At 54.9% G+C, this 59,821-nt stretch overlaps 2 protein-coding genes across 6 annotated transcripts; one reads left to right on the plus strand and one right to left on the minus strand.

The window, feature by feature from the left end:
• Positions 1–775: 775 nt before the first annotated feature.
• On the plus strand, positions 776–36,740 carry PDE4A (phosphodiesterase 4A). 4 transcript variants are annotated; one of them, XM_047096463.1, is made up of 15 exons: positions 776–1,095; positions 20,443–20,634; positions 21,523–21,559; positions 21,683–21,753; positions 22,507–22,556; positions 22,732–22,844; positions 26,376–26,469; positions 27,931–28,154; positions 29,543–29,641; positions 29,736–29,900; positions 30,124–30,223; positions 30,347–30,501; positions 30,705–30,827; positions 31,250–31,432; positions 34,124–36,740. In XM_047096463.1, exons 1-15 carry the CDS (start codon positions 776–778, stop codon positions 34,811–34,813), a joined length of 2,616 nt encoding a protein of 871 aa, XP_046952419.1. In that variant the 3' UTR covers positions 34,814–36,740. The 4 variants fall into 4 exon arrangements, with proteins under 4 accessions (XP_046952419.1, XP_046952416.1, XP_046952418.1 ...); XM_047096460.1 differs by lacking the exon at positions 776–1,095 and adding an exon at positions 12,559–12,821; XM_047096462.1 differs by lacking the exon at positions 776–1,095 and adding an exon at positions 14,155–14,306.
• Positions 36,741–50,576: 13,836 nt separating this feature from the next.
• Positions 50,577–59,381, minus strand: KEAP1 (kelch like ECH associated protein 1). Of its 2 annotated transcripts, none has more exons than XM_047095869.1 (6): positions 59,308–59,381; positions 56,172–56,857; positions 53,313–53,998; positions 51,986–52,191; positions 51,533–51,709; positions 50,577–51,372 (listed from the first exon to the last, which is right to left on the minus strand). In XM_047095869.1, exons 2-6 carry the CDS (start codon positions 56,808–56,810, stop codon positions 51,206–51,208), a joined length of 1,875 nt encoding a protein of 624 aa, XP_046951825.1. In that variant the 5' UTR covers positions 56,811–56,857; positions 59,308–59,381; the 3' UTR covers positions 50,577–51,205. The 2 variants fall into 2 exon arrangements, with proteins under 2 accessions (XP_046951825.1, XP_046951824.1); XM_047095868.1 differs by lacking the exon at positions 59,308–59,381 and adding an exon at positions 58,925–59,012.
• Between the last annotated feature and the right edge of the window lie 440 nt (positions 59,382–59,821).

Genomic DNA, 59,821 nt, shown 5'->3' on the forward strand with positions numbered 1-59,821 from the left:
CGACACGGAAAACACAGACAACCCTCGGAAGGGGCCACGTGCACGCACATCCCGCACCGGGCACACACCATTGCCATCTTCCGACCCACCAACAGGAGAATCCCGGAACATCGCCGTTGCCAGCCGCAGGGACCGCGTCGGTGGCACCGGGACCACTCCCCACACGCTCCCCCCGGACCAGGGGTAGCGGCGAGGACACGCCAGCATAGGGCTCCGCCCCCGCCATGATGGACGGACTGACTGACACACCGGCAACCAGTCGGGTGTCTCCTTCCTGATCGGATTAACCGTTTAACTCCTTCTTTCCCGTGCACGCCGCGGTTAGGCAGGGCGCTTAGGAGAGAGCCGAGTTCCGGCGCCCCCTCCCCTCCGGGAGCGGGGCTCTGCGTGGGCGGGGAGGGCCCCCCTCCTCGGGTGGCTGCCCCCCACAGGCCCGGACGGTGGAGGAGGAGGGGGGCGGCGCTGACAGAGCGGCGGGCGGGGGGCGGGGAGGGGCGGGACGGGGCGGGGGAGCCGGGGCTGGCGCGGAGCGGGGTACCGAGCGCGGAGAGCGCTGCCGGGCGCGGAGCAGAGCGCCGGCCGCCGACCGAAAGCCGCGGCGCCCGGCCCGGGGGCGATCGGCCCGTAGCGCCCCCGGGTCTGTCCCCGGGGCGCCATGGCCCCAGCGAGGCCGGGCGCACCCGCGGGGCCCCGGGCGCGTCGGCTAGCGCGCCGCTGAGCAGGGTAAAGCTCGGAGAGGCCGGGGCCCCCCGGGGCACAGGAAGGGGCCGGCGCCATGGAGCCCCCGGCCGCCCCTTCGGAGAGGAGCCTGTCTCTGTCTCTGCCCGGGCCCCGGGAGGGCCAGGCCACCCTGAAGCCGCCCCCACAGCACCTGTGGCGGCAGCCGCGGACCCCTATCCGTATCCAGCAGCGCGGCTACTCTGACAGCGCGGAGCGCGCAGAGCCCGAGCGGCCGCCACACCGGCCCATAGAGCGCGCCGACGCCGTGGACACCGGCGACCGGCCCGGCCTGCGCACTTCTCGCATGTCCTGGCCCTCGTCCTTCCACGGTACCGGCACCGGCAGCGGCGGCGCGAGCGGAGGCAGCTGCAAGCGGTAAGACTCCGGGCGGCGGACGCGCGTGGAGCGGATAGGCGCGCAGAGAAGACGCCACTCGCCCCGCCGACCGAAGGGGGCGCTGTGCTGCGGGTGGAGTCTGAGTGACTAGCGGGGGTGTGTGTGTGTGGGGGGGGAGTTCCACTGTGGGGGCGTCCGGGACCCGACCCTGGTGGTGCCCTGTACCCGAATACCCTTCCTACTGAAGCTGATCCTGGGGTCGACTTGGGGGGCGCCATGCTGCATGTGGTAGTAACGACGCCTCGGTTCAGGGCTGCAGCTTTGGAGTCTGCACCCTTAGTTGGTGACGGTGCAGAACATGGCTAAGCTGGGTACTTGAAGGGACTTTCCTGGGGGCACTGAACTGGCAGCTAGATTCACTACGCTGTGGATGATCTCGAGGGCACTGTAAGGGGCCGCTTCCTAGGATCCCAGTGTTTCCTCCAGGCTGAGGGGCGCTGGCCATCCTGGGGAGTGGAGGACTGTGCGGGGGACATTCGGGGGACTCGCCCTGAAGCAGCTGGGGTCAGAAATCCAGAGGGGGTTTTGGGGGGAGCACTGTGTTGGGGGCCTGTGTGCCGGGTTGGAGCTTCCTCTCAGGACAGGAGTGTTAGGTTCAGTAGCTGCCCGGAGGGAGGAAAGAGTGCCCAGGGGGTGCACGATCCCGGCCCAGGGTAAGGGAGTCTCTGCCTCCCAGAGGGGACAGTGTTAGTGAGGGAGGTGTTGGGCTGACTCCAATGGTATCCTCACTGACCTGGGGTGGCTCCAGCTGGTGGGGTATGACTAGCTGGGTCTGCCTTCGCTCCGTGCTCTGCCTGGGCTTCTGGGGCCCTGTGACTGTGACATAGGATTATGTGGGCTCTGGGGACAGTGATTATGGCAGTGGAACTGTGTGTGCTTCTGAGACAGTGATGGTGACACAGTGACGGTGTGCTTCCAGGACAGTGATTGTGACAGTGTGACTTGTGTACTTAAGAGTCACGGTAACTGTGACAGTATGACTGCGTGAGCTCCCAGGACCAGGATCGTGTGACTGTGTGCTTCTGGGACAGCGATTGTGACAATGACCGTGTGTGCTCTTGAGGCAGTGATTGTGTATGCGCTCCGGGGATGCAGCGATGGTGGCACTGTGATGTGTACATTCCGGGACAATGTGACTGTGTCAACAGGACTGTCTGTGCTCCCAGAGACATTGACTGAGACAGTGACATGCTCTCAGCTGCCTCTGTCCCCTGTGTCCAGGAGTCCTCTGACTTCCCAAGTGTGCTCCCTCTACCACCTGGTGTTCTCAGTTACTGTGCCTGCTCTAGTGGTGCTCGGGGTCTGACTGTGTGCTTTGGTGACATGTATGACCGATGGCTTCGACTGTGTGCTTTGTCTGACCCCCATGGGTGCCCCTCTGCTTGGGACGTCATTAAGACGGTCAAATCCCGGCCTCTTATGGCCGGAGTTCCCGAGGGAGGCCCCTCTGGGCTGTGACCCTGCAATTCTCGCTCTCTCTGGGGACTTCCAGCAGGCCCTACAGCCCCCCCAAGCCACCCCCCATCCCCATTGGAGACATACCCAGACCCAGCACCCCTGCCCCCAGCAGGAAGCGAGTGTCATGGGCCCAGCACACACAGCCTGCTATTTCCCAAAGGGAACCAGAGAGAAGCTGAAAGAAAACAAAACTGGAATCAACAGGAAATGCCAAGACCAAGGGCTGTGTGCCAAACTGGCTCAGGTCACTGTCCTGAGAGACGAATGAAGGAGCAGAGTGCAGGGGGCCCTATTCCTTTTTAAGGCCCCAGAGACTCCCCCTACCCTAGTCTCTGGGCTGCTGACTCTCTGGGGACAGTAGCTGAGTGGTAATAATCACCATTATCTTAGTGGCATCTATCTTGTAATGGCTCACTCTTGGGCTCCATGCTGGGGACTTTCCTACACGTCTCTTCCTCTCCAGTGCCTCATCAGGTATTCCTGCTGGACACACGGAGGCCCGGAGGGGCAAAGTCCCTTCTCCTTCTTGCCCAGGCTCACACAACCAGGAAATGGCAAAGCCGAGATCCCAACACCCATCTGTCTGATGCCTGGGGTCCTGGCACAACAAGTGTCTTGCTCTCTCTGAGCCTCAGTTTCCCTGTCTGTTAAGTAGGGCTTTGGCACTGCTCTGTGGGAGGGGGGTGTTTGAGAGTTCTGTGCGAATGGGGATGTGTGTAAAGGGCTGCACACCGTGAGTGCTCCGTAGATAGTCGCTCAGGGACCTGCACTCAGGGGAGGAGGTGGGGCTTGGGTAGACCTTGCCCCTTCAGGGTGGGAAGGAAAAACAGGAACCTCAAGTACAGGTTTCTGTTTCTCTGTGGGCCTGTGTAGCCTGCAGTGGTTGTGGCCTTGGTGCCAGTGTCCTCCCCCCACCCCTGGGCGGAAGGAGGAAGGGGAAACTAAGAGGCCGCCAGTGGGAACCTGGCTCCTTAGAATTGGCTTTCTGCCAGCCTGTGCCTCCAGAAAGGGGGTTCCCTGAGTGCGCACAGGGCGTTCCAGTGCTACCCACGTTGCAGTTCATGCAGCCACCAAAAACGGGATCCAGACAGCCCTCCGGACTTGAGTCACAGGACCCCTCAGGGAGAGGGCACTGCCCCCCATCGGAGATGGCATCCACAACCCCCCTCCAGACCTGGGGATGCATGAGCCTGTGCTCCTGGCGCCCTGCGGGGCTGAGTCACGGCACCACCACGATCTGTCAAGAGGCAGATGGAGCTGGAGGAAGAGAAAGACTCTGTTGATGGTGGGGGCGGAGGGGGGGGGGAACTTGCCCGAATTGGGGGCGGGGCCAACATACCGACCCCCTAGCCCCACCCCCGTGCCCTTCTGTACCCCCAAACTCTCCCCGCCGAGGGAGGGCGCTGCAGCGCCCCTGGGAGAGGTTGAAGCAGCTGGACTGGGGTCACCCTCTAGCCCGTGGCCTCTGTCTCCACTTGGGTCCTCGCCTGCCCTCACCTCTGGCTCTCCCTTATCCCTGGCGGTGGCCTGGGAGCGGGTCCCTCCTCGCGCCCCTCCCTCCGCGCGCCCTCTGCTGGATGATGAGAAAGGCACAGGCTGAGTGTGCGTTCCGAGTCCGGACCTGCCTGTGGGACTCCAGTCCCCGCGCAGAACAAAGTCGCCGCCGCCGCCACTACCGGGTGCCCCAGGTTATTATATCATGCTTATCGAGCGCCCCAGAGAGTGGGCGCCAGGCCGGCCGACCGACCGCAGGCTTCGGCTGAGGTCCTCGCCCTCCCCGGGCGGGACCAGGCGGCAATCCCCATCCAGCCGAGCGCGGTGGAGACGGCCGCCTGGCGGATGCAGAGGAATTTGGCGGAGAAGTTGAGGATGCGGAGTCTCCTCCGGGCTCACCTACGGGCTGGCCCAGGCCGGGGCCTCCAACCTGCGTGGTAACTCCCGGTGTCTTTGGCGCTCTGTTCCTGCCGAGGAAACTGAGAGAAGTGACTTGGCCAAGGTCACACAGTGAGGAAGGGCAGACTTGGGGTTAAAAGACCCAGGACTCCTGGACTCCAGCTTGGTGGCTAAGAATCGGATTGTAGCCCTGCCCACTGACTCGCTGTGGGACGGGGGCCCATGATCATGCCTCCCTGCGCCTCAGTTTCTTCCTTACTAAGCCTTTGTGGATAAGATCTGCCGGTCCCCAGGGCCGTGGTAAGGCCGAGATGGCCGCCGTTGGGGCTGGGCAGCCAGGAGCTGGGGCTTTTGAGAACTGGCTCCCAACATCTGCAGGGAAAAAGGGGGGCATCCTCTGAGTACAATCCTGGGCCCTGGCTGCAAGGGCACCCCCTCTTTCACCAGCCACAGAATGACTGCGGGCTCTGAGTAGCAGGTAGGGCTTTGGGCCTGGGGGAACTGCAAACTGACCAGGTGAGGACAGAGTTTTGGGGGGCACTGAGCCCACTGTCTTCACTCCTGAGTAAGAGCTCGCCCTTGACTTGCTGTGTGACCCGAGGACAGGATTTCACCTGTCCGAGCCTCATTTTCCTCATGTGGCCATCCATTCCACAGACACTGACTGCACATCTTCAGGCAGCAGCAAAGAATGAAATAGACCCTGTCCCTGCTGTCCTGGAGTTCTCAGGCTAGTGGGTGAGGAAGAAATAACAAATAAAGGCCTATAATAGTTCCAGATGATGCCACGTGGGGCGTGAAGAGAAGAGGGATCCTGGGGTCAGGGAAGGCCTGGCTGAAGAGGTCACATTTGAGCAGAGACCTAAATGGGGTGGCAGAGGAGGCTCGGTGAGCCTGAGGGAAGAAGGTGACAAGCAGAGGGAACAGGCAGTTCAAAGGTCCTGGGGTAGGAGCATGTCTGTTATGTTCTAGGAAAAGTAGAGAGGCAGGTGTGGCTGGGCAGAGTGAGCAAAGGGTGAGTGGAAGGAAATGAGGCAAGGAGGTGCCAGGGCAGCTCATGTAGGGCTTCACAGGCTATGGTCAAGGTTGGCTTTAGGGTTCAGTTTATCTCTGACTTGCTAGGAAGGGACAAAGCTCACTGAGCTGGAAACAGACTGAACCGTGAAGGGCCTGTGTAGCCTAGTGACTAAAATCCCAGTCTCTGGACTCAGACAACAGGGTCCGGGTGACCCTGGCCGAGTCACTTCCCCTTCCCGTGCTTCGGGCTCCCCATCTCTGAAATGGGCCTGTTCAGAACGCCGTTTCCAAAGTCTGGCCTGACGAATCAGCAAAACAGTGCAGGGAAACCTGAGGGCAGGTGCCTAAGAATGCTCTTCCTTTCTGTTTGTGCCTGGACCAAGAGGTCCCAGTGGCCAGAACAAGGGTCTTAGTGGGTTTAGAGCAGGAGTTTTCACCTGAGGGCAATTCTGGCCTCCAGGGGACATGTGGAAAATGGCTGGAGACATTTTAGTTTAATGACTGGAGAGAGGTGCTACAGGGCATTATCTGGTGCCCAATGCCAATAGTGCCAAGACTGGGACACCCTGCATTCCCAACGAGGTGATATTACCTCCAAGGGGGTGAAAGTTGGTTCTTGGGTGGGTATACATAAATCTTACATTTATGTACAAAGCCCAAATATACACATAGGACATAAACAGATACACAGTACAGGCCTACCTTGCTTTGTTACCGCACTTTTTGTTATTTTTTAAATGTTTTTTATTTATTTTGAGACAGAGAGAGACAGAGCATGAGCAGGGAAGGGGCAGAGAGAGGGGAGACACAGAATCCGAAGCAGGCTCCAGGGTCTGAGCTGTCAGCACAGAGCCCGATGCGGGGCTCGAACCCACGGACTGTGAGATCATGACCTGAGCCGAAGTCGGACGCTTAACCGACTGAGCCACCCAGGCGCCCCTATAACTGCACTTTTTAAAGTTTATTTATTGAAGTTTATTTATTTTGAGAGAGAGAGAGAGAGAGAACATGCATGCAAGTGGGAGAGGGGTGGAGAGAGAGAGGGAGTGAGAGTGACAATCCCATGCAGGGCTCGAACTCATGAACTGACGTGAACTCATGAACTTGAACTCGAACTCATGAACTGACCTGAGCCAAAGTCAGATGCTTACCTGACTGATCCACCCAGGTACCCCAGGTTATTCATTTTGAGAGAGAGAGAGAGAGAGGTTGGAGGAGGGGGCAGAGAGAGAGGGAGAGAGAATCCCAAGCAGGCTCTGCACTGACAGTGCAAAGCCTGATGTGGGACTCGAACTCAGGAACTGCGAGATCATGACCTGAGCTGAAATCAGGAGTCTAACACGTAACCGACTGAGCCACCCAAGCTCCCCAGAGATACTGCATTTTTTACATGCGGTATCTCGTTTCTGTGTGTCCCATTTCGGTAGTTCTTGCAATGTTTCCAAACTTTTTCATCATTATTATTAGATTTATTCTGGTCCTCTGTGATCCATCTGCTGTTACTAGAGTAACCACTTGGGGGCGCCACGAACCGCACCCATAAGAGACCGCAGACTTCCTCGATGAAAGTCAGTGTGGGATCTGACTGCTCCCCCCCCCCCCCCGACCAACTGTTGCCCAGTGTCTCCCTTTCCCTGGGCCTCCCTATTCCCTAAGACATAGCAATTTTGAAATTAGGCCAAAATTAGTCACCCTGATGGCCTTTCAGTGTTCAAGGGAAACAGTCACACCTATCTCTCACTTCAAATCAAAAGCCAGAACTGATGAAGCTTCGTGAGGAAGGAGTGTTGCAAGCTGACGTAGGCTGAAAGCTAGGCCCCTTGTACCAGACAGCGAGCCTCACTGTGAATGCAAACGACAAGTTCTTGGAGGAAGTTAAAGGTGCCACTCCAGAGAGCACAGGAATGATAAGAAAGAAAAACAACATTATTGCTGACTTGGGAGCAAGTTTTAGGGGTCAAGACAGAAGATCAAACTAGCCACAACATTCCCCTTAAGCCAAAGCCTCATCCAGAGCAAGGCCCTCACTCTCTTCCGTTCTGTGGAGGCTGAAAGAGGTGAGAAAGCGGCAGGAGGCGAGTTTGAAGCTAGCAGAGGTTGGTTCATGAAGTTTAAGGACATAAGCTGTCTCTATAACATCAAAGACGGAGGTGAGGCCGCAAGTGCCGATGTAGAAGCTGCAGAAAGCCATCCAGAAAGATCTAGCTAAGCTGATCAATGGTGGCTACGCTAAAGAACACATTTTCTCTTTTTTTTTTTCAATATATTTTTTAAAATATTTATTGGTGTTTGAGAGAGAGACAGACAGCGCATGCCAGGGAGGGGCAGAGAGAGAGAGAGAGAGAGAGAGAGAGAGAGAGAGAGAAAGACAGGCTCCAGGCTCTGAGCTGTCAGCACAGAGCCTGACGCGGGGCTCGAACTCTGATTGGGCAGATCATGACCTGAGCTGAAGTCAAATGCTTAACCGACTGAGCCACCCGGGCACCCCCACAACACATTTTCAGTGTAGACAAAGCAGCCTTCTATCGGAAGATGCCATGTAGGACTTTCATAGCTAGAGAGGAGAAGTCAATGCCTGGCTTCAAAGTTTCAAAGGGCTCTCTTGTTAAAGGCAAATGGAGCTGGTGACTTTAAGTGAAAACCGGTGCTCATTTACCATTCTGAAAATCCTAGGGCCCTTAAGAATGATTCCAATGATTCTCTGTCTGTGCTCTGTAAATGGAACAACAAAGCCCAGATGACAGCACATCTATTTACAACACGGTTTTACTGAATAATTTAAACCCACTGTTGAGACCTACTGCTCAAAAAAAAAAAAGTTTCCTTTCAAAATATTACTGCTCATTGACCATGCACCTGGCCAGCCATGAGCTCTGATGGAGACGTACAATGAGATCAATGTGGTTTTCATGCCGGCTGAGGCAACATCCATTCTGCAGCCCACAGATTGAGGAGTAATTTTGACTTTCAAGTCTTCCTATTTAAGAAATCCATTTTGTAGAGCTATGGATGCCACAGAAAGTGACTCCTCTGATAGATCTGGGCACAATAAATTGAAAGCCTTCTGGAAAGGCTTCGCCATTCTAGATGCCACTATGAACATTCTGGTTCATGGGAAGAGGTCAGAATATCTTGTGGATGACTGTGAGGGGTTCAAGACTTCAGTGGGGGGAGCGCCTGGGTGGCTCAGTCGGTTAAGCGTCCGACTTCGGCTCAGGTCATGATCTCGCGGTCCGTGGGTTCGAGCCCCGCGTCAGGCTCTGTGCTGATGGCTCGGAGCCTGGAGCCTGCTTCAGATTCTGTGTCTTTCTCTGCCCTTCCCCTGCTCGTGCTTTGTCTCTGTCTCTCAAGAATAAATAAACATTAAAAAAATTGTTTTTTAAGAAGAAAAGACTTCAGTGGAGGAAGTCACTGCAGGTGTGGTGGGAATCAGAAATGGAGCCTGAGGATAGGATTGCCTCACTGCAATCTCATGATCAAACTTGAACGGAAGAGGAGTCGCTTCTTGTTGGATGAGCAAAGAATGTGGTTTCTTGAGATGGCGTCTACTCCTAGGGAAGATGCTGTGAAGGTTGTTGCAATGACCAGGTTTTAGAATATTACGTAAAGTTTGTTGATAAAGCAGCAGCAGGGTTTGAGAGGATTGACTTCCATTTTGAAAAAAGTTCTAGGGGCTCCTGGGTGGCTCAGTCAGTTAAGTGACCAGGTCTTGATTTTGGCTCAGGTCATGATCTTACGTTTCGTGAGTTCGAGCCCTGCATCGGGCTCCAGGCTGACACTGCAGAGCCTGTTTGGGATTCTCTCTCTCCCTCTCTGCCCCTTTTAGCCCCCCTCTCTCTCAAAATAAATAAATAAACTTAAAAAAAAAAAAAGAAAGTCATTCTACGGTGGGTAAAGCGCAGCATCACATGATCCAGAGAACTGACTCCTAAAAAGAAGACTCGATCAATGTGGCAAACTTCGTTGTTTCCTTATTTTAAGAAATTACCACATCCATCCTGATCTGTCAGCAGCCATCAACATCAAGGCAAGACCCTGCACCAGCAAAAGGATGTACTCGCTGAAAGCTTGGATGATGGTTAGCGTTTTTTAGCAACAAAGTATTTTTCAATTAGGGTACGTACATTTTTTTTTTCAACATTTACTTATTTTTGAGAGAGAGAGACAGAGCATGAACGGGGGAGGGGCAGAGAGAGAGGGAGACACAGAATCGGAAACAGGCTCCAGGTTCCGAGCCATCAGCCCAGAGCCCGACGCGGGGCTCGAACTCCCGGACCGCGAGATCGTGACCTGGCCGAAGTCGGACGCTTAACCGACTGCGCCACCCAGGCGCCCCTACGTACATTTTTTTTTAGACGTAACGCACACTTAGTAGACTACAGTGTAGTATAAACATAACTTTTACACGCACTGGGAAACCACAAAATTCATTTGGCTTGCTTTATTGTGATGGTCACTTTATTGCAATGGTCTGGAACCGAACCCACAATATCTCTGAGTTATGCCTGTGTATCAGTGGCTTTAATATTTCATAGAGAAGGCAGTTTAGGAGTTGGGACTAAGCAGGCTATTTCTTGGGGGGAGGGGGCAATAATGAAATAAAGGGTGGCAAACACTGGTTTAGAGCCTGGCTCAGACGCTCATTGGTTGTGTGACCTCGAGCAGGTTGTTTCTCGCCAAGACTCAGTTTTCCCATCTGTAAAATAGGGACAACAACATATCACTTTGCAGGTATTTAATGAGGATTAAATAAGATCATAGCTAGAGGTACTAAATGCCCAGGAGGCATTCTGAAGATTAGCTGCTGTCTTCATCATCATCATCATCATCATCATCATCTGTATCCTCTTTTTTTTTTTTTAATTTTTTAATGTTTATTTTGGAGAGAGACAGAATGTGAGCGGGGGAGGGGCAGAGAGAGAAGGAGACACAGACTCCGAAGCTGTATCCAGGCTCCGAGCTGTCAGCACAACCCGAGGCGGGGCTCGAACTCACGAACTGCGAGATCATGACCAGAGGCAAAGCCGGATGCTCAACCGACTGAGCCACCCAGGAGCCCCCGTATCCTCTTTTTTTTAATAAGAATTTATTTTTTTTAAACACTTATTATTTTGCGAATGTGAGAGACAGAGCGTGAACAGGGGAGGGGCGGAGAGAGAGGGAGACACAGAATCCGAAGCAGGCTCCAGGCTCTGAGCTGTCAGCACAGAGCCCGACACGGGGCTCGAACCCACAAATCAAGAGATCATGACCTGAGCCAAAGTCGGACGCTCAACCAACTGAGCCACCCAGGCACCCCTGTATAATCTTGCTAGTACGGTGGCTTGTGCATTATAAGCTCTCTGTAAATGTTTTGTCAGATAATCATAGCTGACATTCAGTGAGTGTTTACTATGTCCAAACACTTTTCTGAGGCTTTTTTTTTTTTTTTAATTGTCCATCCATGAGATGCATAGTATTATTATGCCAGTTTACAGTTGGGAAAACTGAGGCTCAGTGAAATGAAGTGGCTGGCCCAAAGTCAAATGACTAAGTGCCAGAGGCCAGACTCAAGCCTAGGTCAGCCAGTTCTGGGGCCCATGACAACAGAGCCAAAAGGTAGAGAGAGAAAGGTATTCATAGAGGCATGGCCCTAAAATAGAGATTCGTTCTGTTTTTCTTTCCCACTTCCCTAACCCCAAAGGGCCGCAGACAGGTTGGGGGAGTCTCTGGAATTATAACCAGCTGGCTAACTTTGTTCAAGAATCTTCACTTCAGTCTCCATTTCCTCATTTGTGAAAGGGGCGAACATGTGCCCAACAGAGTCACAGTGGTTGGGCAGGCAGAGCCACCGAAGGGACTCCAGAAAGTTCCTATCTGTTTGTACTGCTCTGCCGAGGGGAGGTTCGGCTTCTTGGGGCACCTCGTGAGCTGTGGAGGGCCCCAGTTCTAAGGGGCCTCAGAGATCCGAAGGGGTGGGAGGACGGGGGGGGGCGGGTGGCAGATCTTAGGAGCCTCTAGGGGCTTGTAAACTCACTCAGCTTCTGTGTCTCAGAAGCTGTGGGGGGCATTCTGGAGGTGTCCCCAAGGATTGTGGGTTTATCTTGGTTTGGGGAGATAGCCTAGGGATATAGGACTGTCTTAGGGACTCTGGAGGGATCTGGTTGTGGCCCTGGGGTCTGTGGATGTTGATGGCAGCTACATGGTTACGTGGGAGCACTCTTTGAGTCTGAAGACACCCCTGAGGTTATTTTGGTGTCTCTGAACTTGTGGGGGCATCTCAGGGATTGAGGGGGACATCCGAGAGACTGTGGAAGCCATCTGAGGGCCTGTGAGGGACCCCAGAATTTGGGGGGCCCTCCTGCAGGCTGTGGGAATGCTCGGTGGCTGTGGGAAATTCTAGGGGTACTCTGGGGGCCTCTGCATGACTCAGGGATGGTCGGGGTGCTCTAAGAGATTTTGGAGACTTCTGAGGAAACCTGGTCATGGTCCCGGGATCTGAAGGAGTTTCATTTGTGGGTGTGTTCTGAGATTCTTAGGGTGCCCCTGGAGTTTGTGGGGATATATCGGTAACAATGAGGACATCAGTAAGGGACATTTGGGAAGCTATGGGATTGTCCCAGGGTGTATGGGGCCTCTCAGCGCATCTCTGGCTTTTGGGGGGGAACTCAGGGATTTGGGGGTACCTCTGGATTGTGTGAGGACAACTCAGGGATGGTTGGGACATTCTCTGAAATTTTGGGGACATCTGAAAGACCTTGGGGATGCCCCTGAGGTTAGTGAGGGCCACAGCGGTTTGTGAGAACACTCCAGGGATTTGCGGGGGGGGGCACCCCCCGATGTTTGTAGAGGCGCTTCCGGCGACTGTAAGCGCCTTAAGGGGACTGCGGGGAGGGCCCTGCGGTCTGAGGGGTGTCCGTCGGCAGCCGTGTGGGCGCCCCAGGCCCGCCCCGCCCCAGGGGCGGCCCCAGAGCGAAGCCGGAAGGGCCGAGGCGGCCCGGCGGGGTGGGGCCCGTGGGCCCCAGGGCTGGGCGGCCGGCCTGCGTGGGCTGCCCGGGGCAGGCGGGCGGCGCTGCTCCCCAGCGCCCGCTGAGGCGGGGCTGCCCCGCGCCCCCTGTGGTTATGGCGCGGCCGCAAGGCCTGGGCCGCATCCCCGAGCTGCAGCTGGCGGCCTTCCCGGCGGTGGCGGCGGCCGAGGACGAGGCGTTCCTGCCTGAGCCCCCGGCCCCGCGCGCACCCCGCCGCCCGCGTTCGCCGCCCTCGTCGCCCGTCTTCTTTGCCAACCCGTCCCCAACTTTCCGCCGGCGTCTTCGGCTTCTCCGCAGCCATCAGGATTTTGGCCGCCAGGCGTGGGCTGGGTAAGTGCGCGCCAGCGGCGGTGGGTTCGAATCTCCCTTGGCCACCCGGCAGGCCAGGTCTGGGGTTCCTAGCGGGCTCTCCGCAGTCTAACTTCCCCTCGTCCGTTCCAGGACAGCGATAAAAATCATCCCTGCCCTCCAGGGTTGCCGTGGAGACATCTGATAGGGCATGCAGTAGGCACTCAATAAACGTGAAGTTCCTCCCACTACCTTGGCAGACCTCAGTCTGCAGTCAGGCTTTGGACGAGTGAGGCCAACCTGCCATCCAACCGCGATCTGGGGACACGTGTTGGATTCTGCTAAGCCTCAGCGTAAAGGCCTGTGAAATGGGGCCAGCGCTGCCATCTGGGGGTTGCCTTGCCGGGAGGCTCGGTGATGTTACCGGGTGCACCGGGCACAGGAGGGCAAATGCCCTTTCTCTTCCTGGCCAGACTCGGGGTGGGATGCGGGGGGCTAGAAGCTTGCGGGCGAGGAGCCTGGAGACACATCCGGTCTGGCTTCCCAGTGTCCGTTTAACTTGGAAACCGAGGTTGACAGCCCAGAGGTGGGCACGGGCTGGCTCTGGGGGCTTTTCCAGAGCCAGGAGAGGGTCCTCTGGTTACCCCCTTGCCTCCCTACTCTCCGCATGCACTTGTTTGGGACCTGAGGTCCGAGACATAGTGGGAGAGGACACCGCCCGGACAGGCTCAGCGTCTGGACCCAGGGAAGAGATTGGCGAGGGCAGAGGAGAGGAGGAGGGGTCGGGAGCCCAGCGTGGAGCTGGGGAGGGTGTGTGTGTTGGGGGGAGAAATCAGTGCCTCTCCCCGGGTTTCTCTCTGTGTCGCTGTCTCCACTTCTGTCTTTCCTGTTTCTGTTCCTCCCCCTTCCCCGCATCCGTCGTCCCTCCCCTGGGTTTTTGTTACCGGACCCCGCGCTCCGCCGCCGGCGCGGGCGAGTCTCTTTCCCCCTGGGGCACGCTGCGTTCAGAGGGCTCCAGCGGGCCCAGCTCGACGTCATTCGGGAGGGAGGCGGGGCCAGGGACAAGGCGTGGCGGGGGTTGGGGGTGGGGGGGCCGGGGCCCGAGCCCAGGAATCGGGAGCCTGTCCCCCCTCCACCGCAGGCCCGGGGGGAGGGGGGCAAGTGGGAAGTGTGCACAGAGTTCCACAGGAGAAGGCAGGAGCGGAGCCCTCCCAGGCGCTGGGGACCCGGAGACACCCGATCGCCCGGGGCCCGTCCCTGGGGGGGTCACCGGGAGGGCGGGTGTGGAGGCGGTGCCGCTGGTGGCCACAGACACCTCGGGCCTGTGAACAGTGAACGCCACACCACCGTGCCGCTGTCCTCATGCTCGCCCCGACAGCGTTTGGCACCCATGCGCTCGGGTACAGCGCCTCGGGCAAGGCCCCGGCCCCCTGACCTGACACTGCCCCCCGCGGGCCCTGAGTCCCTGGCCCACTTCTCCTTCAGCGACGAGGACACCTGTTGGCACCCTCCAGGCAGACCTGTCAGGTGGGTGGCCTGGGGCCAATTCCCTCCTTTGCCACTGAGGGCTCTGGCTGGGGTGGGGGCGGGGGGGGGGTAGAGGGTGCCCAGTGGGCCTTGGGGAGTCCCCAAAGTGGCTTCCAGGGTCTGCCTGCAGCCCCACCCCCTTCTCCAGCCCCCCAATTCTTAGTGCTGCTCTGGGCTTCCTGCAGGTGATAGCCCTCTAAAGGAGTGCTAGGTCCTGCCCCCTTCCTATTTGAGGTGGGATCCCTTCACCCTCTTTGTGCCCCTAAACCTGGGTCTCTGGCACTCATGCTGGTACCAACTATGGGTGTCCAGCGTCACCTGGGCTCCTCTCCCAGGCCACCGGCCTGGAGCCAGGTCCCTCTGGCCCTGCTCTGCTCAGTGCCTCCAGTCTTACCCACCCCCTCCTTGCTGGGGCTGCCAGGCTGAAAACCAAGCTGGGGTGGGGGAGGGGGACAGCTCCTGCTGGAACTCCTGGGGGTTATTTAGAATCAACTGGACAGTGCTGGAGCAGAGAAAATTCTCAGGGTACGCCCGCCTCGTTCTCGCTCCCCTCTACCAAATCTTCAGAAGACACAAACACAGACGCACCCACCCACCCACACACAGGGTAATCGGGGGTCTGTGTTTACTGTGCAAGGCGTGGGTCTCTGAGGCGGTGGGGACACGAAGAGAATCTCACAGTTGACCCATGGGGGCCACAGAAACCCTGGCTTCGCACAGTCAGTCTCGCGTTACAGGAACGCACTCTCCCCGCAGCACACACGCAGGCCTGGTTCCCACCTGCACACAGCCACACGCGGGAGCACACACTCAGGAGGCAGGGACAGTCGTGGCACATGTGTGGCACACAGGTACACTCTTACAAGGTCACACAAACTCCTAGACACACACACAGATCTGTGCAGGCACCGTGGACACTTGGACCCCACGGACACACCCGGACGTACAAATCCACGCAGAGATCTATACACACACAGGTGCCCTGAGCACACATACACCCTGACCCACACATGCACAGACCCTCTGTGCACACCCGGCCCTACAAACGGCCATGTCACCTGGCACCATGCGTCCGCCCTCAACCTCCGTATGACCTTCACAAAGCAAATGCCAGGCCTTTCCATAAAGGCTGCCTGGCGCCTCCTACGAGGGAGTCAGGTGCAGTGGGGCAGGGAGCCCGGGGAGGCGCCAGGCCTGCCCGGGGAGATCGACGGACACAGGCTGATTGAGCGTCCAGGTTTGTAGCCTGGCGGCTCAGGTTTAAGTCCTTCTAGTACTAGTCAAGTGGTTCTTTCCCGTCTGCACCTCAGTTTACTTCTCTTGGAAATGGAGCATTGGTACACATCCAGGCAGAGCACAGCACCTAGCACATGGCACTTAATGGCAGTTGGCTGCTTTCGTTGTTGTTATGATTTTTACCAACTGGGACCGGTCTCCGTTCCCTGCCGTCCCCCTCCCAGCTTGTTGTTGCCCATTGGTCCCTGCAGCGGAAACTCTCTGAAGCCTTGGTCTGCCCCTGGGCTGCACAGGCCTCCGGAGGCCCAATGTGATGCAGGCCTACGGGCCCCGGAGGGGTGGAGGCAAGTGGCAAGTTCAACCGGCCACCAAGTGGTCACCTGTCTGAAAGGCAGGTTATCTCCCTTATGATGGAGTGTCTGGGCATGTGGCTGTGATGTCAAGGCCTGTTGGCTACCCTCGACTCCACTTAATGGCCTAGGGTCCTGCCGGGACATGATTGGAGCAGCCTCCAGCCTGACTTTGGGCCACCCTGAGCAGTGGCAGACAAGGGAAGGGTGACTCCACATAGCACCGGCGTGCCATCCTGGAGGGTAGGTGAGACCCCACGCCCACGTACACCCACACTCAGCCTGCAGTTCACCAGGCCCGATGCCCTCCCCTCTGCCCTTCCGAAGCCCAGGGGACATCAGCTCCTGGAAGCACAAACAGCAGGGCCCCAGGGAGCCTCTTCCCATCGTGGCCTCTGGGCTCCTGCTTACGTGAGCGGAGCCCCTGGGGCTACAGTATCTGATGCCGGTCGGGCCCACTCTGGGACTTGGGTCTCACCTTCCCTAAACTGTCTTCAGTGTCTGGGGCCAGGGTAGGGTCCTCAGTACGTAAGTATGTTCCTGTCTCCTCCCCCGTGGGACTCAGTAGAGCCAAAAAATCCAGGCTGTGCCCGGGGAGACAGGACGTGGTTCTCAGGCAGCGAGGCCACCAACCCCTTACCATCCCTCTGTGCCCCACTCTCCCCTGTTGCGCCGGGATGTGAACACAACTCACAGAGCTGGTGGGGGACACAACTGGGTTCGGGTGTATAAAGCACTCTGACAATGCCAGGCACACGGCCAATATTCAGGAAGCGTCTTGTTAATATTGCTATATACCTAAAAGGATCTAACCTAGTACCTGGTACACAGCAGGTGCTCAGTAAGTGAGCATTATCATCAAAGGCCCAAGTTCATGGTCTAAGAATTTTCCATCTTAAGGGGTTTTTTTTAGTTTACTTTTTAAAAATGAACATATAGTAAAATTCACCTTTTAAAAAAAATTATTTTTGAGAGACGGAGAGAGCACAAGTGGGGGAGGGGCAGAGAGAGAGAGAGAGAGAGAGAGAGAGAGAGAGAGAGAGAATCTGAAGCAGGTTCCAGGCTCTAAGCTGTCAGTGCAGAGCCCGATGCCGGGCCCGGACCCACCATGAACCGTGAGATCGTGACCTGGGCCAAAGTCGGTTGCTCAACCGACTGAGCCACCCAGGCGCCCCAAATTCACTCCTTTTGTCTACATTGTATGAGTGTCTTTTATTGTAGTAAAATCTACATAACATGAACTTATCCACTTGACCATTTCTTGAGTGTGCATTTCAGTGTCATTAAGTATACTGACATTGTCGTGCAACTGTCACCACCATCCATCTCCAGAACGTCACCACCTTCCCAAACTGCCGCTCTATACCTAGTTAAGGTAAGGAAAGGACGCTTGAGTTGTTTCCAGCTCTTGGCTCTTTTGAATGACGCTGCTCTGAACATTGGCGTACAAATATCCGCTTGAGTCCTGCTTTCGATTCTTAGTGTTTAGTATTTCAATTCTGCGTGTGTATCCAGAAGTAGAATTGCTAGATCACACGGTAATTCTATACTTAAGTTTTTAAGGACCGTCTTCTATAGTAACTGCACCATTTCACGTTCCCACCTGCAATGCACAAGTATTGCCGTTTCTCCACATCCTCACCAACACTGGTTACTTTACCTTTGTTTTTTCACGATTTTACTTTTTAAGTTTTATTTATTTTGACAGAGAGAGAGAGAGAGAGAGAGAGCGCATACGAATAGGGGAGGAGGGGGAGAGAGAGAAGGAGGGAGAGAGAGCTAGAATCCCGACGTGGGACTCTAACCCACGAACCATGAGACCATGACCTGAGCTAAGGCTGGATGCCCAACCGACTGGGCCACGCAGGTGCCCCGAAGTTTTTATTTATTTATTTATTTATTTATTATTTAAAAAAAAATTTTTTAACGTTTATTTATTTTTGAGACAGAGAGAGACAGAGCATGAACAGGGGAGGGTCAGAGAGAGAGGGAGACACAGAATCCGAAACAGGCTCCAGGCTCTGAGCTGTCAGCACAGAGCCCGATGCGGGGCTCGAACTCACGGACTGTGAGCTCATGACCTGAGCCGAAGTCGGACGCTTAACCGACTGAGCCACCCAGGCGCCCCCCGAAGTTTGTTTTTAAAAGAAGTTTGAATTTGTGACTGTTAAAAATGTCTGATTTCTCTCCTAAAATCGGAATACCTGGTTGTTGGGGGTCCCCCAGCACCACTGTGCTCTGGGTGTCAGCTGCCTGGCCCCTGCGAACATTTGCTGTGATGGTAGGAATGTGCTCGAATGGGGGCTGAGTAGGCAGGGGGCGGCAGCTCACGTTTCCGTCTGAGGAGTCACGAGACTTGGCACTGAATTCTGGCCCCACCACGCTCTTGCTGTGTGACCCAGAGCTAATCATTCTCCTCTCTGACCTTAGTTTCTTCATCTGTAAAATGGAGTCAACGAAGCCCCTCCCCGTACTCCTACCCCAGGACTGGCCCAGAGAAAAAGGTTAATAGATCCATAGATGCTGGTTTCACTATGCTACTCTAGGGGATTTCAGACTTTCTTTTTCTTTCTTTCTTTCTTTTTCTTTCTTTCTTTCTTTCTTTCTTAATTGATTTTTGAGCGAATGCAGCGGGGGAGGGGCAGAGAGAGAGGGGGACAGAAGATGTGAAGCGGGCTCTGCGCTGACACCACAGAGCCCGACATGGGGCTCGAACTCATGAACTGCGAGATCATGACCTGAGCCGAAGTCGGATGCTCAACCGACTGAGTCACCCAGGCGCCCCTCAGACTTATTTCTTAGCAGAGGGACCATTCAAATAAAATCTTACGCTGACTCTCATTAGGTAGGACTGGAAAGGGGAGGGCTCCATTTCCTTCCCCTACTCCCTTGCACCCACCAGAGCATAGCCTGAAGTCTGCTGACCCTTCTAACCCCCTCAGTTTGACGACGGGGTAACAGACCAGAGAGGGCAGTGGCCTTCCCGAGGCCACACAGTAAGTTGCAGGCATGCGGTTCCCCACCAATTCTGCATATCGACTGCTGAGTTCCCTGCCCATGTGGCGCGTGTGGGGCCGATGCTTCCTGAGCGTTTTACCTGTGTCAACACTGGTCGCCTGGATGACCTGAGGAAGGTGGCAGTTGTCCCCATTTTGTGGATTAGGGAACTGGAATTCAGTCATTTCACCCCAGTCACACCTCTGGGAATTAGGAGAGCCAGCATCTCCCTGAGTCATCCCGAGCGTCTTGCCGGTGACCCCAGGCTGGGGCCTCGCTCTCTTGCCCTCGGTGTCGCCGGGTCTCTGTCACAGTCTGTCTCTCTCCGCTCCAGACACACCAGCTTCCTTGCTGGTCCTCAAACAAAACCTGAATCCTGCCACAGGGCCTTCGCACTTGCTCTTCCCACCCCCTGGAGTGTCTTCTCCTCCCTCCTGACCAATGGCCTGCTCTTTGTCATCTTTCAGGCCCTGCCGGCAGGTCACCTCCTGAGAGAGGCCTGCCTCCCCTTTTCAGTCTCCGCGTGGCACAACCCCGTTCACATATTCACTCATTCACACGTTTTATGATTCATCCAGTAAACATTTTATTGGGTGTGCACTGTGTGCCAGGCCGTGTTCTTGGCCCACGGGCTAGAACAAAGAAGACCAAAATCCTTGCTCTGCAAAGCTTAGTTCTAGAAAGGAAGGCAAACAGCAAAGAAGTAAGATATAGAATATGTCAGGTAAGTAGCGGTTATTTTTTGAAAGGACAGGTAAATACGAAATAGTAAGGCAGAGATTCAGATCTTAGATGTGTTGGTCAGGTGAGGCCTCCCGGGAAGACAGCATTTGAGCGGAGGCCTGAAGGCGGCCGGAGGAGCCATTGGAGGTCTGGGCAGGGGAAACAGCCTGTGCAGAGGCCCTGAGGCAGGAAGGCACCTGGAATGTTTAGGAAGCAGCCAGGAGGCCGTGGAGGCCGGAGTAGAGTGAGTGAGGGGGAGACCCGGAGGTCTTGGGGCGGGGCCACCTGGGCCTCAGTGAGGACTTTGGCTTTTGCTCTGGGTGAGCTGGGAGCCACAGAAGGGGCTGAGCAGAAGAGGGATGTGGCTCTCTGGTGGCTGTGGAGGGGAACAGACTGAGGGGCAAGGACAGGAACCAGGGAGCAGGGCAGAGACAAAGGCGCTGGTCCAGGCCACCAATGAGCGGGGCCAGCCGAGGAGGGGGTGAGAAGTGGACGGATTCTGAATAGACGTGGGCAGTGAGGAAAGAGTAGAGCCAAAAAGATCCCCACACTTTTGGGGGTGTGCACGGCCACTAGGCTAACCTGTTTACAGTCTGGCCCTCCCATGCCATTTCCGTAAGGGACGGATGCTGGTCCGTCTCAGTCACTGCTGTGTCCCGGCACCTCAACAGAGCCTGGCTCACAAAGGCACTCGATCGCTCTGTGATCTCTGCAACCTCCTGTCCCCCGTCTCTACCAGGAATGTCCTCGGTACCCTTATTCCTCCGCCAGCCCCCCCCCCAGTGCCATCTCAGCCCCCCTGACCGCTCTTCTCGCCCACCCCCTTGCAGCTTCGAGGCGGAGAATGGGCCCACGCCATCTCCTGGCCGCAGCCCCCTGGACTCGCAGGCGAGCCCGGGCCTCGTGCTGCACGCCGGGGGGGCTATCAGCCAGCGCCGGGAGTCCTTCCTGTACCGCTCGGACAGTGACTACGACATGTCACCCAAAACCATGTCCCGGAACTCGTCGGTCACCAGCGAGGCGTGAGCACCCCACTCTCACCCTCCAGGCCTGCTCCCAACACAAGCTGCCCTTGCCAGCAGGGAATGGGGACACCGCCTAAGCCCCCTGCCACCTCTCCTTCCCAGTGAAAAGTAAACAGCCCCCTTGCCCACATCGAGGGCTCGGTCCCTTTTCAGCATGCCCACCCAGCGAGGTCTGAGGGTGCGCCCCATCTCTGCCCCCCACTCAGCTACGGTGAGCCCCTCCCTCCAGCCCAGCCCGCACCCACATCCTTGCGGTCCCTGCCCACGAACCTGCCCAAGCCCACTCCTACCCATCGGCAGCTGGGGCCTGGCCCCCCTCAGCCCGTCCCCGCTGCCACTTCTTCCCACAGAGCATCCACCTCGGCCGAGCCCCCTCTGCCTTCCCCCCCCCCCCCAGGCTTCCCTAAGCCAGCCCCCCTTATCACGACCACCTGTTAAGGTGTGGGCACCCCCAGACCTGCTCAGCCCCCTCCCCTCTCACTGGATCCTCCGGCCCTGGCCCTACCCATCCAGGTACCCACCTCAGCTCCCCTAACTCCTCTTGCTCCCCATCCCCTCCTACCCACTGCTCTCACCAGCCGCCCCCCCCTGCAGTGGATTTATGGCAGCCCCCTTTGTCTCTGCACACCCCCTCCCTGCCCACCCACCTGAGCTCCTCTGTCCGGCCACCGTTCCCTCCAAGACCAGCCCCTGTAGGGTGTCTACCCTTGGGAGGTGTAAGCGCCCTCTCCCCTCACCTGTTGGAGGCCCCCAACCCACCTCCCAGCCTACCCTCAGCCCAACCCCCATAGAGAGTTGCTTCTCTGCCACCCCAGCCCCTTTTCACCCAGGCCCGGGGGTGTCCCACAGTGAGGACGCCTGACCTGCCCCTGTCCTTGGTTGCAGGCACGCTGAGGACCTCATTGTGACACCTTTCGCCCAGGTAAGACCCCTCCCCTAAGAAAGGAAGGGGCTCCAACCTTCCCCCACACTGGGGGACAGGGACCTAGCCCCAGCCCCTCCGGGTGGCTCCCTCTCCTCACCGCTGGCTCTCCCTCCGTCCCAGGTGCTGGCCAGTCTCCGGAGTGTTCGCAGCAACTTCTCACTCCTGACCAATGTGCCCATTCCCAGCAACAAGTAAGTCAAGGCTGGGCCCCAACATTCATGATCATGAGGCCAGGCACACCTGGGTTCAACTCTTAGCTCTGCTGTGTGCCCTCAGGCAAGAACTTGACCTCTCTGAGCCTCTGTTCAGGCAGCAGCTCCCTCTGAGCCAGCAAACCATTGCAATTTGAATGGCTAAGACACAAACTTTTAAAAATAAAGACCAAGGGGTACAGACACGTGGTGGTGAGGCCAAGGGTAGCCAGGCGCCGCAGCCTTGGGGCCACTCGCGGCCCCAAAGCCAACTTTCCAGGCAAATAGCGTCTTGTGGTGCCTTTGTTCCCCCTCCATAAAATGGGAATTTAATAGCGCCTCCAATAGATGCTGCTGTGAGGAGTCTGGAAGATAATACATAGAAAGTGTGAGAACATTTGCCCAGCACATAGTAAGTGCTCACTAAATAGAAGTGATTATTTGGGGGCAGGCGCTTGGCTGAGAGCTGCTAGTCCCTCTGGGAGTTGCAGGAACTTTGGAGACATAGGACGTGACCCTGCCGCTGATCAGCCGTGTGGTCTTGAGCAAGCTTGTTCGCTTCCTTGAGCCCGTTTTCTCATCTGTAGAATGGGTTCTCATGGGGGCTCTGAGAGAGGCTGCAGGCTGAGCACATGGTGGCATGCCTGGGACACAGGGAGCGCTCAGAAAAAGGGAAGGTGGCATTATTCGTAGAGAGGGGAGGCAGGAATCTGGGGGCGCACAGGCTGATGTTGGAGCCCCATTTCTTTGCAGACGGTCCCCGCTGGGCGGCCCAACCCCCGTCTGTAAGGCCACGCTGTCAGGTAACAAAGCCCAAGGGGTGGGAAAGGGCCCCTCTTGCTGTTCCAGTGGGGGACCCCTCACCTGGGGGTGGGGGTGGCTGTCTTACTCTTACCTCCTTTCCCCACTCGTTTGGTGGACCCCCATCATCTCGGGGTTGGGACCTCTGGGTCACCACCCATGCTGCCCCTTCTCCAGAAGAGACATGTCAACAACTGGCCCGGGAGACGCTGGAGGAGCTGGACTGGTGCCTGGAGCAGCTGGAGACCATGCAGACCTACCGCTCCGTGAGCGAGATGGCATCTCACAAGGTGAGGAGGCCCCCAGCCGGCAGGGCGGAACTAGCCCCTGGGCGGGGCCTGAGGATGGGGGCCAGCCGCTGGGTGGGATCTGCGGGCGGGTCCACCCATGGGGCGGGGCCAGTATCGGGATGGGGCCAATGAGAGGGGACCCTTTCCTGGGCCTGTGGGGTGGGGCTCACTGCTGGCGGGACCTGAGGGGGAGGACACATTTGGGGCGGGGCCGATGTGTGAACGGGGCCTTTGGGGTGGGGGCCCATTCCTAAGCAGGGCCAACCCTAGGGCTGCGTGTTCTAGCAGATTCTGACTTCCCTCAGGGGTGGGGGAAGCCTAGTGCGTGGGGGTATATGTGCCTGGTTGTACATCTGATGCAGGCTGCCATCTCTCTTGAGGGGGTTGTCCAATGCTTGTGTAGTCTACAGGTGTGTGTGTGTGTGTGTGTGTGTGTGTGTGTGTGTGTGTGACTGTGGGTCTGTGTGGCTGTCAATTTGCTGGCTACACATTTGCAGCACAAGACGGGGTGTGAGGGGATGTTCCAAGAGGGTACGTCACGAGTAGTGTGCAGATGTGTCTGTATGGAGGATGTATGGGTACACACAAGAGGTTATACCAGATTGTAAGTGTGTGGGGCTGTGCCAGAGGTGTATGTATGTTTACAAGTGTGAGTTGGTCTAGGTATGAATCTGAGTGTGTATCTCCATGTGTCTGTGACTCCACGTGTGTGCACAGACACATGCATGCACTTGCAGGGCTGCAGGAGAGGGTGCAAGGCTTCCATGTACAGTTGTGCGGTCTGTGTACTGCACAACTCCAGAGGACACCATCCAGGAAAACAGGCGGCATGAATGATGTTTCCTGGAGTTGTGCGGCACGGTGGTAGCCCGCGTGGGAAGATGCCTATCAGGAAATGAGTATACAGGTGGAGGTGTCTGCGTTGGGGGTGGTGCACATACCTGTGGGTGGAGGTTTGTCTGGGAACATTCCCGTCTGAGGGTGATTGTGTCTCTGAGAGTGTGCCGAGCCTCTGAGAATGTGACTGTCTCTAAATGTAGGTTTGCCGTTGTGTTCCTGCAAATGATGTGTGTGTGTGGTTGTGGGTATGATGCGAGCATTTGCTTATGGGTTTCTCAGGGTATGTTTGTGTCCAAGGCCACATGGTATTTGTGTTTGTCTGAAAGTGTGCCCGTGGGTGTGTGGAGTGTGTGCAGCATATCTGGGTGTGTGTCCCCAGGTGTGTGTCTCCGTGTCTGGGTGTGAGTCTGTGTTCTTGGGAGGGCTGTGCCTGAAGGCGTTCCTATCTCCGTGTACTCAGCTGTATACCTGCGAAAGGGCTGGACTTCGGAGTTGTGACTGTGTGGTGTGTGTTAGTGCGTGTGTTGGTATAGAAGGTGCATCTCGGTGTGTGTGAGTGTGTGGACTGTCTGGGCGTGTGTCTTTGTCTCTGGGTGTGTCCCTGGAAGGGACGCGTCCTGTCGGGGATGTGCGTGCCTCCCTGCCTTTCCCCGGCAGCCCCACCTGGGTCCTGGCTCAGGCCCGTGGGTTCCGATGCCCCTTTAACGCCCCCCCCCACCCCCGGCACCACCTGACGTCGCATGCAGCCTGCCAGTGCTGCAGTGAGCACGCACACGCACACACACAGGCGCGCACACGGAGCCCAGAGCCTCCGAAGCCACCTCCCGGGACCCTCGCCCTGCCCCCCCCATGGGCAGGGGTCCCAGGCCACCTCCAGCTACTGCCGCGGGGGGGCCCATCAGGGCCAGGGGCTGGCAGACCATGTAACCAGGGCTGCTATCGGGAGCGCGGAGGGGAGGGGAGCCCCCAGCCCCGCTGGGCCGGCCCAGGCCCCTCCGCGGCTCCCACTTGCACTGCCCACCTGCCCTGAACCCCCCCCCCCACCAAACCCACAGTGGCTGTTAACCCCGGGACTCCCCAAGCCCAGCCTCTGTGTGCGGCAGCCCCGAGCGGGGCTAAGATTTCAAGATGCCCTTGGTGGATTTCTTCTGTGAGACCTGCTCCAAGCCGTGGCTGGTGGGCTGGTGGGACCAGGTAGGGGAAGTCGGGGTGGAGGATGGGCGGGAGACTCGGCCCTAGCCCTCCCACCTTGGATCCTCAAGCCCCTGGTCTGGGCGGGTGTGTGCGGCTGTGCACGTGTGTGGCCTGGACATGAAGCCTTGTGACTGTGTCTGTGTGTGGCCCAGGGCTGGGTGGGGATAGCGGGTGGCTGGGGATGTGGGTCTCTTGCTGGGTGTGTCGGTACTCACGTGTGTATGTGTCTACAGTGGTGCGGGGCTGTCTGACCATATGCTTATTCGCCTGGGTCACGGTGTGGCCCTTTCTGAGATCACATGGCTCTGGTTGTGGTGGTGTATGTTGGGACGTGTTTGTGAACCCAGAGCTGTGTGTTTTCTCCGGGGCATGTGACCCCAAGTGTCTGTGACTGCCTTATCGTGTGTGTCCCTTGATTTGTGTGTCTGTGGCTGTGCAGAGCCGTGTAAGATGGTAGTCTGTGACTCTGTGTGTGGTTGTGTGACTTTGTGGGTCCTTCTTGTGTACGTGTCTCTCGCAGCACTAGGAGGAGTAAGTGCCCCATCCTGGTGTGGGCTGCGTGGGCTCACCCTTCCCATCAAGTGTCCCTCCTGCCTCTCTGGACGGAGTCTGCTCCTGCTTTGGGGGTGCTTCAGTGGAGCTTGGGGGCGGGGAACCAATGCCCTTTCTCCTCCCTGCACAATGTCACAGCAGACACTTGTGTGAGGTGGCTTGGGGGGACCAGGAGGGACCTCCAAGCCTGGTTCGGGGTATCCTCTGCTCATCTGTGCATCTGTCCACCCTCCTGGGACTGGGGGAGAGGGGGCTACGATGGGAACCCCCCTCCCCTGGATGACCGAACAAGGTTTCCTCAGCTCACTGTTCTCCGCTGCCCCTGCCAAACCTTCTCTTCTCCCAGAACTTGCATTCTCTCCTGCAAAGGAGAGACTGTATTGTCTCCTTCCAAACTGGGCTGGGAGCTGGGGGCCTGGACGCCCTGGGAGTGGGGTCCATATCTGGGAAGACGTGGGCCAGGGTAGCTCTGGGAAGGCAAGGGTTAAGGGGCCTGCGGCCTGCCCCCCCCCCCCACTTTCCCCCAGCTCAGCAGCTGGTTGGAGGGGGAGTTGCTAAGGAGACTCCCATCGCCATGGCGACGGGATTCTCCTGACACCCTATTGGCTCACTGTTAAGCGGGAGCCCCTCCCTTCCACAGGTGCCCCTCTGGCTCCTCCTTTGGGCTGGAGGAAGAGGAAGTCTGGGGAGGGGTGCCCCCCTTCCTCAGGAAGGGAGGGGTATGCTGAGTCCTGACTTCCAAGCCTGGGGCCCCCCTCCAGACCTGGGAGGAGAGGAAGGGCTGACCCCTCCCCTCTAGCAGCTTGCTGAGGGCTCTGTTGGCTGAGCAGAGAAGTTGGAAGGACTCATGGGGTCTTCAGAAGTTTCTCGGGAGGGGCTGACATCCTCCACCCTCTGCTGCCCTGTCTCCCCATCATTCCTTCCTTCTTGCCTCCTTCACCTTAGTTCAAGAGGATGTTAAACCGTGAACTCACACATCTGTCAGAGATGAGCAGGTCAGGAAACCAGGTCTCTGAGTACATCTCCACCACATTCCTGGGTGAGTGAAAGGCACCGCTTGTATGTGAGGGGAGAGGCTGCACGCCTGAATTGGAGGGGGCTGCCCCAGACCGCAGGTCCCAATGCCCACATTTGCCCGAGGGACCCTGACTCTTAATTCCCTAAAGATCAAGGTTACCACGCTCAAGCGTTCCCATGCTCATGATGCCCCTAAGCCCAGAGGGATGTCAACTTTTATAGAACTTCCACATTAAAAAAATCTCTCCAAGCAGAAAAGCCCCCCCAAACTCAGTGGGACCACAACGGAACTCTCAAACTCAAGACCCCAAAAACCCCACAAACTTAAATAGAATTCCTAAACTTTAAATGCCTCCAGGCTGAAAGGCCTCCCCAAATTCAGTAGACTCTCCAAACTTGGATTTCCCCCCACAAATTCAGGAGATCCCTCAAACTCAAGAGGTATGCTCAAACTCGGTAGGGTTCTCAAACTTAAGGGAACGGCTGTCCTTAAGAGCTCATAAAAGACCCCCTCAAAGTTTCAAAACCCTCCAAGCTGAAAGGTCTCCCAAATTCGGGAGAATCACCCAACTTGATATGACCCTCAGATTCAGTAGGACCCCCCCCCCACAGACTTTTGATACCTAATACAGTTATACAGAGTACCTCAAATTCATTAGAACCCTCAAGCTCATGGGGACCTCCAACTCATCCTAATATCTTTATCCAAGAGCCCAAGCTGAAGATATGCCCCCCCCCCAAATTCAGGATAATTTTACCCTCTCAATTTATCACCAAAGGTTTCCAAATTCTGGAGAACCGCCCTGCGCCAAGCCCAAGAGAAGGGTTCAGTTTCAAATACTCCCGCCAATGGGGGTGTGGCCGTGCAGAGTTCTGAGATCCAGCCAATGGGAGCATGGCATGCAAATAACCCCTATTAGGCCCCAGGTCACAATGGGTGGCCCAGGTTCAGCTCTGGAAGCCCTTGAAAGCTCAGGAAAAGGGATCCTGGGGCTGGCCCCCCAGGCAGGCTGGTGTTAAAGGGGTGGGGTGGGGGTGGGGCTCATGGAGCCAGACACTACCCTTCCCTCCCTCTTCCCCATGCTGTCCACCCCGATCAGCACTCTTAGTCACCATGGAGGTGTCTCCCCTGCCCTAGAAGTTCCCCTGCCTATACAGGACAGGCAGCTACTCTCTCCAGCATCCTCAACCTGCTTCCTGACTTCCCGTGCCACCCCCTTGTCAAACCTGGCTATCAGACTGGGGCCACCCCAATGCTCCGGACCAGTCCCGGGGTCCCTGCTCCAGCCCACCACCTCCCAGAAGAATTCCTCCCTTCCCTCTGGTTTCCAGCCTATAAGGAACCAACAGCATGACATCCTGAAGGGGTGTGCCCTCCTGCGTGAGCCTTCCCAGGGCACAGTGGGGAGCCCAGGGGAAGTGAGGGCCAGATGAGGGGGTCTCTGTGGGAGTCTCATGCTTGTCTCTCCTCCATCTGCTCCAGACAAGCAGAATGAAGTGGAGATTCCATCACCCACGATGAAGGATCGAGAAAAACAGCCAGCTCCCCGCCAGAGACCTTCCCAGCAGCCCCCGCCCCCTGGGCCGCAATTCCAGCCCATGTCTCAGATCACGGGGGTGAAGAAGCTGATGCATAGCAGCAGCCTGAGTGACTCTAGCATCCCCCGCTTTGGGGTGAAGACCAACCAAGAAGAGCTCCTGGCCCAAGTGAGTAGGGTCTCAGCAGACACTGGACTAAGGAGGGGCGGGAGTCTCCTGGGGCCCAGAGAAGGACCGGGCGTCGGGTCAGTCTGAAATGATAATCCAGGCATACTTGGCTTATGAGACTCTCAGGAGAGCAAGAGTGAAGGAAGCAGGAGAGGAAGAAGCTAAGCAAGGAGGTGGCCTCAGAATCTGGCCTCCGCCTGACTCCACAGGGAGCTCTGGAGTGTCAACGGTGCCACAGAGTTGAGCCCACCTTGAGGCAAGAGTGCGGGACTTTTGTACCCCACTGTGGGCGGTCCCCAGAGGGGACAGCATTACCGCCTCCATGTAGCTCCCGTAGGGGCAAGAGCAGTTTTCTGGAGAACAGAGCAGCTGTGAGTCTTTGTAAGCAACAGTCCCAGCACCCACCCGGGAGGACAGGTGCACTGGTCAGTGAAGGGGATCTGGGTCGAACCCCAACAGCATCCACTACAGGCCAGACCTGGGTTCAGCTCCGTGACACCTAACGCCAAGGGGCTCCCACATGGGTTTGTACAGCGGACTCAGTGCACTCTTGTTGGCTCAGTCAGCTGACATTTGTTGTAACCTGAACTCCAGTACTAGCCAGTGCCCAGTCAGTCACCCGGTGTTTACTGAGCACCTACTGTGTGCTGGCACCGTTCCGGATTCTGGAGAGCCATGGAAAATTAGCCCGAATTCCTTTCCCCCTGGTGCTGGTGAGCTGTTTGGCTCCAAAGCCAAACTGTGCTTTTGGGGTCAGCCAAACGGAACCACAGCGTTGCGAGATGCAAGGGCTTGGGTAGGTCACATCACTTCTGAGCTTTGGTTCTCCAACCAACCAAATGAGATCAAGCATTTAGCATAATGCCTGGGAGACAATAGTCACTCAGGGGGCGCCTGGGTGGCTCCTCGGTTAAGGTTAAGCGTCAGACTTCGGCTCAGGCCATGATCTTACAGTCCATGGTTTGAGCCCCGCATCGGGCTCTGTGCTGACAGCTCGGAGCCTGGAGCTGGCTTCAGATTCTGTGTCTCCCTCTCTCTCTGCCCCTCCCCCATGCACACTCTGTCTCTCGCTCTCAAAAATAAATAAAACATTAAAACAAAAATTTTTTTTTTAAAGTCACTCAGTACACAGGCGCTGTGGTTGCTTTGTTATTTTCTGGCCTGGTCGGACGTGCACAGTCAACTCTGTGTGTTGAGCACAGCGCCCACCCCCCCACCCCCACCCCCGGTGGGCAATGACAGTGCTACTTTCAGACCAGAGCTCTGAATTGCTAGGAAAGAGTCGAGAGGGGGTGACGATCAACCAAGAGGAACTTCTGACCCACGTGGGTAGGGGCAGGGCCCTGGGTCTTGTGGGCTGCTGACCTCTGGCCTCGTACTCCACCCAGGAACTGGAGAACCTGAACAAGTGGGGTCTGAACATCTTCTGCGTATCCGAATACGCCGGAGGCCGTTCCCTCAGCTGCATCATGTACACGATATTTCAGGTAGGGCGGGCTGAGTGGGGCAGGGTGAGCGGAAGGGGGCCGGGCGGAGAGCAGAGAGCTCTCGGGAGTCACCGTTCCCCATACCTACCCTCAGGAGCGTGACCTGCTGAAGAAATTCCGCATCCCAGTGGACACCATGGTGACATATATGCTGACCCTGGAGGACCACTACCACCCCGACGTGGCCTACCACAACAGCCTGCACGCGGCCGATGTGCTGCAGTCCACCCACGTGCTGCTGGCCACACCCGCGCTAGATGTGAGCACTGCCTGGCCCCTGTGTCTCCCCAGCCCCGTCTCCCTCCCTGACTGCCCGTCGCCCATCTCCTGACCTCCGTGTCTCTCTGACGCTGGCCTTCCCGATCCTCCTCGTCGATCCCTCCTGACCGTCTTCTTTGGCACCCGCATCTCTCTCTCACCCTGTCTCTCAGATCCCCCATCTTTCTAACCCGCCTCTCTCCCACCCCCCTCTCTGCCCCTAGGCTGTGTTCACAGACCTGGAGATTCTTGCCGCCCTCTTCGCGGCCGCTATTCATGACGTAGACCACCCTGGGGTCTCCAACCAGTTCCTCATCAACACTAGTGAGTGGCCCCCACGGGGGCGGGGCCTGCCGGGTTGGAGGCGGGGCCTGCGCTGCCCCACCCCTCGAGGCGGCCCTGCCGGCCCCACCCTCCCCTGACCGCCTGCCTGGGCCTGGGCCGCAGATTCGGAGCTGGCGCTCATGTACAACGATGAGTCGGTGCTGGAGAACCACCACCTGGCCGTGGGCTTCAAGCTGCTGCAGGAAGACAACTGCGATATCTTCCAGAACCTCAGCAAGCGCCAGCGGCAGAGCCTGCGCAAGATGGTCATCGACATGGTGGGCGGGGCGGGGGCGGGGCCAGAACGGAAAAGGGCGCCTTTGACACTGGGGTTGAGGCAGGGTCTGAGTCCAGGCCAGGAAGCCCCGCGAGAGGCGTCCTTTGTGGGGACTGGGAACAGGTTGTGCTGAGGGAAAGCTTTAGAGGCGTAGTTCGGGTCAGTACGGCCCGTGGCAGGGCTTCAGTGGCCCCTCACCCACAGGTGCTGGCCACGGACATGTCCAAACACATGACCCTCCTGGCAGACCTGAAGACCATGGTGGAGACCAAGAAGGTGACCAGCTCGGGGGTCCTCCTGCTGGACAACTACTCCGACCGCATCCAGGTGCCCCCCCTCCCCCACCATACAAGGAGACCGGACCCTCTCTCCTTTTCTCTCTCCCCTTTGGGTCCCGTTTGCCCCCCTCCCTCAGCCTGCAGCTCCCATGTTGCCCCTCTTCCTGTCTCTTTCTTTTCTGTCTCCCCTCCCATCTCTCTATCCCAATTCCCATCTACCATCCCTCCTTACTTCTTCCCTTCCTCCATCACCCCGTTCTGTCTCCTCTGCCTTTGCCAACACCTCCTTCTCTCCTCTCCCCACGATCTCTTTCTTTGCTCTCCCCCTGCCATCCTCTCCCCTCTCCCCATTTCCCCTATCTCTCTCCACATCCCCCTACTTCACTCTCCCAATAAAGGGGGAGGTAAGGAAGCGTGAGGTCCCAGACTGGGACGGGGGCATGGCCTCTGAAGGTCCCCCACCTCACGCAGGTCCTTCGGAACATGGTGCACTGTGCAGACCTCAGCAACCCCACCAAGCCACTCGAGTTGTACCGCCAGTGGACCGACCGCATTATGGCCGAGTTCTTCCAGCAGGGGGACCGTGAACGTGAGCGGGGCATGGAGATCAGCCCCATGTGCGACAAGCACACAGCCTCGGTGGAGAAGTCTCAGGTACGGTGTTAAGCGGGCCTCCCCACCCCATGCTGGCCTGGAGCTCCGAGACCCAGAAGTTCCTGACCTGCCCCTCCACAAAGTCAAGTTTTTCTGTGTGTGTGTGTGTGTGTGTGTGTGTGTGTGTGTGTGTGTGTGTTTCTTTCCTTTTCTGCCTTGATGGGAAATTTGCAACATTTTCCCTTCTACAGAGTAACCAAAACCAGGCCTCTGGATTCAAAACTTGTAGACCTGAGTCGAACAGTTCTCTCTCATTTAGCATCCATAATAATACTTGCCCAGCTCTTGGTTACAGACCTTATGTCACTCCAGCCTCTCGGTATCCCTGTAACCTGGCTGCTGATTTTGTCCTTGATTTTTGGTGGGATTTTGCAATGAGATGCGATGACGCATCATCATGTGCTTGTTTAACTTGACAAGAGGTACAGAAACCCAGTCTTGTTTGTAAAGTGTGGATGTGAAAGTTTCTCACCCTCCCCACTCCCAGTCTCCTCCCTGGCAAGACCTGTTCTTCCCGGCTCACTGTGCACGCTTTTCCAGACCCGAGTTACCCAGCCTTGGCGCTGTTGACATTTGGGCCCGGGTCATTCTCTGTCGCGGGGGCCGTGCCTTGTAGGATTTTGAGCAGCATCCTTGGCCTGCAGATCACCCCATCCTCCAACGCCCGGGAAAACCAGTTCCATAGGCTTTATTACGTAGTTACATTTACGGGCAACTTCATAGCAATAGTTCAGGGGTTTTGCTTTGTTAAAGAAATATGAATTTTATCAATATGTACCCATTTTTATACAGCTTGCCTTTTCTTCCAAACAATGACTTGGAGATGTGTCTGTGTTACTACGTATAGAGTTAGCTCATCCCTTTTGACGACTCTGTAGTATTCTCACAGATCTAGACAGCAGATGGGGTCTATAGTTTTTCTCCTGTGGATGGCCATTTAGGTGTTGGGGAGTTACAAATTCACAGTGACTCAAACGAGATAAGGCTTCATTTTTGTTCTCTCTCTCTTTTTTTTTTAGAGAGAGAGAGGGTACAAGTGAGTGAGGGGCAGAGAAGAGAGAGAGTATCCCATGAGGGGCAGAGAGAGAGAGAAGGAGGGAGAGAGAGAGAGAGAGAGAAGCAGGGCTCACCCGGGGCTCCTGTTTTTGCCCAAAGCGGGCCTCCTGCTTGCCCAGTGTGGGACTCAAACTCAACTAACTGTGAAGTCATGACCTGAGCTGAATTCAAATGCTTAATGACTGAGCCACCCAGACACCCCATTTTTATTCTCTCGCATGTAAGAAATGTCCAGAGGCACCTGGGTGGTTCAGTCGGTTAAGCGTCCATCTTTGGCTCAGGTCATGACCTCATAGTTCACGGGTTCGAGCCCCACGTCGGGCTCTCTGCTGCCAGCCAAGAGCCTGCTTCAGATCCTCTGTCCCCCTCGCTCTCTGCCCCTCCCCCACCCCTTTCAAAAATAAACATTTAAAAATTTTTTTTAATTGAAAAAAAAAAAAGTCGAGAGAAAGAATTTAGCTCCCTTTGGCTCCATGAAATAGTCAGGCACCTAAGGAGATTTCAGTGTTTCTCTTCCATCATCCGAAGCATGGGACCTTTGTCCCTAGAGATGCCTCTCATGGTCACGGATGCTGTTGAAACTCTAGCCATTCTGGCCACATCCTAAGGAGGAAAGGTCTCTGCCAGCTGAAGCAGCACTCCTACCCCCTATGCCCATCCCAACCCAGATCTTCCATCTACATGTGGTCACATTGCCACCCTCTCTTTGCAAAGGAGGCTGGGAAATGTAGTTTTCACCTATATTGGGGAAGTATTGCCTCCACCAAGAAAAATCAAGATTTTATTCTTCTTCTTTTTTTTTTTTAAAATGTTTTTATTTATTTTTGAGACAGAGACAGAGCATGAGCAGGGGAGGGGCAGAGAGAGAGGGAGACACAGAATCTGAAGCAGGCTCCAGGCTCCGAGCTGTCAGCACAGAGCCTGATGCTGGGCTCAAATTCACGGAGTGTGAGATCATGACCTGAGCTGAAGTTGGACGCTCAACCGACTGAACCACCCAGGCGCCCTCAAGATTTTGTTCATAAGAAAGAGGGAAGATAGTATCAGAGTTAGCCAATACTCTGCCGTGGAATTATTTCTAGTTTTTCTTTGTTGCAAAAAATATCACTATTAGTATCTGTGGTGTACCGCAATGTTTTAAAACATTTTATTTCAATGTTTTAAGTTTATTTATTTATTTTGAGAGAGAGGGAGAGAGAGAAAGAAAGAGAGAGAGAGCATGAGCAGGGGACAGGCAGAGAGAGAGGAAGAGAGAAAGAGAATCCCAAGCAGGCTCTGCACTGTCAGCACAGAGCCTGACGCAGGGCTTGAACTCAACAATCCTTACGGTCGTGGCCTGAGCCAAAACCAAGAGTTGGTCGCTTAAGCAACTGAGCCACCAGGCACCCCGAACGGCTTTTTACAACTAATTCCTAACTGACAGATGCGTGGAAGTTTCCAGTATTTGTTTCCATGTCATATGTGATTTTTTTTTTTCTTCCCTGTGCAAGAGGTTTTTCCGGGTCGGATTTGGAGGAGCACGATTACTAGGTTAAATGCTATCAGCACCTTTTAGAATTTACTAGATCCCACAGCATGGCCCTACCATCTGCAACAGCCGGCCACCTGTTGACGCCGGTGTCCCTTCTCTCCCAGGTGGGTTTCATCGACTATATCGTGCACCCGCTGTGGGAGACGTGGGCTGACCTGGTCCACCCGGACGCCCAGGAGATCCTGGACACGTTAGAGGACAACAGAGACTGGTACTACAGCGCCATTCGCCAGAGCCCATCACCGCCGCCTGAGGAGGAGCCCAGGGGGCCAGGCCACCCACCCCCACCTGATAAGTTCCAGTTTGAGCTGACGCTGGAAGAGGAAGATGAGGAGGAGGTGTCTACCGCCCCGGGTGCATTTACGGTGCAGGGATTGTCTGTGGCTCAGGATGCGTCCCCAGCTGAGGAACTCTTGGAGGTCGATGGCCAGGATATGCCCACGGAGGTGAAGGTACAGGAACCTTGCTGCACGCAGCAAGCAGACTCGGCCGGTAGTGTGGCTGCGGGCAAGGACAAGGCCACGTCCCCAGACGCATCCGTGGATGCCGTAGGCCGCAGCAGCCCCCTGGCCCTGTCTGCCGGGAGCCCCCTTCCGCCCGCCTTGAGGACCCCGCCCCCTCCAGAGGACACCCCGGGCCTCCCGGGCCTCCCCTCCACGGCGGCCGAGGCGGGGGCCCAAAAAGAGCATCAGGCTGCCAAGAGGGCGTGCAGTGCCTGCACAGGAACGTCCGGCGAGGACCCCCCCCCACTCCCAGCTCCTGGGGGGTGGGGGTCAGCTGGAGGCCCTACCTGAACCCCGGCCCCGACACCCTCCTGCTCTCCCCGGCTCCCTTCACCACCATTACCCCACGACCGCCTCCTCCACTGCCTCAAAGACTCTTGGGCCTCCAGAGAAAAAAGAAAACAGAAAAGTGGGGTTTTTTCTCTTTTCTTTTTTTCCTCTTTCCCCCCACCCCCACCCACGGGGCCTCTTTTTGGAGGTGGGGGCTGGGGAACAAGGGGCGGAGGTCCCGGAAGGGATTTTATTTTTGGAATTTTAATTGTTACATTTTTAGAAAAAGAAAAAAAAAAAAAAAACAGGATGAAACACAGCAACTGTAGATCTCCTGTTCCCGACTACCCCTTGTGTCCCATCTCCTGCCACCTCCCCCTGCCCCAGGCCCCAGGCTCAGTCTTCCGGCCTCCTAGGGCTCTTGGCCTGGGCCCAAGCAGGCATAACGCCTCCCTTTGGGGCTTTTCTTCTGAATTTTGGAGGGTCTCCGGAACCCAACCAGGAATAGCCATTCCGGGCGGGGGACTCAGGGGGGGCTGCCACCGTGGGAGGCCCCAGCTCCAGCCCCTCTCTGGCGCACTGCCCCCCCCCCCAGAAGTCTCCCGCCTCATTTTGCACAAACCTGGCAATACTAACCCGAGGGATAGGGACCTGGAGAGGGGAGCTGCGTGCTTTAAGATGTAGCAGAGGCGGGTATTGGAGGGACATTCACACCACCAACCTGGGGTCTGAGGTTTGAGGAGGGCCTGATCCCCCCCCCCCGCCCCTCCACCTGCCACCCTCTTCCCCTTCCACTTTGGGTTCCGTTTGAATTTTCTCCATTGGGGTGGGGGGGGATGGCTCCAAACCACACCCCTCCTTCCAGCTGCTTCTCCTCTTGTTTCTGCCTTAATGATTCCCATGGCCATAGGAGAGGGGTTCGCAGTGGCCCCCATCCTGGGCATCCCCCCAGCATCCTCCTGACCCCCTTCACGACCCTTTGCCCTAGGAGGAAGCAATAACAATGTACACCCACATCCCCTTTCTGGGCAACCCTCTCCCACCCTGGCACCAAAGTCCTTTCTACTCTGTCCCTATCTGGCCACGCTCCCCCGCCCCCCCGGCCCCCCCCCCGCCACACCCCTGAGCTATTCCTGCAGCAATATGACAGACAGATGCAAGGCCATTTTTCTCCAAGCCATGGGGGACTGTTTGGAAGGAAAGACCCCCTCTTCCCCCCTCCTTTCTGCCCTTTGGCCCAGTTCTGCAGCTGGGCAAGGCAGGGCCTCTCTCTCCTCCCCCCACGCCCCCCACTCTGAGCACACGGTACTGTAGCCCCCCCGGCTGCCCCAGCCTTCCATCTGTCTGTCCATCCCTGTGGGGAGTACCACCTGCTCCCACCCCCGTGATGCTGTACAGGGTTCATTTTTGTAGCGAAAGTAGTTTCTGTCCCAGCCAGTGACTGGAGTGGGACTTCTTTGGGTTTTCTTTCTTTTTTTTTTTCTTCTTTCTCTCTTTTTTTTTTTTTCTTTTTTTTGTACATACTGTAAGGTTGGTTTGTAAATTATTCTACAGAGGCAAAAAGGGAAAATACACTTGCCCTTCCCCAGCTGACCCAGCCAGGGGAAGGAGGAGGGGTGGGGGTCTCCCAGAGAGAGAGTCCCCATTCCCACTGTATTATACAAACTGTACCATAGACCCCGCAAGGGTGGGTTCAGTGCTGCCGTTTGATGGGAAGTCGTGTCATCTTGGGGGGTGAGGGCTGAGCAGAGCCTGCCCCTTGCCCTGTCCCTGGGTGTGACTGGTGAGATGGGACCCCACCCCCAGTCAGGGCTCCTCTCCCCAGCGGGGGGGCGCAGGGCCCCCTCAGCCACTCTTGTGTTGTCCCCTCTGACGATCAATCAGTCGGTCCGTTGATCGATAATCAATCCTTCGATCTCGTCTCCAATTAAACCGAGGATTTCACTGATCTTCCTGGCTGATGTGATTTCCTTTCCCACCCTGGTTTTGGGAGGCACACCTCTCCTCACCGGCTGCCTGGGACGCGGATAAGGGGAGAGAGAGGCTCCATCCCTGACCCTCCCCAAGCGCTTAGGACCTGGATGGGGGTCCAGCAAGTGTGGCGGGAGGCAGCCCCCTGACCTGGGCCAGGTGCTGGCTGGCTCGAGGACTTCAGGTTGTAAAGTGGAGGTTCAGACCAGTCTTTGGAGGCTAGGCGACCCAGGTAAACCCCACTTCTTGTACACAGCATATCTGACACAACTCTGGGTACTTCTGGAATCTCACAGTCATTCCTGGAAACCTCAGGGGCGGGGGCCTGACTGGTAGCGCGTCCATCATCGGGCTGCCAGGCCATGATAAAAGGTCTCTGGTCAAATTCTGCCGTGCAGATGTTAAACCTGATAAACAGCCACAAGAGACTTTACTTACCCTGTAAGTTCTATGAATTCCCAGCATCCTGGCCATTTTGGGATTGCAACCTTCACCTTGCATTAAAACAAAATCCAAAACAAACCTGAATATCTTTTTTTTTTAAGATTTTATTTATATACAGATTTTATACTTTTATGTAATCTCTGCCCCCATAGTAGGGCTCGAACTCACCACCCTGGGATCAAGAGTCACATCTCTAAGACCAACTAAACCACCTAAATGCCCCTAAAGATTTTAAAGTAACCTCTACACACAGTGTGGGGCTTGAACTCACAACCCTGAGATCAAGAGCCACAGGTTCTACTGACTGAGCCAGGCAGGTGCCCCCAAACCTGAATATCTTCAAGTCAGGGCTCTGTGTTGCTTGGAGCCTGTAAGCCTTATAGTCAGTATCAGGCAGGCCGAATCCTCCAAATTCACACAAGACTGGCCTGGGCTTTAAGCTACTTTGCTAAAGTGTCCATTCAAGGTTGGGGTGTGAGTGACTCAGATAGTTTTTTTTTTTTTTTTTTTAATTTTTTTTCAACGTTTTTATTTATTTTTGGGACAGAGAGAGACAGAGCATGAACGGGGGAGGGGCAGAGAGAGAGGGAGACACAGAATCGGAAACAGGCTCCAGGCTCCGAGCCATCAGCCCAGAGCCTGACGCGGGGCTCGAACTCACGGACCGCGAGATCGTGACCTGGCTGAAGTCGGACGCTTAACCGACTGCGCCACCCAGGCGCCCCTCAGATAGTTTAACCAATCCACATATTTGAATACTGTTAATTCCACTCAAGGGATCCCATTTTCCAACCTTTGTCAGGCTAATTAACAAACCCTTGATTTCACCAAAGTTTCTGACATTCATTATGCTAATGAGCAAAAAACTTCCCAAGTGGTTAAAGATATGGATAGCAGAAGTGTTTGTGATTCGAGCTTTTGGTTTAGAATACTGGCTGCCTCTGGGGTGGAATAAATTAAGATACACATACACACTCAGTGCTTAAGTGCTTAAACCACAGGGGGATCAGTAGATGTATATATGCACAGCTTCCTTGGATCTAAGGAAAGGTTGACCTGCTTACTTTGTTATTCAGCTCTAGTTATGGGAGTAGTTTGGATCCCAGCCGTGGCTGGGTGACGTTGGGCATGATCTCTTTGACCTTCAGTTGCCGCATCTATAAAATGATCACAAAAACCCCAGTCAGTCTAGAGCAGGGCTGTGAAACTTTCTACGATGATGGGAATGTTCTGTCTGCTGTCCAACACAGTAGCCTCTAGCCACGTGTGGCTATCAAGCCCTTGAAATGTGGCTAGTGCAACTGAGGAGGTGGGGTTTTAATTTTCCTTTACCTTAAGTAGCCACGTGTGGCCAGTGTCTACCATATGAGACAGTACAGTTCTGGAACTTAAGTGGGAGGGTGAATATATAGGATTTAGCGTGTAGAAAGGTTTGCCTGCTTCACTGCAGTTTAAAGATTTGCAGTATGTAGATATCCTGGCCCAGAAGAGTGGGGGGGGGGGGGGGTGGGCAGCCTGGGCTCAGAGAGGAAAAGCAAAGCTGGAAAACTAGGTAGAAGTTTCCAGGGAATCTGAACCTTGTGCAGGAAACAGAGGAGACACAGACATTTTCCCAAGGGTGTTTCAAAGGGAGGCGGAGTCGGGGAAAGGGTGTCGGGCTGAGGGTCGGGAGGCGGGTCAGGAGGCGATAGCACTAATCCCAGGTGGCGGGGGAAGGCCGATGAGACTTCTTTGCTCTGGACCTCAGTTTCCCCAAGTGCAGGCATGCTGTCCCAAAGGCCTCCTCCGTTGGGACACTGTCACAGTCTGAGGATGTGGGTCAAAGGGCAGAGGTGGGCATGTGACCATCAGCTGGGCTCTTTAAAATCCTCGTGGTGGGGAGTTCATCTTTCCTCAGGCAAAGGTGACCAAGGGCAGCGGGGCACAGCAGCAAGGCCTTGTCATCTGAATAGGACAAGGGAGACCCGGGGAAGGGGCGGCGTCAAAGTTGACATCAGCCACTTGCAAGCTACTTGGTCCGGCACGATGGCTCTGCCTCTTCCGGCCTTTAGAGGACTGCGCCCTGTGCTAAACTCATTAGGAGGGTTCTCTTCTTGGCTCTCCGGCAGTCCTGGAGGTATACTGTTACAGGCTCCCTTTTACAGATGAGGAAACTGAGGCCTGGAAGTGATCTCACCCTGTCGAGGAAATGAGGCAGAGACCTCACTTCACCTATTGTCCGTTGTACGATGACGGCTGCCTGGTAACGGCCTGATACTTTCGTTATTATTGCTACTCTTTTTAAGTCAGCTTTATCCCCAGTGCGGGGCTTGAACTCATGACCTGGAGATCGGGAGTCGTATGCTCTACTGACGGAGCCAGCCAGGTGCCCCTGTTATTGCTACTTCGTTCGCCTGCACAAAATCCTGAGCTAGATGATAGCTCTCCCTCTTTCACAGAATAACAGGAAGCTCAAGTTAAAACGCTTATTTTTATTTTTAAAATGTATTATTTTTTTTAATGTTCATTTTTGTGAGAGAGAGAGAGAGAGTGTAGGCGGAGAGGGGCAGAGAGAGAGAGGGAGACAGCAGATCTAAAGCAGGCTCTGCGCTGACAGCACTGAGCCTGATGTGGGACTCAAACTGACAAACCGCGAGATCGTGACCAGGCCCTCAACCGACTGAGTCACCCAGGTGCCCCTAAACTTATTTATTTATTCATTTTATTCATTCATTTATTTATTTATTTACTTATTTAAACATTTCAAATGTTTATTTATTTTGAGAGACAGTAAGAGCTCGTGCGGGCAAGAGCAAGAGAAGGGCAGAGAGAGACAGAGAGAATCCCAAGCAGGCTCCGCACCATCAGCGCAGAACCTGATGCAGGGCCCGAACTCACAAACTGAGCAGAAATCAGAAGTCAGACGCTCAACTGACTGAGCCACTCAGGCACCTCTAAACCTATTTAAGTAAGCGCCACACCCAATGTGGGGCTCAAACTCATGACCCGGAGATCAAGAGTCACATGCTCCACCGACTGAGACAGGTAGGTGCCCCTAAAATATTTGTTTGTTTTTTTTTTATCTACTTGGCAAAGAATGAAAAGATGGACCATCTTGGTGTGGACAAAGCACTTTCATAGCTCATTAGTGTTGGTGGGAGTTGGCACATACAGCTTTCCAAGAGTGGTCTGACAATATTTATTAAAAACATAACTGAATGCATTTTGACTCAGCCATTGCAATTTTTAAAATACTTATCCTAAAGAGACATTTGGACAAAACCCTACAGATGAAGGCATAAAATGCCCATTCTAGTATTGGTCAGAATAGTGAAGAACTATTATTAAAAATATCCAACATTAGAGCATCATTAAATTATGCTTCATCTGTACAGTAGAAGAATATGCAGCCATTAAAAACAATGAGGTGGGAGGGGCGCCTGGGTGGCTCAGTCGGTTAAGCGTCCGACTTGGGCTCAGGCCAAGATCTCACGGTCCTTGAGTTTGAGCCTGGCGTCAGGCTCTGTGCTGACAGCTCAGAGCCTGGAGCCTGCTTTGAATTCTCTCTCTCTCTCTCTCTCTCTCTCTCTGCACCTCTCCCACTTGCGCTCTCTCTCTCAAAAATAAAACATTAAAAAAAATTAAAAACAATGAGGTGGGGAAAAACAATGAGGAGCGTTTAAATTTATTGAAATGGCAACATGTTTATAGTGAGAAGAGCCGTCTGCATTGTATGATCCTACTAAAAGAGGATCTACTAGAAAAGGCAGTTCGTCCATCAAAATATTAATGATGTCTCCAGTGGTAGGATTAAGAGAGATCTGTATTTTCTGTTCTGCAGTCTTCGATATTTTCTGACTTTTAGCAGTGAGCAGGTATTAATTTTATAATCAAGGGGAAGCCTATTTTATAATCAGGGTAAGGAAATACCGGTACTTGTTATCTGGCAGGCACAAAAGCACGGTAGATAAGCACGCAGACTCTGAATTCAGCCTGCCTGGATTCTAGTTCCCACATCTCCAGTTAATGACTGGGTTAGTCAAGCAAGCAGGTAACTTCCTCGCTCTGTGCCTCCGTTTCCCCCTCGCTGTAAAATGCAGATAATAACTGCTCGGATTACTATGTGCCAGGCATTGCTTGTTTTACGTAAATTGTCGCACTGAATTCTCACAACAGCCCGATTATAAATGGGTCACGGGCTGGGAAGGAGGCGGGACTGGGAGCTCCCCGCCCCCAAGCGCCTCCCGGAGTGGAGCTGGGGAGAGACAGCTGGATTAGAAGGGCACGCACGCGCAGACCGGGTGGAAGGCGGGGCGAGGACACGCGAGGGATTCCCCCCTGTGCTATTGGCTGTCGTGGTTGTCATTAGCCGAGAAGGCCGCCAATGAGGGGCGCGGCCGCTTCGCCTGGGGAACCGGAGGGCTGAGCGAGCGGAGGCTCTCGGGCGGCTGCAGGTGCGACGAACCCCGAGGAGGGTGAGGGGACCTGGCGTCACTCCCTGAAAGTGACCCCAGCGTCGTTTCCACTTAAGGGGACCCCAATGTCATCCTCCTTTCCTGAGAGTACCCTGGCGTCATTTCCCCCTTCCCTAGGGGGCTCCTAGACTTCGACCCTTTTTCCTTTTTTTTTCTTTAATTTTTTGGTAACCTTTATTTTTGAGAGACAGAGACAGAGCATGCGCGGGGGAGGGGCAGAGAGAGAGGGAGACACAGAATCCGAAGCAGGCTCCAGGCTCCGAGCTGTCAGCACAGAGCCAGGTGCGGGGCTCGAACCCACGAATCGTGAGATCATGACCTGAACCGTCAGATCATGACCTGAGCCTAAGTCAGATGCTTAACTGACTGAGCCACCCAGGTGCCCCGACCCTTTTTCCTGAGCGCGATCCCTAAAACGTGCCCTCTACCGGAGGAAGACGCCGGGGTCCTCCCTCCTCCTTCCTGAGGGGGGCGCCAGAGCCATTCCCACTTCGTCAGCCCTTCCTTAGGGGACGCAGGTGTCAGTCCCCTTCCCTTCGGCGGGGCCCCGGCATCGTCTTTCCCGAGGGATCTAGGCTCATCCCTTCTTCCTGAGAGGGTCCCCTCTCATGTCATTCCCTCCTCCCAAGTGTCCCCAGTGTTCCTTGCCGAGAAGGGGCCTGGCGCTGCGCCCCCTTGGCTGAGGGCTTCCTGTCACCCACCCCCGCCCCCCGCAGCCGGAAGGAACGTCGCCCCCCTTTGCTCTGCAATTTGCGCAGACCCAAGGCTGGGGTGTCCCGCATGGTGCGGACCGCGAACCCCCGCCCCTAGCCGCAGACAGGGGGAAGGTAAGACCCAGCGCCCCCTCAAAGTGTGTGCCTGTTGGGGGGTGGGGGGACACCAGCTGACACAGGAACTTACCCTGTCACCTGAGAAATTGTGTAAGGAACTGGGGCTGTTTCTCCTAAAATGGGAGCCGCAGGAAGGATCGAAAAGTGCCCTGGAATATTTATCAATATTTCCACATCAGTATTGCTGCCGTGGTCAGCAGGACCTTACGGAGTCATTGGATATGCGTGGGACCGTCACCTGGAAGAGGGACTACTTAGGGTCCATGAAGTCCCAAGAGATCTGATGGTAAGGTTAGAGGGGGAGGTCAAAAGGGCTTCCCTGGGTGGAGCTGAAATCCCAAAAGGCGGAGCGCACCGAGCTGGCCAAATCCGCAGGCTGGAAGGCCTGGCCTTTCAGTCCCATTCAGCCCCGCGAAGATTCCTGGTCCGTCCACTGGCGATCAAGAATTGTCTGGTCGATATTCCAACGTGTGTGCGCCGCCTATACGTGCCAGTGCATCGGTGGAGGAAGAATGGAAGCATTCTGAACAGAGGCCTTGGGGACTTCCGCAAGCGACTCTTGCCTCAGGGTTCATTAAGGAACAGTGTGTCTGTGTCCCGCCTCGGTGACTATACGCGGCAGGAGGGCAGAAACTGCTCCTAGTTGTCTCTACACAGTGCCTGGAACATGGTGGGCACGGAAGTGCTTGCTGTCCTGCCCTAACCCCTCACTTGGTGAATCCTTAGAGGGACTGAGAGATGACCAGGGAGGGTGAAATGTGATAAGGGGAAGGCACGCAGTGCAGATGAAAGAGACGCCCCCCCACCCCCCCCCACTCACCCCCCCCTCCCCCCCCGCCATGGCTGAGACTCAAACACCAGCTCCTTGGCTAACGTTCTTCGTCTTTCCTGACCGTGAAGCTACCAGCAAGTGAAGGCAAAGAGGCAGCAGAAGCCAGCCTGGGGCGGTTCGGTTTAAAATTTCCCACTAAACGGGGCGCCTGGGTGGCTCAGTCGGTGAAGCGTCGGATTTCGGCTCTTGATCTCGCGGTTTGTGAGTTTGAGCCCCGCATGGCCTGGAGCCTGTTTCGGATTCTGTGTCTCCCCCCCTCTCTCTCTGCCCCTCCCCCGCTCATACTCTGTCTGTCTCTCTCAAAAATAAAGAAACAGTAAAAAATTTAAAATTTCCCACCAAAGTTGTCTGAATCAGCTGATTGAATCTCTGGGAGGATCCTGGAATATGTGGCCTGAAAAATGTTCCTGAGTGCCCTGTTTAAAATGTGGCCTGATAAAAGCAAAGTCATGACCTTAAGGTCAGGATGGGGTGCTGGGGCTCACAGGAGGGAGAGTTCTTTATATAGGGGGAGCTTTGGATGCCTTTGCAAATTGTGTTCCGTTTATTATAAATATAATTTGCCCAGGAGTTTTGAAGAATGCTAATTAAAAAAAAAATAGGGGGCAGCTGGGTGGCTCAGTCGGTTAAGCGTCCGACTCTGGCTCACGTTATGATCTCACGGTGGGTTTGAGCCCCGGGTCTGGCTCTGTACTGACAGCTCAGAGCCTGGAGCCTGCTTCGGATTCTGTCTCCGTCTCTCTGCCGTCCCCCCTCCGGCCCCCCCACTCTCTCCCTCAAATATAAATAAATATTTAAAAATAAGAGTAATAAAAATAAAGATAAAAAACAGGAACAAGCCTAAATCAGGTAATTCTACACCCTGGGCTCCACGAATTCTAGCTCTCCTTCTCTGGAAATAGTTCCTTTTTTGTCTGAAGCCCACAAGAGGGCGCTGCATTCCTTTTAGCCCACACCTCCTGCATCAGCCCTGATACGGTTGATCAGGAGCCGGATCCGGCCTGAGGGTTGTGGGGAGCTGCAAAAGCATCACAAAATAAGGCTGACGGGGTTGGTGGAAGCCCCGATTTTTCGGGGTAACACAGGTAACAAGAGCCAGTGAGGAATTTTAAGGTAGGCAGGTAAAGTGCTCCGAGGTCCCGAAACGTTACCGTTATCGTGCCGACTTTAGCCACCTTGATAATTCTGAGTGGTGCTGAGTAATCAATTAATCAGGTTTCCAGTGCTTCCCTCATTCCTATCAGTGATACTACATTTGTTGTGCTCTTACTGTGTGCCAGGTGCTACGCACTGTTGTTACCCCCACTTTCCAGATGAGGGAAGCCAGGCACAGAAAGGATTTGCACTAAGTGCCAGATATGGGTCTCGAGCCTAGTCTGTGGATTCTAGGGTATTCTCTCCCCCCCCCTTACATTCTATCTTCTGCAATATTTATGCCCACTAATATTTATATTTTAAAACCAGAACGCACGCCCAAGGGAGAAGATATTCACTGCGTTGAAGGCACGTTGTACTGCACAAAGCAAGGGACTCTAACGTCCGGAACAACAGTGCCCTTCACAGAACTAACGTCGTCCACTTGACCGCGAGGGGGAAGTTATCTGCTTACTGTCCCTATGAATCCTTCCTCTTTCGCCTTCATCTTTGACATGGCCTTCTAGACCGAGAATTCCCCTCAGCGTGTAAACATGCTGTCTTCTGACTCTCAGAAACAAAACCCCAAACCGTCCCTGAATGCTTTGGTTCTCTCTAGCTTTCACCCAGTCTTTCTTCTGCCTCTTCTCACCCAGGTGTCTCAAAAGAGATGTTCTCTTCCTCAGCTTCCTTCGCCAGTTCAGTGCTGCCTTCTCAGCAACACGACCAGTTCCAAGGAGGCGCCCCATAAACACTTATCGAAGGAATCTATTGCTTTACCTTCACAAATCGACCAAAGTGGTTCTCGGCAAGATTACTTTCCAGTCCACAAACCCAGTGGGCATTTGAAGGGTTCTGTCTTTCTCAACTTCTTTGCCTTTCTTTCTTTCCTTCTTTCTTTTTCCTTCTTTCTTTCTTCCTTTCTTTCTTTCTTTCCTTTCCTTCTTTTTTTCTTTCCTTCCTTCTTTCTTTTTTCTTTCTTTCCTTCTTTTTCTTTCTCTTTCTTCCTTTTTCTTTCTTCCCTTTCTTTCTTTCCTTCCTTCCTTTTCTTTCTTTCCTCCTTTCAGAGAGCACTCTTGTGCACATGAGCAGGGAAGGGACAGAGAGAGAGAATCTTAAGCAGGCTCCACACCCAGCGTGGGGCCTGATGCATCGCTCGATCCCATGACCCTGGGATCATGACCTGAGCTGAAATCAAGAGTAAGACGCTCTGAGCCACGCAGGTCCACCCCCACCTTTGCATTTCACAGCGTTGTTCCTTAAATCTTTTTGTGCCCAATTTTTTCTCCACTTAGCTTATGTGATGTTGCACTTTTGTTAGTTTTCCTCACGACTTCCTGCTGCTGTTCTGTTTCTTGGAGCTTCTCTTCCGTTAACTCTTTAATGTTTCTTGGAATGTGCCTTTAACCTGTTGTTCTTGTTATAATGGGGTTTTTTTTGTTTTTGTTTTTTGTTTTTTGTTTTGTTTTTTTTTTTAGAGAGACAGAAACAGAGCATGAGTGGGGGAGGGACAGAGAGAGACACACACAGAATCCGAAGCAGGCTCCAGGCTCTGACCTGTCAGCACAGAGCGCGACACGGGGCTCAGACTCATGGGCCACGAGATCATGACCTGAGCCGAAGTCGGACGCTTAACTGATTGAACTGCTCAGGTGCCCCCATTGTTCTACACCAGTATGTGTTGCAGTGTGGTCCCTGGACAACAGCATCAGCATCAACTGGGCATTTGTCAGAAATGCAATTTCTTGGGATGCAATTGAATGAGAGACTTCTGGAAAATCCAACACCCATTTATGATTTAAAAACAACAACAACAATGTAGCAAACTGGATATAGAAGAGAGTTTCCTGAACTTGATAAAAGTTCCAGCAAAAGTTAAGGTACAGATTACAGAACATCTTTTGGCAAACATCAGATTTACTAGTGGCGGATTAGAAGCGGCCCTCTTATTATTAGGAAGAAGGCAGGGTGCATGGCGGGTTCAGACAGAGGAGTGTGTTACTCTTGATCTCTGGGTCATGAGTTTGAGCCCCACATTGGGTGTAGAGATTACTCAAATAAAACTTTTTTAAAAAAAGGAATAAGACAATTATCCCCACTATTACCACAACTAACCAACATTTCACAGATGGTCTTAGCTACTGGTATAAGGCAAGAAAAGGAAATGAGTGGTATAACTATTGGAAAGGTGACATTACACTGTTATTATTTGCAGGTGATTTAGTTACCTGCTTTTAAAAAAAAAAAAAAACTAGAAAGAGAGAGGTAGAAGATCAATATACCAACAAGTTTCCCATATGCCAGAAATACCAATTTTAAAGGATCAAAGAGTAAAGATCTCATTGACAACAGCAACCAGACCTATAAAACTCCCAAAAAAAAAAAAACAAAAAACAACCCTTTGTGGAGTAAGTATAAAACTTTCCTGTGGACAGGAAAGAAAAATTCCCTAAATAGATAAATCAAGTTCATGAATTGAGAGACCTAATGTTGTAAAAATGTTCTTTCTCCCCAACTCAATAATTTGAATGCAACCCAATTAAAATTCTGATTTTTCGTTGAATCTCATTCATCACAGGAATAAATAATGCAATAACAGAATAGCTCAGGTTTTTTTTTTAATAGAAAAAGGGAGAAAGGAGTTATTCTATATATTAAGACATGTTATAAAACTGTAGTAGTTAAAATGAAGTTGATGCAAAAATGGATATTTAGGTAAAACAGCAGAGAGTCAATAAAACAGAAGAGAGGTCCCCATGCACTTATGAGAATGTTCTATATGAGTGGGATAGCATTTCAAAACTATGCCTAAAGAAGTAACGAGTCAAGAAATTGTTTGAAAAATAAATGGTTGAACAGCAGTAGCTATCCATACCAAAAAAAAAAAAAAACCCCACTAAATTCCTACTTGATACCATGCATACCAACAATTCCTGTTGGATTTAAAAATAGTCCAAAAACAGAACAATAATATCTGAGGGAAAAATATTACCAAAATTTCTTAATTTCTCTATTATTCAGGATTCTTGATTTTAGCAGAACCAACAAAAACAAAGTCTGGTTAACTAAGGCAGAAACAATTTATGGGTAGGAAGCTGCAGAAAATGGCGAGAACCAAAAATCCTTCTTAAATATGACACAAAACGGGAGAAACACCGAGAGTGATACATTTGTGTGAAATTTATAAAGAACTTCTAGAAACAGTAAGGATAGGGTTTGTTACCACCATTTTGGAGGACGATCTGGCAGCATCTAAGGAAAGCTGTGCTTAGCCTACAATCTAGTAAGTTCCACCTCTTAGCCCCCTGGAGAAATATACACATTTGTGCCCAAGGAGACATGGTTAAGAGTGGGCATTTCGTCCTTATCTGTAATTCTGAGAAATGAAAAGACCTAAACATCTGTCAGTAGTGGAAGAGATAAAACACAACATGGGTAGCTGGTAAAAGGAATGTGTGTGTCATCGCACATGGAAAGATCTAGAAGTCTGAGGAGGAAAAGCAAGTTGCAGAATAATACAGGCAACATTGTGCCACTTTTGTAAGGAAATACAGAACATTACTGCATTGTGTGTGTGTGTGTGTGTGTGTGTTTAATTTAGAGGGGGCTAGAAGGGAGAGATAGTAATATTTCAGCTCAATCTATAATGCTCTAATTTTTTAAAGTTAATACTTAGGTATTTAACCAAGAGAAATGAACATGGCCCACAGGGCCCCATCTGACACCATGTTCCTACTCCCTCTCAGAGCTTCATCCAGACTTGCTTCCCAGTGCCTCAGGACCTTTGCACATGATGTTTCCTCTGTCCAGAATCTTGCCCCTCCTTTCTCCACCTAGTTGACACTATCAGTTCCTTTGGATTTCTGTGAGAAAGCCAACTGCTCAACAATGCTTTCTCGGGGCCTCTGACCTAGGCCGAGCTCCTGGCTTTCAGAAAGCTTACCTTTGAGCTTAATTACACGCGTATTTTGTGATTATGAACTCTAGCTCTATGAGAAAGAGGCAGTGTCATGTTTGTTTCTTACTGTATCTGAACACCTCACTTCACATCTGGTAGAGTAGCCATTCGAGAACTGGTTGGAAGCATTAAAGCCTAAAGGCTAGAAAAATAGGATTGTGTACTTTCCTAAAACAGTTGTATCTTGAGGCCTCAAGATACACCCCAAAACACTGTCACTTCCCTTCTGGAACTGCGGCCTCCTCAAAGGTTCTCTACCTCTGGCTGCTTAAGGTGGAAGCCACCCGGGAGCATTCCTAATTCTCTGCCCTTCTCATCTAATCAGTCTCTCCACCAGTAGAGTCGACTTCACTCCCACAACCTAATCCAAACTGCCATCCTCTCTCACCAGGCTAATGCTATAGCTGCTTGGCCTTCCCCGGTGCGCTCCAGGTCCCAGCCACGTCCACACAGCTTCCAGAGCCATCGACGTACAAATGCAAACCTCACCGTGACCCTCAGCTGCCTGCCACTTAGCACGGTTTTAATATTGCTTCTGCAGCCTCTGGCTTACCTGGAGAGTTGGCCCGGTTTCCTGGGGACTGAGGGGTCCTGGGACGCCAGGCTTTCAGTGTTCAGACCGGGAATGTCCTGGGCAAACCAGAACGAGTTGGAGGCCCTGCTCCGCTGCTAGGCTATAATCTCCACGAGGGCGGGAATCATTTGGGGCCTGTTCACTACCGTTGCCCCAGTGCCCAGCACAGCAAGGTCTTTTTTAAATGGCTGTTTTTGCGGAGTTTGAAAGGGAACGTAAATACTTACCTTTGTTGGGCCAGCCACTTACACAGGGCCTGTTGCCCAGTAGGTGTCCCAAGTACCATTTTTGCGGGTAAGAAACTGCACCTGACTGCTGATTCCCGAATTGCTTTACTGAATCAGCTACACCTGACCTCCAGAGGGGGAAGGAGACGCCACTCTGGGACAGGCCGTGTGGCTTCTGGCCACTGGAACTACATGCAAATTCCTCTGGACTCTAGATTCGATCACTGTTTCCAGAACCACCGATCTACCCACTGACCCCCACGGGACCCCCTTCTATCCCTTCTCACGATCACAGTGGTAGAGCTGCTCGAATCTGACCTCTACCACTTAGTGGCCACGTGACCTCGGGCAAGTCGCTTCTCCGAACCTCGATCTGCAAAGAATTCAGGCTTGCCCTTCCTAGAACCCAGCACTCTCGAGCATCAAATCACGTGTAGAAACACTCTGCCAATGCTAAGAGGCTATCCAGATGTTACATTTGCAACTTCTAGTTCTCCCCATCCACTCAGTGCAGCCAACGTAGACTTGTTTTCTGGTTCCAGGAAGCAGCCCAGCCAAGACAGCCTTCAGGTGAACCGAGTGAATGAAGCTGCACAGATGGGCAGTTAGGCTTTCCCTGGAAGGGAAGGAATCAAATGTTTCCTGGCTCAGCTACCTGGGAGAGCCTATGAAATTCCTCATAGTTGAGGTCATACTTCTTTCCTCTGTGCTCCACTCTCCCAGCACAAAGAGAGTTAATCGGCTTAAGAGATCCAGGCCAGGGACGCCTGGGTGGCTCAGTTGGTTGAACGTCCAACTCTTGATTTCGGCTCAGGTCGTGATCCCAGAGTCGTGGGATCAAGCCCTTGGTTGGGCTCTGCACCAAGCGTGGAGCCCGCTTAAGATTCTGTCTCCCTCTTCCCTGCTTGCATGCTCTACATTGAAAAATAAATAAACAAAAGAGATTGAGAGAGAGAGATTGATCGATCGATCGATCCTGGCCATATAATGCCTTCACAGGAATTGTTCAGAAGAGACCAGGCTATATGGAGCCTAAGAACATTCCCAAGAACCCCTTTGTCTTTTTAATACCCAGGCGCCAAAACAAAACGCTCAGTCTGTGTGACTGAAGCACCTAAGAATGACTGGATAGATTTTCAGTGACTTGGAAGGCATGTTGGGATGGTTTGCCTTACAACAGAGCTCCAGGGAGCCCTAAGAGAGGTGTCAAGGAGCTGGGTCATTGTCTTCAGAGCAGCCAAAAGTGACAAAGTGAGCCCTGTGTGGCTTGTCTACGGGGAGAAAGATGCCCTACATGTCAAGTTGATGGGCAGAGATAACGGGCTGGTTTCAAATTCAAAGTCGAAATCAAAGACTTGGATACATCTCAGAAGACTTCTTTCTGTCCCCAGGTTCGAGACCTCCAGCTGAGAGCCCGGGTGGAAGACACTAGTTAGTTTGTTCTTTATTTTCATTGGAAAGTTATATGGTTACTTATCAACAAAATTGACTGTCCAGGGCAGAGATATCCAGTGGTTTCTATGTACAGGACCATCCCTGGGGTCCGCACCTCCACAGAGGCCTCACCCCTCGAGGCCTCAGTCAGCTCCTTCCCAGGCCTCCAGGAACCAATCACAAAGACACAAGGAACAAAAACGGGCCCGACCTCGGCACCTGCTTTCACCCCAAGGGGAGGTGGCGGCTGCGGGCATGGGCCCCGGGCCTATTCTCAGGGAGTGGGTGCAGGGGCCTCTCTCCTGGGAGCCTGCCCTCATGCCTCCCCTGCCCAGAAAGGCTCTCTTGGACATTCCTGGGACTACTCTGACAGGCTCGTGGGTCCCACTCGGGCCTTCTTTTCTCTCTGCTTGTCATTTTAACACTGAGGCATCTCAGCCTCCCGTCTTGGAGGATAAGCATTTGCTCTGGCGCCTTTTCTTTTGCCCCTGTTTTTGTACAAAAACAACAATACTCTCAATCGGACCGTTTTTTTGCCCAAGAAACAAAAGTGGCTCAACAGGTACAGTTCTGCTGGTCGATCTGCTTTCGGCAGGGTTCCATGGTGACGGCGACACCCACGCCGCTCCGGCCGGATGTCATGTGGGTCACCTCGCTCCAGGTGTCGGTGTCTGGGTCATAACACTCCACACTGTCCAGGAACGTGTGACCGTCGTAGCCTCCTGCAGGGACAGCAGAGGACACAATCACCCCCTCTGAGGGCAGGGGAAAGAAAGAGGGGGAAGGACCCACAAGAAGCCTTCCTGCTGGGATTTGAGCCCACCCCCAAGAGACGGGGCTAATCAGTTTTCTCCACCCAGGTTTCCGCCCCCAGGGCCTCACCCAGAACGTAGATTCTTCCCTGGTGCACAGTAATCCCCAGGGCACTTCGCCGATGCTTCATGGGAGCTACAAAAGTCCACGTTTCTGTCTCCACATCATAGCGCTCCACGCTGTTCAGCTGGTCCTGACCATCGTAGCCCCCCGCAGCATAGATACAGTTGTGCAAGACACAGACTCCTAAACCGTACCATGCAGAGAGGGTGACTCCGGGGCCTGGCATTGGGGGCCTAGCCACCACCTTCTTGGGGGCGCCCTCCCCTCTCCCCTCTCCCGGGAGACCCTTTAGAAACAAAGCCGCAAGAGAAGAGCTTGGACTCGGTCAGAATCTAGCTCTTGTGTGTGTGCCACAGGGTTTAAGATCAAAACAGGAAGCCTTCCCCAGGCCTGGCCGAGTTTCATTCTCAGGAGTGGGAGGGTGTCCCTCCACCGTCCCCTCCCGCAGCCCCCACCCACCTGCCCCACTTCGGATGGTGTTCATGGGTGCGATCATCCGCCACTCGTTTCTCTCTGGGTAGTAACACTCGGCTGAGTTGAGGCGGTTTGTGCCGTCAAAGCCCCCGACGGCATAGAGCAAACGGTTGAGGACAGCCACTCCCACCCCGATCCTTCGAGTCAGCATTGGGGCCACCAGGTGCCACTCGTCCCGCTCTGGCTCATACCTGCAAAGGAAGGACAGCGACAATGGCAGTCGTAGCTGACCTCGGGGGAACACGTACTGTGACCCGATATTCTGCCAGTTCTGTAGGCACTCGGGCTCTTTCATCCTTCTAGCTATTCTCTGAGGGAAACTGAGGCTCACAGCCCTCATCTGTTCAAGGTCACGCGTACGTGTGTTGCACGCCGGTGGCCACACCCTGCCCCACGGCCAGGCCCCCCATGCTGTTATGTGTCATCCCACCCAAACCGCACCCAGCCCGTGCTGTTATGTGTCATCCCACCCAAACCGCACCCAGCCTGTTGGGCAGGTGGTCCCCACTGCCATCTCCCGTCACCTCCGGGTGACAAGATGGAAGCACAGAGGGATGATACGGCATGTCCAGGGTCGCCAAGGACGTGGCGCTGGGGTTTGACCCAGCCTTCTAAGACACCAGAATCCTAACTCTAGCAACTAGGCTACCACGCAGGATGGTTTTTGTCCAAGTGTGGGGCTTACTTAAAATTCCCATTGCCCAGCCTCACTCCGAGCCCACCACCGATGCCAGGTCTCCAGCAGTGGGCTAGGGAGTTTGTTTTAACAAGTGCTCCAGGTGAGAACTGTATCCTGGATCACACTTCTGCAAGAGGAGAGGGCAGAGGACTGGCTGTGCAAAAGCAGAAAGACCAAAATACTCAGCTTCTAAACGCAGGGTCACCATGCAGTTGTGCAGGTTGTGCACTGTACAAGGGTACCATATCCCAGGGGCACCTTCCACACAGAACACCTCGTACATCTGTTTATTATGGCAATTTTGAGGCAGATGGCAGCGAGGTGTCATGGTTTAATAAAATTAGCATTTTACAGTAACTTCAAAATCATAGAACTCTTTCCAGACCTGCAGAAAAAGAGTTGTATGGGTTTGTGACAGCCCTGTAGGCAATTCCCAGGCCCAGACACATCATCCAAGGTCCCTGACCCTACATCTCCCAGGAATTTAGCTTCACCTGGAGGCGTCCACTCCCTGAAGGTAGGGCACAGAGAGACAGGCACTCGACAACAGGGGAAGTCTCCGCATCCCAATGGGTTGGGACCCGGTAGCAATGGGACCCTCAGCGTCCACCCCCTCCGGGCCCTGCCACTCACCTCTCCACACTGTTGTGGTGGATGCAGCCATGGGAGCCACCCACGGCATAGATGTGCCCGTCGATGACCCCAACCCCAATCCGATTGCGCGGCACGCTCATGGGGGCACAGGGTGACCACTGGTTGGTCATGGGGTTATAGCAGTCCAGGGCACTGGAGTCGGTGTTGCCGTCGGGCGAGTTGTTCCGGCCACCCACGGCATACAGCAGCCCGCCCACGACGCAGCCCGCCAGGCCACTACGAGGCACCTGTAGGTCCGCCAGTCGGAGCCAAGTGCCATCGCTGGGGTTGTAGGCCTCCAGGTAGCTGAGCGACTGGCGGAAGTAGCCGCCGGCGGTGTAGATGAGCCGGCCCACTTTGGGCGCCCGACAGGGCATCACCTGCGTGGGCTTGTGCAAGGTCAGCTCCTGGAAGATCTTGACCAGGTAGTCCTTGCAGCGGGAGTCCGCCTGCAAGATCTCGCACTTCTGCAGCTGCATCTGCAGGAAGCGGGGTGTCAGCGAGTGGCATCGCACAGCCCTGAGCAGCGCCTGCACGTAGAACCGCCGCTGCTCGCAGTCGTACTTGACCCAGTTGATACAGGCGTGGAAGACCTCGGACTCGCAGCGCACGTTCAGATCGTCTCGGCTGATGAGAGTCACCAGCTGGCAGTGGGACAGGTTGAAGAACTCCTCTTGCTTGGCCACCTGTAGAGGGCATTACCGTGGCAGGCTGACTCCCGCGTGCCGCTCCCCCGAGCCCGCCACGGCGGCGCGATCTGGGGGACACGTCTCTCAACCTGCCTCGGACAGTCTCAGTTGCCAGTTTGGTAAAACGGGGATTTGAACGGTATAAACTTCACAGGTCGCGAAGATTAAACGAGCTGGTGCCACACATGCCAGGCGTATCGGACGTAGGCACTCAGGTAAACGGGCAAAGAGACGATGTACCACGTACCTTTTGTTTCGTTTTGTGCTTGACCTACAAGGTTACCCGTTTGTTGTTTTTTTTAAACAACCTTACTTTTTCTTTGTTTTTCTTTTTAAGTTTCTTTTTTTATTTTAAGAGAGACAGACAGTGCAAGTAGGGGAGGGGCAGAGAGGGAGAAGGAGACAGAGAATCCCGAGCAGGCTCAACCCTGTCCGCGCAGAGCCTGATGCGGGGCTCAAACTCACGAAACCATGCGATCGTGACCTGAGCTGAAACCATGAGTCAGCCGCTTGACCGACCGAGCCATCCAGGCACCTCCGACCTTACTTTTTCAAAAGGGTAGACTGGCTAAAAAGGAAAAAGTAGCAGCACTAGAATGTTCTAGAAAAGTGTAGGCTCTAAAGAAGAAGGCTGAGCTACAATATGGCCCACTACTTTCTAAGTAGGTGACTTGGGCAAATACCTGAAACGCTCCAGGCCTTGGTTTTCTTCCTCTGTAAAGGGGGTTTGTGTTAGCAGCTACCTCACAGCCGGGCGAGGTAGCCAACTATATAGTAGGGTAGACAGGGCCCCAGGCAAGTATTTCTTGTCAGGTACCAGTCTTCTATAAAAGCAATTTCAGTCAGCCCACATCAGCAGGCCACCAATGCTCTGGTAGGTACCCCAAGCCCATGCAATCCCTTTAAAGAAACATTATGCAAGCCTGTCGGAAAGCCCTGCTCACAGACCGCCTTTCTGGAAGCCATAGGCCCTAGGACCAGTGCCAGAGGTCCACGGGGCATCTGGTCAACCCCACATGTGTGGTAGAAGGGAGAACATCTGTCCCTTAAGGGGAGAAATGGAAACCAGGGCACTATCTACCCCGGCTGATCCTAGCCCCTGGAGGAGGGCTTTGAACATTTCCAGGAAGAAGGGGCGCCTGGGTGGCTCAGTTGGTTGAGCCTCCGACTTTGGCTCAGGTCATGACTCACAGTGTGTGAGTTCGAGCCCTGCATCAGGCTCTGTGCTGACGGCTCAGAGCCTGGAGCCTGCTTTGGATTCTGTGTCTCCCTCTCTTTCTGCCCCTCCCCTGCTCACACTCTGTCTCTCTTTCAAAATAAATAAATATTAAAAAATTTTAAAGAGAAAGAAAAAGTAGAAAGAAAGAAAGAAAGAAAGAAAGAAAAGAAAGAAAGAAAAAGAAAGAAAGAAAGAAAGGAACAAAGAAAGAAAGGAAATTTTCAGGAAGGCACTCTAAACCACGGGACTCTCCAAGGCTTGGGACCTGGGGTACAGCCCTCTTGGGCCAGACCTAGGGGTGGTACTTCCTCTTAAGAGAGTTGAGAAAATCCAACGCTTTGAAGAATGGAAATCACTTAGAACCGGGGTTGGCCCAGCCAGGGCTCAACAAACACTTATGATTATCTTCATCCCAAGGGCACAGCCACCAGTGGGTGCCACCCAAGAATTTGGGCTCATCACTGTGATTTTATAAGGAATCTGTCATTTTATGCTCACAACTTCCTCCACTCAAAAACGAAAATGAAACCAAGAACAGTGTAAGGACGACACTACGTCGACCAAAGAAAACTCGTCTAAGGGTCACATCTGAGGTAGGCAGCATGTCACGGGTGTTCCATAAATATCTGCTGACGGCCTGAAGCATCGGGCCCTGCTCCGCGCACCCCAGGGCTGAGCTGCTGTCATGTTCCCTGCATGGGAACGAGCTTCATGGGTCCATCTTCGTGGGTCACTGCCTTCCCTTGACCCTGGAGAAGTCAGTGACCCACGAAGATGGACCCATGAAGCGCTCCCCTTCCTCGGCTGTTTCCCAGAGTCACCCCAGATGTGTAGACTAGGACCCCAGAACCCTGTTTTTCTCCAGCTCCCTGATCTGACCCTTGTCCATCCGTCACTGGTCCTTCTGATACCGCCCCCAAGCCCTGCCTTACGTCTCCCCCCACCACTCACCTCTCCGAAGTGCATGTAGATGTACTCGCGGGCTCGCTGGTGCAGCTCGGCACAGCCGATCTGTTCGGCGAAGTTGGCAATGCCAATGGCGTTGCTGGGGTCCAGCTGCTGCACCAGGAAGTCGCTGCAGGCGCGGACGACACTGTCGATCTGGTACATGACGGCGCCGTTCATCACGTGGAGCACGCACTTCTCACCCATGGAGATGGAGGCCGTGTAGGCAAACTCAATTAGGCGCTCCATGACCTTGGGGTGGATGCCCTCAATGGACACCACCTCCATGCCCTGCTCCCGCAGCCCGTTGGTGAACATGGCCTTGAAGACAGGGCTAGATGAGGCCAGCACCACCTTGTGAGCCATGAACTGGGCGGCCGGAGCGTCCTCGTATTTGACCTGCAGTGTGACATCACACAGCTGCTGGCTGAGCCGCAGCTCGTTCATGATGCCAAAGGCCTGCTTGGTGTGGTCCTCTAGCGTGTAGCTGAAGGTGCGGTTGCCGTGCTGGGAGGGCGTCACCTCGGCTTTGCACTCGGTGGAGGCGTACATCACCGCGTCCCCTGCCCCCTCGGGGCGCTGTGACCTCAGGGGAAGGAATCGGGTGCGGGCCCCAGCCCCGCTAGGCCTCGGTTCCGGCTGCATGGGGTTCCAGGTGACAAGGGACAACACCACCACGGGCACTCAGAGGCCTGGAGGAGGGAGAGCACAGGGCTGGGGCAGGGCCTGGGGTCGGGCCTCCTTTTATAAGATAAAGCCACTCCTAGACCAGTTTTCCTTCCCAAGCCCAGGTGAAGCAACGTCCGTTTGTGCTAACTGCCACATGGCCCCACCAGCCCAGGATTCCATCTTAAAAACACGGGTCAGGGGTGCCTGGGTGGCTCAGTCGGTTAAGTGGCCGACTTCGGCTCAGGTCATTATCTCGCGGTCCGTGAGTTCAAGCCCCGCGTCGGGCTCTGTGCTGATAGCTCAGAGCCTGGAGCCTGTTTCGGATACTGTGTCTCCCTCTCTCTGACCCTCCCCCGTTCATGCTCTGTCTCTCTCCGTCTCAAAAATAAATACACATTAAAAAAAAAATTAGAAAAAAAAAAAAACAAAAAAACACGGGTCAGATGATGTCCCTCCCTTGCTCAGAATCCCCCCACAACTCCCCACAGCACAAAGAGTAAAACCAAACTCTTCAATGGCCTCGTAAGCCCTACACAGTCAGCCTCCGTCCACCTCTCCCCTTGGCTCACTCTGTTCCAGCTTCCCTTCCCTTCCTAGATAGAGCATATCTATTTTTTTTTTATGTTTACTTATTTTTGAAAGAAAGAAAGAAAGAGAAAGAGCATGAGCGGTGGAGGGGCAGAGAGGGGGTGGACAGAGGATACGAAGCGGGCTCTGCGCTGACAGCAGAGAGCCCGACACGGGGCTTGAACCCATGGACAGTGAGATCATGACCTGAGCCAAAGTCAGTCAGATAGAGCGTGTCTAGCTCCTTCTTTCATTCTCCTCACCAACATTTACTGAGTATCTACTGTGTGCCAGGCGCTGTTCTAAGCACTGGAAACACAGCAGTGAGAAAGGGGCATAAACTGTGCCCCCCTGGAGACGATGAAGGATGGGCCATAAGTAAAATAAGCAAGAGTTGAGTATAAATTATGGTTATTAAAAAAAAAAAAAAGACAACAGCACTGTGATAGTGTGACTTGGGGCAGTTACTTTAAATCACGGAGTCCAGGGCTCTGTTAGAGCTGAGACCAGAAGGATGTACACACCAAAGGGATGTTCCAGGCAGAGGGAAGGGCAAGGGCTCAGAGGCAGAATGAGAGAGACAATCTGGGGACTCGGAGGAGGGTAATGAGAGCTACTGACGACTAAAGGGAAGGTTTCCATGAAACCTGTGGAGTCTGGAGGGCCGGGCCATGAGCTGCCCTTTTGAAAGGTCCTTCAGGGAGAAGACGGGGAAATCTGCAAGAGGCTCCCCAGGTTCTCCATTTATCTTTCCCGGGCTCCTCGCACAGTCATCTCCTTCCTGTTTTATTTCCACCGCAGCACTTGTCAGAAACCGAAACGAGCTCCGAGCTCCGAGGCTTGCTCTGACGGATGGCCCAAGCCCCGGGCCCTCAGCCCCAGCGCTTCAGAAGGCAGGGAGCCCTGCGTAGGTCACGGTGGTGCCCACCCTCTCACGCGCCTCCCCCACGGCCTGCCCGGGGCCTGGCACTGCTCAGGGGTCAGTAAGCGAGTGGCTGGCTGACTGCCCGCTTCACTGTGCCTGCCAGAGCACCCTCCTCCACCGGGGCCCAGGGCGCCGCTTGACCGCCTCTCCCCGGCTGAGGCCCCTGCCCTGCCTCCTGGTCTTTGGCCAGTCGGTCAACGGTGCCCCTTGGACACTGGACACTTCCCCCCACGAAGCAGATAAGTGGGGGACTGCGCATGCCCTGCCTGAGCCGCCACCGAGGCCTGGAGAAGGGAGGAAGTGACCCCCGCCGCAGCCTTTCGACTGCCAACCCCAGGGCGCAGACCAAGCTCCCCAACGCGCCGCGCTCCCCGGCACCCGGTCCGAGGGGCACTCCCTGGGCCTCTCGCCCGGCTTGCGTAGCTCCCGGGCCACCCCTCGAGTCGCGCCGTCCAACAAAAGGCCAGGACTCGAGCCGCGCCCTCCGCGGGGCCGCGGGAACCCCAAGGCGACCGGGCCCGCGGCGCCCTGTTGCCCGACCCCCGGGGCCCTCCCGGCCCGCGGCGCCCGCAGCCCGGGCGCAGGCCGCCTCACTCACCCCGCCATGGCCGCGCTCGAGCTCCGCCTCCGTCGCCCAGGCCCGGGCGCCTCCATCGCTGCGCGCCGGGGGGAGGCGCGGAGCGCGCGCAGGTCACCATGACTAAGCAGAGCCGGGCGCCGGCCGTGTCAGAATAAAAGTCCCCGCGGCCCCGGGGCCTCGGGCGGCGGGGACGGCAGAGGGGCCGTTCTCCCCGCCCCCGCTCCCGCGGGCGTTGGCGGAGCAGCGCAGCCCCGGCGCGGCGACCACTACGCCCGTCACTACGGCGCGGCGCACCCGGCCGCGTGGTCGGAGCCGCCGTGAATCGGCCCCGGGTTCGAGGCCCGGAGCGCCCCTGCCTGCACCGGAGATCGGTGGACAGCCCTCCCGGCCGGCGCGCTCACCTCGGCCCCCGCGTAGCCTCGTAGCTCTCGCAGCGAGGTGGGGATGCCCGGGGCGCCGCGGCGGCTCCGGGCACAGTGGTGCCACCCGCGCGTAGAGCTTCCGGGAAACCCGAGGGTCCGGGGCCCGGCAGGGGCGGCTCCCGCCTAACTTTCGCTGGGGGGGGGGGGCCTGAGGGCGCCTCCGCTGTCGGGGGACCTTGGCTCCGGGGCCGCAAGGCCAGCGGGGTCTTGGACGTCGGGTGGGGGGCGGCCTCGGGAAGGCCTGGAAAGAGGCGGGGAGAGGGCGGGGAGGGCGCGGCGGGGAAGGAGCCGAGATTCCCCGCCCTTCCCGCAGGTGCCCGGCGCCCCTGAGCGAGGAGCGGGCGAGGGCGAGGGTACACGGCCGGGCGGGCGCGGTCCGTCCCCGCTTCGCACTGTCCCTTCCATCCGTCCGATTTCGTCGTCTCAGCGGCGCGGGGCTGCTCTCCCCGACCCGCTCTGCTCTCGCGAGCCCCACACAGCCCAGGCCTCACGG

The sequence above is a fragment of the Lynx rufus genome, unplaced genomic scaffold (genome assembly GCF_022079265.1).
Source record: "Lynx rufus isolate CCGP_SWC_20201006 ecotype Redwood Valley unplaced genomic scaffold, mLynRuf1.p SCAF_4, whole genome shotgun sequence".
Taxonomy (NCBI): Eukaryota; Metazoa; Chordata; class Mammalia; order Carnivora; family Felidae; genus Lynx; species Lynx rufus.

Coding starts and splice junctions, on each gene's coding strand:
- PDE4A (XM_047096463.1), top strand. CDS start 776: ATGGAGCCCCCGGCCGCCCCTTCGGAGAGGAGCCTGTCTCTGTCTCTG. Junction 22,557..22,731: donor CTGTAAGGCCACGCTGTCAG/GTAACAAAGCCC, acceptor CCCCTTCTCCAG/AAGAGACATGTCAACAACTG. Junction 30,502..30,704: donor GCAAGATGGTCATCGACATG/GTGGGCGGGGCG, acceptor CCTCACCCACAG/GTGCTGGCCACGGACATGTC.
- KEAP1 (XM_047095869.1), bottom strand. CDS start 56,810: ATGCAGCCGGAACCGAGGCCTAGCGGGGCTGGGGCCCGCACCCGATTC. Junction 53,999..56,171: donor TCTACATGCACTTCGGAGAG/GTGAGTGGTGGG, acceptor TGCCCTCTACAG/GTGGCCAAGCAAGAGGAGTT. Junction 51,710..51,985: donor CACCATCCGAAGTGGGGCAG/GTGGGTGGGGGC, acceptor GGTACGGTTTAG/GAGTCTGTGTCTTGCACAAC.